General features: G+C 56.2%; 3 protein-coding genes across 5 annotated transcripts in view; all 3 read left to right on the plus strand.

The window, feature by feature from the left end:
• The first annotated feature begins 361 nt into the window (after positions 1 to 361).
• On the plus strand, positions 362 to 30,642 carry SHC2 (SHC adaptor protein 2). 3 transcript variants are annotated; one of them, XR_014015530.1, is made up of 13 exons: positions 362 to 861; positions 15,371 to 15,441; positions 17,158 to 17,218; positions 17,339 to 17,458; positions 17,944 to 17,997; positions 18,126 to 18,177; positions 18,265 to 18,391; positions 19,648 to 19,804; positions 20,453 to 20,510; positions 23,591 to 23,734; positions 25,578 to 25,893; positions 28,576 to 28,709; positions 29,921 to 30,642. XR_014015530.1 is itself a non-coding variant. In XM_081231186.1 (13 exons), the coding sequence occupies exons 1-12, from the start codon at positions 388 to 390 to the stop codon at positions 28,702 to 28,704; spliced, it is 1,758 nt and encodes a 585-aa protein (XP_081087312.1). In that variant the 5' UTR covers positions 364 to 387; the 3' UTR covers positions 28,705 to 28,709; positions 29,921 to 30,642. The 3 variants fall into 3 exon arrangements, 2 of the variants coding, with proteins under 2 accessions (XP_081087312.1, XP_081087313.1); XM_081231186.1 differs by having other exon boundaries at positions 364 to 861; positions 25,578 to 25,888; XM_081231187.1 differs by having other exon boundaries at positions 374 to 861; positions 17,908 to 17,997; positions 25,578 to 25,888.
• A 5,492-nt stretch (positions 30,643 to 36,134) lies between these two features.
• Positions 36,135 to 37,616, plus strand: C2CD4C (C2 calcium dependent domain containing 4C). The gene has a single exon (XM_081231206.1). It carries the CDS (start codon positions 36,144 to 36,146, stop codon positions 37,404 to 37,406), a length of 1,263 nt encoding a protein of 420 aa, XP_081087332.1. The 5' UTR covers positions 36,135 to 36,143; the 3' UTR covers positions 37,407 to 37,616.
• Positions 37,617 to 50,005: 12,389 nt separating this feature from the next.
• Positions 50,006 to 68,772, plus strand: part of SPMAP2 (sperm microtubule associated protein 2) — a gene marked incomplete at both ends in the record, with an annotated part of 31,532 nt that continues 12,765 nt past the window's right edge. Inside the window, 12 exons of the mRNA XM_081232672.1 lie at positions 50,006 to 50,029; positions 50,378 to 50,497; positions 52,412 to 52,490; positions 53,325 to 53,399; positions 59,215 to 59,408; positions 59,531 to 59,752; positions 59,854 to 59,974; positions 66,025 to 66,373; positions 67,237 to 67,353; positions 67,480 to 67,551; positions 68,047 to 68,108; positions 68,717 to 68,772. The exon at positions 68,717 to 68,772 is cut by the window's right edge and continues 14 nt beyond it. Of these exons, the coding sequence (XP_081088798.1) occupies positions 50,006 to 50,029; positions 50,378 to 50,497; positions 52,412 to 52,490; positions 53,325 to 53,399; positions 59,215 to 59,408; positions 59,531 to 59,752; positions 59,854 to 59,974; positions 66,025 to 66,373; positions 67,237 to 67,353; positions 67,480 to 67,551; positions 68,047 to 68,108; positions 68,717 to 68,772 (1,491 nt within the window). The remainder of the gene's footprint in view (positions 50,030 to 50,377; positions 50,498 to 52,411; positions 52,491 to 53,324; positions 53,400 to 59,214; positions 59,409 to 59,530; positions 59,753 to 59,853; positions 59,975 to 66,024; positions 66,374 to 67,236; positions 67,354 to 67,479; positions 67,552 to 68,046; positions 68,109 to 68,716) is intronic.

Consider the following 68,772-nt stretch of genomic DNA (forward strand, 5'->3'; position numbering starts at 1 on the left):
GACCGCGCCTCCGCCCTACTCCAGACCTCAGTTTCCCCACGGCGAAAAGGGAAGAAAGGAGATGATTTATAAGTCTCTCCCGCCTCTGTGCTTCTAGGAACTCGGGCGAAGTGAGGGGTCGCTGCCCCGGCCTGGGTTCGAAACTTCGCTCCCTCCCTGGCTGTCGGACCCAAGTCAGCGCTCGTGCCCTCGGAGGGCCTCAGTTTCCCCAGCCTCCCCGCCGGGCGCCGGGGCGCCGAGGGCCGGGGGTCCCAGGGGCGCAGCCCCCCGCGGCTGCGCGCTGGGCCGGACGGATGACATCACCGGGCCGGGGGCGGGGAGGGAGCGGGAGGGCCTCCTCCGCGCCAGGCTCAGCGCCCGGTCGGGCTCGGTCGGGCGGCCGCGGCCATGACGCAGGGTCCGGGCGGGCGCGCGGCCCCCGCGCCCCCCGCACCCCCGGAGCCTGAGGCGCCCACCACCTTCTGCGCGCTGCTGCCGCGCATGCCGCAGTGGAAGTTCGCGGCCCCAGCCGGCTTCCTGGGCCGCGGCCCGGCGGCGGCGCGGGCGGCGGGGGGCGCGGGGGCGGCGGGGGGAGCCGAGCCCGAGCCCGAGCCGGCCGGCTCGGCCGGCGTTCCGGCGCTGGCGGCGGCGGTCTTGGGCACCTGCGAGCCGCGCTGCACCGCGCCCTGCCCCCTCCCTGCGCTCAGCCGCTGCCGGGCCGCCGGGGCGCGGGGGTCGCGGGGTTCGCGGGGGGCGACCGGACCCCCGGACTCCGCCGCCGACGAGTGGATCCGTAAAGGCAGCTTCATCCACAAGCCGGCGCACGGCTGGCTACACCCGGACGCCAGGGTCCTGGGGCCCGGGGTCTCCTACATCGTTCGGGTGAGTGGGCCGGCGCGACCCTGAGATCCCATATTCCCCGGAGCCCCAGCCTGGGCACAGGGGCTCCCATGCCCCACTTCTTTCTCTGGGACACTCCGGACCCCGAGAGCCAGGTCTCTTGCCGTCCCTCCTTCTCTCTCCATCACCCTAGACCCTCATCGCCAGCCCGCGCTCAGCGGGCCGCCCCCACCCGGGAGGCGCTGGGGTCCAGGTTCCCACGGCGTCACGGTGGGAGGGGCGGGGAGAGGGCGGCTGGTGGGAGGGGGGCACGCATGCGCGGGTTAAGCGGAGCCCCCGTTCCGTCGGCCAGAGTCTGGCGGGGGGTGGGGGGAGGACGCGGGGGGGGGCGTCCTGCTACCCAGACCCCCACTGAAACCTCCTTCCCAGACAACAGAACCGGAGACCTTGGCCTGAGGTGGGGCGCAGAAGGGCCGGGCCCCTCTAGGCCCCAGGATTCGAGATGTGAGACTCCGGGAACTTGGAAGGTGCTGTAAGGGAACAGGTCTTCATTTGTCCTGGTTTTATTATGAACATTTTGGACGTACAGAAACGTGGGCCGATGGCCGGCCCGTACTTGCACCCACGCCTGTGAACGTTGCACGCTCCCCGCTCAGCCTGTCTGCCCCTGTGTGTAGTTTTTGATGAACCATCAGGAGGCAAGCGGCCCGGGGGGAAGACGCTCCGTAAAATGCTTCCGTGCGGTCCCGCGGCCCACCGGGCCCCTGCCTTACACAGTTCATTGTCACATCCAGGGTCTGGCAGTATTCACAGCGCCTCAGTCTGGTTTTTGGGGCCAGGATCCTGCAGGTCTGTGTCTTTGCAGTTGGTTGTTTTGTCTTTGGTTCTTTTACAACCTCTCCCCCACCCTGCCCCCCACCCCCGTACTGCGTTGAATAGTATCCCCCCAGATTCATGACCTTTGGAACCTGTGAATATGGTTTTTATTTGGAAATAGAGTCTTTGTCGGCCTAATCAAGTTAAGATGAGATCACACTGGATTAGGGTGGCCCTACTGGGTAAGAAGAGGGAGATTTGGACACAAACGCACCGTGAGGGCCCACGTGACAATAGGGGAGAAATGGAGCGATGCGTCCACAAGCCAAGGGACACTGAGGGTGGCCGCTCACCACCACCAGACGCTGGAAGAGGCGGGAAGGGCCCTCCCCTGAGCCCCTCACCCCCAGGGAGCAGAGCCCTGTCACACCTTGATTCCCAACTTCCAGCCTCCAGAACTGTAGGGTCAGGGTTAGATTTCTGTTGTTTTAAGCCCCCAGTTTGTGGTGCTTTGTTGTGGCGGCCCCCAGTGGCCTTGACTTTCGTCCATGTATGGTCCAGGCAGGGTCCACTGCATCCCGGAAGCCTGTTAGACATGCCGGGCCTCAGGCTGCCCCAAACTCTGGGTCTGTCTGTTCTCTCCTGGCATCTTCTAACTTGGCTGTGACCCCTTCTTTTGCTGAATCTCAGCTTCACTGGATTCAAGACTGATTTTGTAGTGAGATGTTTTGTGGGTGATGCCTTGGGCTTCAAACCACATCCCCTCAGGGGCGAGCTGTGTCTGCCCACCGGCCATGGCCATGGGGATTAGGAGTGTTCAGAATTCAGATACTCGTGTTGTTGAAGTGCAGGCTGTTGGATTATTCCAATGATCTTGACGTTTTCATCGATGCAGCAAATATTTAATGCATGTCTCGCCCTGCCAGGTGCTGATGGTATGGTAGGAAATGGGAAAGGTCTGATCCCTGCTCTTATGGGCTCAGATTTCTAGAGGGAGAGGCTGACAGTAAATAAATAAAGAGACAAACAGGGAAATGGCAGACACTGGTAGATGCTGTGCAGAAATTACAATCAAGTGATGTCAGAGCAAGAGACTGGTGGCTGCTTTTAGCCGGGCTGGTGGGGCTGGTGGGCGAGGCGCCTCTCAGGAGATGACATTTAAGCTGAGACCTGAAGCCACTGCGGCCCCAGACGTGAAACGACTGGGGAGAGAGAGTCCGAGGCAGGGGCTCAGCTGGCACATTCGGGGAGCCGCCGGAGACCCACGTGGTGGGGCTGATGGAGGGGGAGAAGAGCAGGAATAAGATTTGGGGGCTGTGGGGAGAAGCTTGGCTTTGGATGGTTCTAGGCAGGGTCGCAGGGCAGCGTTGGAGCTGAAAGGATCTTTCCTGTGGAAGTGAGCTGGAGGTGGGGCTGGAAGGGCAGCAGAGAGACCTAAAAGGAGGCTGGGGAGCAGTCGGGCCAGCAGAGATGCAATGGACCAGGGCAGCGTGGGGCTGGGGAGAGAGGGGCCACAGCATCCATATTGGAGACAAGCCGGCAGGAGTCGCTGGCTGATGGGTGTGGTGCCCTGACTCCGGCTGCCTGGGAGGCGTGGCCCCGCGGGGCCTGAACCAGCCTCAGTGCCCTGCTCTTCCCCTGGGAGCCGCTTGTCTCCCTGCACCCGCATCCACCAGGTGTCCTGGGAGCCACAGAGTCCCCTCCCGGTTCACAGAGAAGCGTGAAGTCAAGGCAGGAGCAGCCGTATACCAAATTACACAGGGACAGGCAGGTCTGACCCTGGATCCTCAAGAGGGGATGTGTGTCCCCACTTACGTAAGGTGGGGAAACTGAGGCACGGAGAGGCAGGGCGGTTACATGGTGAGAATCCAGGACCAGACCCACAGCTGAGGCTCCTCTCAGAGCCTGAACTTGCTTCCACCTGGCAACTACCAGGGTGGTTGGCAGACTAACGGCCCCAAACACGTCCCCGTCCTGGTCCCGGGCCCCGAGGATGTGTCACGTCCCCGTCCTGGTCCTGGGCCCCGAGGATGTGTCACCTCACAAGGCAGAGAGGACTTTGCAGGAGGGATTAAGTTAAGAACCCCGAGATGGGGAGGACCCTCGATTCCCCGGGGGGCCCAGCGTCATCCCAGCGTCCTTATAAGAGAGAGGTGGGAGGGTCAGAGGCAGAGAGAGACGGGAGATGCTGCGCTGCTGGCTGTGAGGATGCAGGAGGGGCCGCGAGCCAGGGATGCCGCGCCTCTAGAAGCTGGAAAAGGCGGGAACCAATGCTGCCCTGGAGGCTCCGGAAGGACGGGCCCTGCCCACGCCTGGATTTAGCCCCGTGAGACTCCTGTGGACTCCTGACCTCTAGAACTGTAAGGGAATACACTTATGTTAAATTTGTGGTAATTCGTTACAGCAGCAAGAGGAAACTAATACAGCAGCTCGCTCACCTACCTAATGTCACAGAACCCTCACAAAACCCTGTAATGGTCCCTGTTTTGAGACAAGAAAAGGGAGACTCAGCGAGCAGTGATGCAGTCAGGGCACCTGGGTTTCTAGACACTAGTGTGGAGCCTCCAACCCTGAGATTTCCTACCCAGTTTCTAGGGGAGGAAACGGAGGCACAGCCACGTCAAGGAGCCCGGCGAGGGTGGTAGCAGCTGTGGTGCCTTTAGCGGCATCGCTGCAGTCCTGACTCGGAGCAGTTTAGACCCACGAGGACATTGATCATCTCACGTGAGAAGCAGCCCTGGGCGGGTGGCCGCTCTGGGGTTGGTTAACTTCACAGCTTGGTGACCTTGTCATGGATTCACGTTCTTTTCATCTGTGTTGGGGTGAATAGTGTCCCCAACCTGATTTGGAAATAGGGTCTTTGCAGATGTCATTAGGTAAGAAGAAGTCCTTCTGCATTAGGGTGGCCCTGGACCTAGTGACTGGTGGCCTTGAGAGAAAGCCATGTGAAGACACGCGTGCAGACGCTGGCCACGCAGCTCGAGGCCAGGGAGGCAGGAGGGCAGCTACAGCGGAGGCCGGAAGGTGCGGGAAGGAGCCTCCCCTGTAGCCTCCAGGAAGACCCGGCCCTGCGACACCTGGGTGAGAGGTGTCTGGCCTCTAGGACTGAGAGACAAGAAAATTCTGCTGTTTTGAGCCGCCCAGCTTGTGGGGCTTTGTCACAGCCATCCCCAGAAACGCATGCAGCACCCTTGCCGTGCCTTTCCTTTCGCAGATCGGTTCCTCTGTGGAACTCTCAGAAAAGAGAGTTCACTCTCCAGAAAAGAGCCCTCTTCCTGCCAGGTCCTTCTGTGAATAAGGATGCCTTTTCCGGAAAGCCCCAGACAGTGTCCTGTGACGTTCCCTAAACTGCTCGTGGGATTAGCCTAGACCAGTGCCGCCCAGAGGCGGACATGGAATGTTCCAGATCCGTGCTGTCCCATTGGTAGCCACGTGTGGCCACGAGCACTCCAATGGGGCTGGGGCAGCTGAAGAACTCAACTTTAATTTTGCTTCATTTTAAGCTAAGTTCAAGTGGTCGCCTGGCACTCCGCCCCCCTGTTGGACGGCTCTGGTCTGGATGGATACTTGCCCCGTCTGTGGATCCATCCCATTTCCTTCCATCGGGGCTGTTTCCACGCCGGGCACTTCTCCTTTTGTTACCGAATCCAAGCTTGTACTGGTCTATGCAGGACAGGCCAATAAATCGAGAGCCGAGTCGTTGGGGCAAGGAATAGCGACTTGATCTGGAGAAGACAGTGGATTTGCGTCCCAAAGAGCCATCTTCCCTGAGAGAGCGTGCAGGATTCTTTCATACTGAAAGGGGCCATACTAAAGCCAAGCACTTCCTGGTTCCCGTCAGCCTCCGGAGGGCAGGTGTTAATTTCTTCCTCCTGCAGGAGGCAGGATTCTCGGAGATGGGCCATTGTGTTTAATTTAAGCTTTTAGGCAACATCCCCCTAGTGATTAGTTTGTAATAGAATACAAGGTTTCTTCCCTATTACACTTTTACGAAAATTCTACTAACAAGCCCTTTCTGCTTTTCGAGGTGCCCTCACTGTCCGCTCTCTCGAGTTTCTCATGAGGAAGGCTTTGAATGGGGCACAGAGAGACTGAGAGCTGCCCCAGGGGCCCAGGCCTGGCTGTCTCCATCGCCCAGTCTTTCCTGAAGGCTGGTCTCGTAGGTGGTGGTGCGTGGGGAACCTTGGGAGGTTAGCTGGGCTCAGGTGTTTTTAGCTGCAAATGCAGCTGATTCCTTGAAGGCAAGGGGTAGGATGGCTCCAGGGTGGATTAATTCAATGACTTGACCGTATCCCTGAAGCCCCAGGTCTTTCCATCTTTTCCACTGCTGTCTTCAGCATGCTGGCTTAGCTGTCCTCATGGTCACAAAAGAGCGGCTACAGCACCAGGTATTGCATGCAGATCCAACCATGTCCACTGGAAGAAAAGGCCATCCCTTTCGTTCTTCTCCCCACACCTCACTGGCCGGAGATGTCAGGCTCCATTCATGGCAGGGGAGGTGGGCCACCAAATTGACTTGAACCAATGCTGAGCAGAGTGTGGTGCCCAGACATCAGGGAACTTGTTATAAATGCACATTCTTGGGCTCCACCCCAGACCTGCTGAGTCAGAAACTCTGGGGTGGGCTTGGTGAACAATGTTTTACAAGCCTGCCGGCTGATTCCAACACCCACTCATGTTTGAGCACCACCAGCTTAAGCCAACTGCTTGCAACACTGTTGAATTAACCACTGCTCATTTATAACTAGTGTTTTGTAACCTCCACCCTGAAATGAACATCATATATATAACACCTACCTGCACATTTATTCCCCCCCAAATCAATAGGAGGTAATAAAACAGCAATAAAAAGGAGAAACACAGAGGCAGCAATTCACAATAACATAGAATATGTTTCAGTGTGTAAACGTGTAAACTTCTTTAGGCGTACAGCAACAGAGACAAAAGCCACCGTTCACACGACAGCTACAAACAGCTCTAGGGTTACTCTGGCAGCTCCAGTACCACCATTAGAGTTGCTGCAGTCCATGTGATTTTCAAAATAGCGGGCAACTCTTGGTAAAGCCTGAACGACACAAAATGAAGCCTTCTGTCAATATACAAGATAGTTTCATTAAATTCAATGTGTATTAAAACCATACCAGAAAGTTAAGCATAGAATTATTATGTGATCCAGAAATTCTACTTCTTGTTATAAATCCGAAAGAGCAGGAGGATTATAAGTATATGACTGGCTAAATGGGTGAGGTTGAGTGTGTGTGTGTGTGTGTGTGTGTGTGTGCATCTAGGGAGGAGATAAGTACTTTTCTCTTATGGGAATTGAGCAGGAACTCAGATATTTGCACACCCATGTTCATAGCAACACTATTCACAACAGCCAAAAGACGGAAACACCCAACTGTCCATTGATGGGTGAATGAATAAAACGTGATCCAGCCACACAGTGGAATATCACTCGGCCTTAAAAAGGAAGGAGGTTCTGACACCTGCTACACCATGGATGAAACTTGAGGGCGTGACGCTCAATGAGAGAAGCCAGACACAGGACAGATACTGTGTGATTCCACGCACGGGGGGTCCCTGGGGGAGTCATATCCACAGAGACAGGAAGTAGATGGTGGGGCCAGGGGCTGGGGGAGGGGTGGGGAGTCGGCGTTTCATGGGGACAGAGCTTCAGTTTGGGGAGATGGGAAAGTTCTAGAGATGATGGTGGGGATGGTTGCACGACCATGTGAAGGTGCTTAGTGCCACGGAGCTGTGCACTTATAAATGGTTAAAATGTTAAATTTAATGTTACATGTATTTTGCCACAGTAGAAAAGAAAACAAACAAAAAATGCCCTAGATGCTTCGAGTTCTGTGTAAAATGGTGTTAGGTTGGAGTCATGGTGAAGGTTAAGGGCTTTTCACAAACGCGAACGCCCAGGAGGATGCTCTGAAGTCCTTGGGGACCCAGGACCAGCGTCAGTGCAGGGCTCCCCAGATTTTGGAGGAGTGCACCCCACGATTTTGCAGGCTGCCCCTGAGTTTGTGTCGCCCCTCAGCTGGTCTCATGATGCTCGTGGCGGGCTCACCTTGTGCGTTTTTGGCAGGGAGCATGGAGGCCAGCTCTGCCGCCCTCTGTGCGTCTGGTCAGGAGGCAGGGGTTCCCGTGCATCCCGACGCAGCTGCTGGAAACTTTGATCGCTTGGTATACGGGGGAGAGTGGCGTCCCCCCAGGTTCATGTTCGCCGGGCCTCAGAATGTGACTTCATTTGGAAATAGGGTCTTTGCTGGTGCAATCAGGTTAAGATGAGGTCCTCCTAGACCAGGATGGGCCCTAGATCTAGTGTGACTGATGTCCTTCTCAAAAGAGGGAAATCTGGACACAGGCACACAGGGAGAGGCCACAGAGGAAGGGGCCAGAGGGATGTGTCCGCAAGCCCAGGCCTGCTGGCCACTGCCAGTAGCTGGAAGAGGCAGGAAGGGCCTCCCTTGGGCCTCCAGCTGGGGCGTGGCCCTGCTTCACCTGGACGCTGGGCATCAGACCCCCGGACTGGGAGACACAGAGTCTCTGTTGTTCGAGGCCGCCCCCCAGGAGACTAATGCACTCAGTTAAGGTGACGTTTCTCCCTGGTAAAGGCCCCATTTGTTTCCGTTATAATCAACACATATCTGTGGGGATGTACTTTTTTTTGGTCAGACCTTTAAAAGGGAAGGGTAACATAGGTGTGTTCAAGCATGCAAGGCAGTCCGCTGCTGCCCGGGGCCCCCTCGCTGGCCCCCCCAAGTCCCCACCATCTGGGCCCCTCCGCCCAGAGCCCTGTGTGTCTGTTCCTCAGCTGCATCTGTGGAGGGGGACTCTGACCCTCTGCAAGCAGCCTGGTGCCCAATAAACGTTCACTAACTCGTCTTAGCAAAAATGGACAGTTCTGCCTGGATGGACACTTTTCATTTTGATAATTACGTGGTTTTTTTTTTTTTTTTTTTTTGCGGTACGCAGGCCTCTCACTGTTTTGGCCTCTCCCACTGCGGAGCACAGGCTCCGGACTCACAGGCTCAGCGGCCACGGCTCACGCGCCTAGCCGCTCCGTGGCATGTGGGATCCTCCCTGACCGGGGCACGAACCTGTGTCCCCTGCATCGGCAGGCAGACTCTCAACCACTGTGCCACCAGGGAAACCCTATGTGTTTATTTTAATGGTTATTAGGAAACACTGCTAGGCATCAAACCCAAGTTTTATGGTAGCAATATGCAGTTTCCTCTTTTCTTCATGCACATTTTTTCTTTCTTTCTTTTTTCTTTTTGGTCGCACCATGCGGCTTGTGGGATTTTAGTTCCCAGACCTGGGGTTGAACCCGGGCCCTCGGCCGTGCGAGCTCGGAGTCCTAACCACTGGAACGCCAGGGAATTCCCACTCATACACATTTTCTTTTCTTTTTCTGTTTTTTGCTTTCTCCTTTTTGGTTTTGTTTCCCCATGCACATTTTTTAAAAACTGAGATGTTATTCAGTGTCATAAAACTTACTCATTTAAGCTGTACAATTTAGTGGTTCTTAGTGCACTTGCAAATTTGTGAAACACTCATTATGATCTAGTTCCAGAACATTCTCATGACCCCAGAGGAAGCCCCATCCCCATGAAGTCACTTTGCACCCGCCCCCGTCCCCTGACAACCAGGAACCCACTCCCTGTGTCTGTGGATTGGCCTGTCCTGGACATTTCCCATCAATGGAATCACACACCGTGTGTCCTTCTGTGTCTGGCTTCTCTCACTGAGCGTCGTGTTCTCAGGGTCCGTCCACGTGGTAGCGAGTGGTGGGGCTTCTCTCCTTTTCATGGCCAAGTAATGTTCCAGTGTGTGGACAGATGACATTTTGTTTATCCATTCAGCAGTTTATGGACTTTGGGGTTGTTTCCTACAGTTGCCTTCAGAAATAAACTCAGTTATGTTTATAAATGGAGTTTATTTTTTTATTTTTTATTTTTTGCGGTACATGGGCCTCTCACTGCTGTGGCCTCTCCCGTTGTGGAGCACAGGCTCCGGACGCGCAGGCTCAGCGGCCATGGCTCACGGGCCCAGCCGCTCCGCGGCATGCGGGATCCTCCCAGACTGGGGCACGAACCTGCATCACCTGCATCAGCAGGCAGACTCTCAACCACTGCGCCACCAGGGAAGCCCCAATGGAGTTTATTTAAAATGAAAACACTAAGTAGTAATGGTACAGGACTTATGTCACCATGAGAGGTGGAGCGTCCTGCGGGGAGTGTGGTGAGCTGGGTGCTCGTCCTGTGTCTGCCCTGGTGTGCTGTGTGAACTTGGCTGGGTCCCTTTCCTGCTCTGGGCCTCAGTTTTCCCACTTGTAACTCAGTTTTCCCCTTACATCCTAGGGCGGGCTCTGGGTTGCCTCTGTTTCCGCGTTGGCAAAGGGGAAGGTGGGCTGCAAATCCACCATTTGGGGTCCCCTCCCGGCCTTCTCTGTCGGTCTCCCGGGGGCAGCTGTAACAAATGACCACAAACTGGGCAGTTAAAACTACAGAAATGTATTCTCTCCCGGTTCTGGAGGCCAGAAGTCCAAAATCAAGGTGTTGGCAGGCTGGTTCCTTCTGAGGCTCTGAAGGAGAGTCTGTCTCCAAGCTTCTGGGGCCGCAGCCCTGCCTCCAGCTCCACGTGCCTTCTCCCTGCATGTCTGTCTCTCAGCTCCACTCTGCCTTTCTCCTGTGAGGACGTGTGGCATTGGATTGGGGGCCGATCCTAAATCCAGGACCATCTGACCTTGACATCCTCAACCTGGTTGTATCTGCAGAGGTTCCCTTCCACTAAGGTCCCTCTCACAGGCTGTGAAGCTGGGCATGTGGACAGACCCTCCTGGGGCTGTCACCCACACACCACGGCTTGCCTTCGGAGACTTTGGGATCCTAGGTCAGAGGTCGTGCTCCCTGGCAGGCCCAAGGCTGAGTTTGACCTCTGCCTTTTTTTTTTTTTTTTTTTCCTGTCTTCTATTTAAAAATAAAAATTCCTTGTCATTGTTTACAAATTGGGGTGTTTCAGGCAAAAACCCTGGATTTCAGGTGGTCTGGCAACACTGGGCCCCTCTGGCCCCTGAGTGTGTAGTTTGCTGCAGTCCTCACCACTTCCCACGGGGCCGGGGGACACTCCAGAGCCCAGGCTGTGGGTTCAGATCCTATTTCTGCTGCCTACGACCTGTGACTGCTAACAGGTTACAGAGCCCTTGGGGCTGTTTCCCGAGGGGTCATGCTGTCGCCGTAGTGCAGGCTTTGGGTGGAGCGGGTTGACAGGTCGTGTGCGCAGCACACTTGGAACAGGGCCCGACATGCGACAAGTGGCTTATCAGTGTCATCGTTGCCTGGCACTCGCTTCAGCCACCTGTTTACCTTCCCTGCCTTCGTAGTGTGTTCTCCACCCTGTGGGAAGGGGACCCGTGTTGCATCTCCTCTCCCGTGCAGTTGAGCTGTGCACCCACTTCACCCAGGGAGGGGCTGGGGGCACTGGGAGAATTTCAGTCACACAACCAGAATGAGCTGTACACTAGTTAGGGTGAATTAGACCCCTCACACCCTGGGGCCCTGCAGCACTGACACCCTACACAGACGCATGCTCTGTTAGAGGGAGGGTACCTGTGGAGCAGCCAGCACCCACCAACGCTGTCCACTCAGTGTGAGAGTCTACTTTGGGGGCAGGGACCACAGCTAATTCTCTTCGAGGTTTTACATGTCTAACGCATGCCTGGCACATAGTCCCTGCGGACCTGTCTATCCGTCCCTCCATCACCCATCCATCATCCATCATCCTTCCATTATCTGTCATCCATCCATCCATCATCCATCATTCACCCATCCTCCATCCATCATTCATCTTCCACCCATCCATCGTCCATCATCCATCCATCCATCCTCCATCCATCCATTGTCCATCATCCATCCATCATTCATCATCCTCCATCCATCATCAATCCATCCATCCATCCATCATCCATCCATCGTTCATCATCCATCATCCATCATCAATCCATCCATCCATCCATCATCCATCCATACACATCAGTTCACCTCCCTGCTTAAAGCTGTCCCACGGCCCCCCAAGTTGCTCACAATGAAACCCAACCCCTCATTACAGCTCCAGGGTCCCATATCCTCTCATCTCTCATTGCTCCAGCCACACTGGAGTGAGTCTTAGGTCTCTCCCAGCTTGTTCCCGCTTCTGGCCTGTACTTGCTGTTCCCTTTGCCCAGATCTTCACTTGGCTTGCTCCCTCTCTTCTCCTGGTCACTGTCTAGGGAACTTCTGCTGTGTAACAAACCATCGCACAACCTAGTGCATGAAAACAACAAACACTTTTTATTTCCTGTGGTGCTGTGGGTCGGCTGGGGCTGAATGGTCTCCTTCACATGGTGGTTGGCTCCATGTCAGCTGGGGAGATGGGGGTGGGCCATGTGTCTCGTCATCAGGCAGGCTACCCTGGCAGGGTCGCGGAGTCCCAAGAGCAGCAGGGGCGCAAGCTCCAGTGACGGGTGACCGTGCCTGTCCATGTGCTGCTTGCATCACGGTCACTCAGGGCCTGGATAGGGGAGGGGAGGAACTGGTGGCCACTTTTACAGTCAGCCAACGGCATCTGTAGAAGCAGCTACTGTGTCCTGCTAGAGCTTGTCACCCACACATGTGCGTGCACACACACACAAACACACTGTCCACACATACTGTATACACGTGTCCTCCTTGGCCCCCTTGTCCACACAAAAGGCACTGTGCCTTCTAGTCGGCACCTTGCTCTTTTTTTTTTTTTTTTTTGTGGTACGCGGGCCTCTCACTGTTGTGGCCTCTCCCGTTGCGGAGCACAGGCTCCGGACGCGCAGGCTCAGCGGCCATGGCTCACAGGCCCATCCACTCCGCGGCACGTGGGATCCTCCCGGACCGGGGCACGAACCCCTGTGCCCTACATTGGCAGGCGGACTCTCAACCACTGCGCCACCAGGGAAGCCCCACCTTGCTCTTTTTACAACTGCAGACTCTTCCATTCCCAGTACCGCAATTTATTTAGGTTTAGCAAAGATACAGGCTGCGCAGTTAAATTTAAAGTTCCCGTGAACACGAACAGTTGTCAGTATAAGCATGTTTTGTGCATTATTTGGGACATACACTAAGAAAATATTAATCGTTTATGGGAAATTCCAACCTAACTGGTGTCCTGGGTTGGACCTCACAACCCTAGATGTGTCAAGTTTTGGGGTGTCTGCAATTTCTTGCTTATTCCTCCAGTGCTGCAAGTCCCGCAGGAAGGGAGGGGCAGGTGGCGGGGGGCAGGGCTGCAGAGCGGGGCAGGGCACCCTGGGGCCAGCATAGGAAGGCGTACTCCGCAGCGGGCTGTGGTGGCAGTAAATATCCGCGCACCTTCCCCAGCGCCAGTCCTGCGGGGGGGGGGGGGGCGGAGCCCTGGGGGAAAGGTGGAGTATGGCTCCCAACAGCCACCTGTGCACACATAGGGAACCCGCAGACTGGTGTGTCTGTGGGATAAAGTCCTCAAATGGAGTTTCAGGGTCAAAGCATGTGTGCGTGTGTCATTTTTTAAAAGCCAAGGGGACTTCCCCGTGGCACAGTGGCTACGACTCCACGCTCCCAGTGCGGGGGGCCTGGGTTCGATCCCTTGTCAGGGAACTAGATTCCACATGCATGCCTCAACTAAAGACCCTGCATTCCGCAACTAAAGATCCTGCATGCCGCAATGAAGATCCCGCATGCCGCAACTAAAGAAAAAAGATCCCACATGCTGCAACTAAAAGATCCTGTGTGCCGCAATTCAGACCCGGCGCAGCCAAATAAGTAAGTAAATAAATATTTTTTTTTTTTTTTTTTTGCGGTACGTGGGCCTCTCACTGTTGTGGCCTCTCCCATTGCGGAGCACAGGCTCCGGACACGCAGGCTTAGCGGCCATGGCGCATGGGCCCAGCCGCTCCGCGGCATGTGGGATCTTCCCGGACCGGGGCACGAACCCATATGCCCTGCATCAGCAGGCAGACTCTCAACCACTACGCCACCAGGGAAGCCCAATATTTTTAAAAATTGAGGTAAAATTCACATAATTAAGTTAATCATTATTTATTTATTTTCTTTCTTTTTGTTTTTTTTTTTTTTGGACTGTGTCAGGTCTTAGTTGCGGCACACGGGATCTTTCGTTGAGGTGCCCAGGCTTCTCTCTAGTTGTGGCCTGTAGGTTTTTTTTCTGTCTCTAGTTGTGGCTTGCGGGCTCCAGGGTGCATGGGCTCTGTAGTTTGTAGCACGCGGGCTCTCTCGTTGAGGTGCGCAGGCTCTGTAGTTGTGGCGCGCGGGCTTAGTTGCCCTGCGGCATGTGGGATCTTAGTTCCCTGACCAGGGATCGAACCCGCGTCCCCTGCATTGGAAGGCAGATTCTTTACCACTGGACCACCAGGGAAGTCCCTACCATTAACCATTTTTTAAATTTTAAATTTTATTTTAAAAATTTATTTATTTGGGGCTGCATTGGGTCTTTGTTGCTGCACGCAGGCCTTATCCAGTTGCAGCGAGCTGGGGTCACTTCCCGCTGCAGTGCGCGGGCTTCTCATTGCGGTGGCTTCTCTTGTTGTGGAGCATGGGCTCTAGGCGAGCGGGCCCAGTAGTTGTGGCTCTCAGGCTCTAGAGTGCAGGCTCAGTAGTTGTGGCACACGGGCTTAGTTGCTCCGCGGCATGTGAGATCTTCCTGGACCAGGGCTCGAACCCATGTTCCCTGCATTGGTAGATGGATTCCCAACCACTGTGCCACCAGGGAAGTCCCCCATTAACCGTCTTAAATCACAGTACAGTGGTATTTAGTACATTCACAAGGTTGTGCAACCACCAAATCTATCTAGTTCCAGAACATTCCATCAACCCTGAAAAAAGCCCGTCCCCATTAGCTGTCACCCCCTATGCCCCTCCCCAGCCCCTGACAACCATGAACCCACTCTCTGTCCCTGTGGATTTTCTTGTCCTGGACGTTTCCCATCAATGGGATCATACAACAGACGCTGCACATGGCTGTCCCAGGTCCCCTCCCAGCAGTGCAGACAGCACGTTGGAGGGTGCTGGTGGCCATCGTCTGGCCACTCTGCCCCCCCTTCCCCCAGCTGTTCCTGCCTTCTCTGTCCCTCAGCGTCGTCTCTTGGAGATTTTGAATTACCGAATTACCTTCTGTGGAAATGGTAATCTGGGCAGGAGTGGGCACACTCTCCCTGGAAAAGGTCAGACAGTCAAAGCTTTGGGCTTCGCGGGCCCGACGTCCTCTGTCCCGCCTGCTCGCAGGCCCTGTCCTGGACCCTGGGGATGCAGAAGTGAACAGGGTCGCCACCATCCAGTCCTCCTGGGCTGACCTTCTAGTGGAGCAGAAAGAGAATGAACAGCAGACGCTTAAATGAACAGCCAGGACTGAGCCTGGAGGAATCCCCCGCTTCCAGGGAACAGCTCCCTTACAGTCAGGGAGGGCGGCTCTGAGGAGGTGACCGGGAGCCTGGAGCTGGGGAAGGAACCAGTCCGCAAATAGATGGGGGAAGGGACGGCTGGGGCTGGCTGGTGCAAAGGCCCTGTGGCAACCAGGCTGGGCCTCATAAGGACAGAGGCGGGGGCTGGAGCCCAGGGTGGCGGGAGGGGAGGGCGGAGGGCTCACTGGAGGGAAGGCCTGGGTTCCACGGTCAGGCCCCAGCTGGGCTCTGCTGGGCTGGCGCTGACCCTGTGCTCTCTCCCCTCAGTACATGGGCTGCATCGAAGTCCTCCGCTCCATGCGCTCCCTGGATTTCAGCACTCGCACCCAGGTCACCAGGTGAGGCCCGGCTATGGGGGTGGGGGGTCTGGTGTGTAGCTCTGTGCTGGGAGGTGAGGGTGGTGGACTCGGCGACAATTCCCTCCCCCTTCCCGGCTTGGGGAGCAGTGCTCTGCAGGGTCAGAGCGATCTGGGGCGGGGCACAGTCCCAGCTCTGTCCCCGCCTGCCGGTCACCCACGCTCTCCGGACCCTAGATGATTGCCATAACCTGGAGACGACAGCCCATCCCTCAGAGAGTGTGTGGGTCCCACGAGGGGTGTTGAGGACGCCCCAGCATGTCCTGGCACCCGGGGGGCGGTGCTGCTGGCTCCCGGTTGAGACTCAGGGCAGGGCTGCAAGGGGCTGGGAGCCCGTCCAAGGTGACCAGGGCATGTCCACCGTCCCGGCTTTTTTTGGTGCAGAGAAGGCATGGTGGTGTCATGATGCTCCGAGCTGCCTGGACCTGAGTCATGTAGAGTCAAGGGTACAACCAGGGCTGAGACAGGAGGGGCCCACATTGTTTTGCATGTTGAAAACTGACTTAGTGCATTCACCAGAGACATTAAAAAACTCTACTGAGATATAATTCACATATCAAGCAATTCACCCCATCAAAGTGTACAAATTCGATGTATTTTGCTGCTTTTGAAGTTATGCAACCATCACCACGATCTAATTCCAGAACATTCCATCACCCTGAAAGGAAGCCCCATCCCCATAAGCAGTCACCCCACCCCCTCCCCATCCCCTGACAACCATGAACCCACTCTCTGTGTCTGTGGATCTGCCTGTTCTGGACATTTCCCATCAATGGAATCACACCCTGTGTGTCCTTCTGTGTCTGGCTTCTCTCACTGAGCATCGTGTTCTCAGGGTCCATCCACGTTGTAGCGAGTGTCAGAGATTCACCCTTTCTCAGGGTTGAGTGATGATCCTGTGTGTGGAGGGGCCACATGGTGTTTATCCATCTTCAGTTGATGGCCATTCGGCTGCTTTCTACCTTTCGGGCTGTTGTGAGTTGAGCTGCTGTGGCCGCCCACGGGCAGGCTTTGTGTGGATGTGCGTTTTCAGTTCTCCAGGGTGTGCACCTGGGGGTGGGATTGCTTCACATTTTGAGCAGCTGCTGCTGCATTTTGCCTTCCCACCTGCGGGGTGAGGGCTTGGTTCCCCTCACAGCACCGACATCGTTGAGAGCCTGCTGTGTGTCCATCTGACCCTCAGGATCCTGTAAAAGTTCCAGCCCCTCCGCAAGGAGAAGCCGTTCCATGGAAGTCTCTCCCATTCTGTTTGGGGGGGTTGGTTCTGCCATTGTGTCTGGGGGCCCAGAGCAGAGGTCATCCTCTCATGCCACAGATGGGAAGCTTGGCCAGCCTGTGGCCACACAGAACTTGGGGTTCAAGCTGAAGGGCTGTGTCAGCAACCCCAAATCTGACCCCCAAATCTGTCAAGTGGGCTGTGGCTCAGAGGTCCGCTGGTCACTGAGAAAGAAAGAGCTGGAGGGGGAGAGCTGAGGGCAGGGGCACCTGCGGGGCACACGGGGTGGGCGGCTGGGAGCCCGGAGCCCCTGGTCCAGGCTTCCAGGTGCCCCAGCATTCCTCCCTCCTCTGAGCCCCTCCCGGCTCAGCATCCACTGCACCCCTTCCTCGGCCCATCGCCCTCTGACCCTCCCCCCTTCTCTGAGCCTCTGCTCCCTGCACTCCAAGCTCTCTAAGCCCCTCCCCCCTCCACCCACACAGGGAAGCCATCAACCGGCTCCATGAGGCTGTGCCTGGCATCCGGGGCTCCTGGAAGAAGAAGGTGGGTGAGGGGCCCATGGCCTCCGGGTGGGAGCGAGTAGGGGGCACGTGGCCATCCCGGGGCCTGCCAGCTGGAGCCCCACTGCGGGCCCACCTTCCTGGTGCCCTGTGGCCCCTGCAGGCCCCCAACAAGGCACTGGCCTCCATCCTGGGCAAGAGCAACCTGCGCTTCGCGGGCATGAGCATCGCCGTCAGCATCTCCATCGATGGCCTCAACCTCTCCGTTCCCGCCACGCGCCAGGTGAGCGCCGCCCGCCCCACCCCCAGCCTCCGCCAGCCCCGCCCAGGGCAGGGTCTTTGGACTCACCTAGGTGAAGCCTGGAGGCATGCTGGGCGCGGGCCCTTGGGCGAAGTGCAGGTGTTGTTGTGAACTGCGCACCGGGACACGTGTGGATTTTAGCACGTGTGTCTGTGTCAGGGGTGTGGTGACGTGTCTGAGCCTGGCGCCCACGTGCGCACGTGTGAGAATGCCCACCAGTGTGGGGCGGGTTTGCCCTCCTGTGTGGCTGCGTGGCCATGGGTCTCTGCGTCCTGCCCTGGCTGCGGGGCTACCCGTCCAGTGGGGCTCTTGGTCATCCTGGCGTCCTGTGGAGGGGATGTCTCCATCCCCTCACCCCTGTCCTTCCGGCCTCCCTGTGGCCTTGGTCTAGTGACTGGCCCGAGCCCCTGTCTCCTCCCCCGACCCTGAAGCGGCAGCCCCGTGACTGGTGGTCTCTCTTCGGCCAGATCATCGCCAACCACCACATGCAGTCCATCTCCTTTGCGTCGGGTGGTGACACGGTAAGGCCGGGACTGGGGGTGGACTCCTGGCCCCTCTGTCCCCCCAGCCCCGAGACCCCCTGCCTGTGCCCGTCGGTCCCACCTCCCGCGTTGCTGGCACTCCTCTGCCCGCTGCCTTCTCTCCCCAGGACATGGCAGATTATGTGGCCTACGTGGCCAAGGACCCCATCAACCAGAGAGGTGAGGCCCGGTGGGGGCGGGAGGGGCCCTTGGGCTGGAGCGCGTCAGCCAGCCGAGGCCCCGCTGATGCTGCGCCACGACCCCCAGCCTGCCACATCCTGGAGTGCTGCGAGGGCCTCGCCCAGAGCGTCATCAGCACCGTAGGCCAAGCCTTCGAGCTGCGCTTCAAACAATACCTGCACAGCCCCCCCAGGGTTGTCGTCCCCCCGGGAAGGTACCGGCCTGTCCACCCCGTCCTCCCGCACCTCTGCCGGCCCTGTCCCTCCTCCCCGGGCTTGGATCCTTGTCCCCTCCCTGCTCTGTGCCCCTCGTGGCCCACGGCTTGGCCACCAGGACCCCATTTCCGCATCTGTAAAACTGGGATAAAAACATCCCCACTCCTGGCTGAGGTGAGGGCTCAGGGAACTGGTTGGCGGGTGGTGGCCGTCATACTGTCATTGTTAGTCTGCACGGGGGTGGCTGGCGCTTCTGCAAAGGGCCAGACTGCACGTCCCGCTGTCTCAGCCATTGTGGCGGAAGGCAGCCAAGGAGGATGTGTGAGCAATCGGCGGTGGGCTGTGTGCCAGCAGAACTTTATTTATGGACACCCCCAAACTCTGAATTGCGTCTGACTTTCACATGTCATCAGATGGTGTTCTTCGGATGTTTTCTTAGCCATTTAACAGTTCTGTGGCGTAAAAGTGTAGAAACCGTCCTTAGCTCCTGGGCTGGCAGAGACAGGCAGTGGCCTGCGGTCGGCTGTTTAAATATCTGGACAGACAGGAATTGGCTAGAATAAGGAGTGAATAAATGAATTTGTTAGAAGTCCGATATGCAGCGATGAGGGGCCTGTGTGCACAGCTGGACACGCCCCTGTGGCCTTCGCAGGGGCTTGCACGCCCCTCGCACACGCCCCAGCCCCTGTCCTCCCCGGGCTGCAGGGCCCTCCTCTGGGGCCCCCACTGCGACCTGCTGTCCCTCCCTGACGGAGCAGCAGTCAGAGGCTTCCCCTCTTTTGCTCTTAGGAACCACACTTGCCTGGATGAGCCTGCATGGCATAAATTTCGAAGGCACCATCCAGGGCCAGAGGGCAAGGGCGTTTTCAAGGCTGAGGGGTGTCGCCACCCTAAGCCATGGCTTCCGGGTTCTGGGTGCAAGGCTGGCGCTGTGCCCTGGCTCTCTAGTGGGACTGGCGTGGGCAAAGGGGGTGGAGACCAGCTTTTCTGAGTCCCTGCTTGGTTCAGCCAAAGTGCTGAGGCTCGTGCAGAATCCCCTCTGATGGACAGAAAGGGGCACCCAGACCCTCCATCAGCAACAGTTCCTGGTGCCACCGCCCAGCTGATGGGGGGCGGTCAGGGTCCCTGGGCCTGGCTTGCCCGCCGCACGTTGCAAAGCTCAGCCTGGAGTCCTCGACACCCTGTTGGGAGCCAGCCCCTTCCCCCGTCCCGTCCCCTGCTGGGGCCTGTGCTCCCGCTGGCTCTGTGTCCACAGGCTGACCGGGCCGGAGGATTCGGCCTTGGGGGACGAGGACGAGGCAGAACACAACTACTACAACCGCACTCCTGGGAAGGAGCCGCCCCTCGGCGGGCTGGTGGACTCCAGGTTCACCCCCACGCAGCAGCCCTGTGCCCTTGGGGCCCTTGGCCAGGTCAGCCTCTGGGACCTCGTGGGCAGGGCGTCCCAGGGGGGCCTGACCCCCAGCCCCTCCTTCTGCTCCTGTTCTCCGGGATCCTAGAGGAGGGTCTCTTGTGCCGCCCCCGCCTCCTTCCTCCCTCCCCAAACGGCCCAGATCTGCTCGGCCCTATTCTTGACACTTCAGACGGGATTTCCATCGCAGACGTTGAGGAAATGGGTACAGCAGTGATTGAATCAGGGCTTCCAAGGAGGATAACGAGAACGTACCCCAGGGAGACTGACCACCCCTGGTCAGGAGGATGTCCCTGAGGGCGGGGTTTGGGCTGGGCCCTGACGGGTCAATAGACGTTGCCCAGGAGAGCAGTACAGGGAAGGACATCAAGGTGCAATGAGGCAGCATGTGCCAGGGCAGGCGTTCCAAGTGGGGACGGCCCATGAAGCTGCAGCAGAGGCGTGTGGTGGGCGCGCGGGCAGACTGAGGTCAGGGAGCGGGGGGTGGCTTCAGAGCCGAGCTTCGAATCTGCCTTCTAGGAGGGTTGGTGTGGGAGACCGGGGTGCTGCGCTGTGAAGAGGGGGTGCTACAGGCCACTCAGGAGGGTTGCCGTGGGAGATTGGGATCTGGGCTTGCACACTGCCGGAGGACCCCTTCTCCCTTTTTCAGGGAGCATCTCCTGCTCGAAGAGACGCCCGAGGCCCGCAGTGGGACGTGGGCCCCTCAGGTACGGTCGGCCGCTCTCTGGACTGTGGGGGGCCCAGCCCTCCCCCTGGGTCCCCACCGCCCCCTCACACTGCTTCCACTCTTTAGGTCACTCCACTTTCACCGACGAGATTGTATCCACTCCCCGTGCTCTTAGAGATTTGACAGCGTCTGCTTTTTTTTTTTCTGTGCAGACCAGTTTCCTTGTATTTTGGGCATAGGTCCTGCATCTCGTGGTTCAAAGCACCAGAGTATAAAAAGGCATCCAGTGAAAAGTCAGTCCCCCTGCCCCATTTGTTTTATCCACCGCCCTAATCAGGTAACCGCTGTTAGTAGTTTCCATGGTTTTTCCAGAATTTTGCATGCACATTCAAGTCAACTCTGACATACATGGCTTTCCCCGGTTTTTAGACGGTGGCGTGCTATCGACCCCTCCACCTTGCTTTCCCCTCCTAACAACCCAGCTTGGAATCCTCCCCACATCAGGGCACGGCAGTCGCCCCCCCCCCTTCTTTTTCACCACAGCATAGTCCCTGCCACGTGAAGGACTGTCCTCGCTCAGACATTTGGGCACTTTCCAGGTGTTCGCCACGACAGCGTCCACCACTCAGCTCTGTTCAAGGGCCTCCGTAGAATCTGTACCCGGGACAGTGGCTGCTGTTCCATGTGATAGAAATCACACAGCTGCCCTTTCGATTTACATTCCCACCAGGTATCATGAGCTTTTAACAAAATGGTAGAGTTTTCGGCCATTTAAATGTTAACGTTATACAACATTTACAGTGACAGAGAAGCCTAAAATCCCCTTTGCCCCAGCTCCGAGGTCGCGACCTCACCCCCCTGGCAGTTTTGTGTCTCCTTTCAGCCTTTACTACCAACAGGCCCCCAAAGAAGTCAGGACCCCGAGGCAGGCTGCAGACACCTTCGGTCTCTCGGGGGCTCTGGCTGCGTCCGTGTGCTCTTCTGAACGGCTGGGTGCTAGTCCCCTGTCCTTGGAGTTGCTTATTGACGTGGCCCCCTCTTGATGGGTGGCAGACCCCTTGGGCGCCCCCGTGTGTCCCTCCCACGGATGCTGAGCTGTGGATGGAGTGCACACGTCAGCCACAGTAGGGAAGCTGCCAAATGGCTCCCCGATGTGGCCGGGAAGCGTGTTTGCCCACCAGCCCTGCTGTGGCTGCCTGTTCCCTCACAGCTGTGCTGACATGTGTTGGGCTTTTTTTTTTTAGATCTTCCCAAACAATCTGGGCATTTCGCTGCCGAGCATCAGAGCCCTACTGGCTCCCAGAGCTTGTGGTTAAAGAACATGCGTGGCATTGGGTGCCCAGAAGGTGCCCAGCCGTCATCTGGCCCTGGTCAGCTATTTCTCTGGGACATGGGCTGCTCAGGCCTGACTCCCAGGTCTCACTAGCATTTCCTACCCCTGAGCCTTTGCACATGATGTTATCACTTCTTATCATGCCTTTCCCAAGTCTCTGGCCAAGAACTCCTACCAATATGTCAATGCCCCAGCTCCAATGCCCAGGAATTTTCTCTCTTTGGACTCCTGCAACCCAGGTTTCTTCCTTCTCACTTCACCTTGATTATAAGAGGCCAGGAGAATCTGTGCCTCCTCTGTGCAGACTGGGAAGCCTGGGCTGAGGCCCCTCGGCCCCCATCAACCACCCAGGGCTGGAGCAGCATCAGCACACATATTGAATCATAGCCAGAGGGTTTCATCTTCACCCCTACTAGTGAGGAAGCTACTCCCATTCTCTCCATTTTGCAGAGGAGGAGACTGAGGCATTGAAAGGTGACCTTACTTGCTCATGCCCACAGAGGGTGGAGCCGATGTAGGAGCCCAGGTGTCTGTGAGGGTTAAGGATATAATTGGCTTAAAGCAGAGATCTGGGCTTCCCTGGTGGCGCAGTGGTTGAGAGTCCGCCTACCGATGCAGGGGACACGGGTTCGTGCCCCGGTCCGGGAAGATCCCGCATGCCGCGGAGCGGCTGGGCCCGTGAGCCATGGCCACTGAGCCTGCGCGTCCGGAGCCTGTGCTCCGCAACGGGAGAGGCCACAACAGTGAGAGGCCCGTCTACAGCAAAAAAAAAAAAAAAAAAAAAAAAGCAGAGATCTGCGGCTGCAGGCCCTTGGGCTGCATTTGGCCACAGTGTATTCAAAGGTCATTATTTCCCTGCCAACGATTAAAAATGGAGACGTTTAGAAATGGATTGACACTTCTGGGGAAAAAAAAATACACGCGTGCCCTTTGAACCTAGGAAAAGATGCTGAACCTTGCTCAAAATAAGAGAAATGGAAATTAAGTTCCCCCAGGATGCCATTCCTCACCTATCGGGTCAGCGAAAATCCAACAGTCTGATAATACATGGTGGTGAGGCCTTGGGAACAGGGCAGAGGCAAACTGGTGAGGATCCAGCAGATCTGGACCCAGGTGCTGAGGGACCCGGGGAGAAACTCCACCAAGGATACCTTTTCATGGTGGTGTGGCTTTTGAACCATGTGAATGCTTTACACATTCAAAAACAAAACTGAGAAAAGAAAAGAAAGGAAAGCCTAAAATAGAACGCAAGCAAACAAATGACCTGACCATGTATCATGTTGATAACATAATTACAGGGAGAGCAGAATTTTATTGTTATTATTATTATTATTATTTTTTGCGGTACGCGGGCCTCTCACTGTTGTGGCCTCTCCCCTTGCGGAGCACCCGCTCCGGACATGCAGGCTCAGCGGCCATGGCTCACGGGCCCAGCCGCTCCGTGGCACGTGGGATCTTCCCGGACCGGGGCACGAACCCGTGTCCCCTGCATCGGCAGGTGGACTCTCAACCACTGCGCCACCAGGGAAGCCCTGTTATTATTTTTTAAACGTGGAGATTTAACATAAACATTGGGGTTCCTGCCTTCCCTTGAAACTGGGAAGCTCTGGCCCCCTGGCCACTTTCCTGCCTGGCAGACAGGCGTGGGTGTGTGTGTGGGGCCCTGCTGTGCAAAAGGGTGGGGCTTCCTTCCTGGAGGGAGACAGGTGTCGGCGGGGCTGCCCTTCAGGGCCCTTGTCCTTGGGGTCCCCCGGCTGACCGCCCCCCCACCGGCTCCCCAACCCCAGCCCCGCCCGGGGATGGCTACGTGCAGGCAGACGCCCGGGGCCCACGAGACTACGAGGACCACCTGTACGTCAACACGCAGGGTCTGGACGGCCCGGAGCCCCTGCAGCCTGAGGACAGCCCCAAGAAGGACCTGTTCGACATGAGTAAGTGGGGGTGAGCCAGCCTGCTGGAGGAGGCCAGGCCCGAGCAGCCCGTGGCCTGATGGGAGATGCCCTGTGTCCTCCCCTTGGGACTTCTCCCCAGGTTATAGGGTTGGGGTGGGGAAGTGTGCTTCCTATGGTACCCCCTCCTCGGTGGGACCCTCCAGTCTCCTGAGGGTAACCCAGCTCCCTCTCTATGGGGGAAGAATGTGATGGGGGGCGTTCAGGCGTCTCTTCTCTGTGGGACGCCTCCGTCTGCAGGAGGCCTAGCTCCCCATTTCTGGGTCTCCCCAGTCTGATGAGGGAGTTTAAGCTTCCTCTTCATGTGACTCCATGGTCTGAGGGAGGAGGCCCAAGCCCCTTAAAATGGAAATCCCAGCCTAATGGGGGATCCGCAGTCTGAGGAGGTAGGCCTAATCCAGGTCTTGATAAAGGGACTAGCTGATGGTGGAGCCCATTCCTTCTTCCCTCTGGGATGCCCCAGCCTGAGGGAGGGCTCAGCCTGATGGAGGAGGTTTGGGTCCAAAATACCCTCCTTTCCCACAACATCAATATTATTTATTTGTTTGTTTGTTTATTTTTTTTGGCTGAGTTGGGTCTTCGTTGCTGCACGCAGGCTTTCTCTAGCTGCGGTGAGCAGGGCTACTCTTCATTGTGGTGCGCGGGCTTCTCATTGCAGTGGCTTCTCTTGTTGCGCAGCACGGGCTCTAGGCGCGCGGGCTTCAGTAGTTGTGGCTCACGGGCTCTAGAGCGCAGGCTCAGTAGTTGTGGCGCACAAGCCTAGTTGCTCCGCGGCATGTGGGATCTTCCCATACCAGGGCTCAAACCCATGTTCCCTGCACTGGCAGGCGGATTCTTAATCCCTGCGCCACCAGAGAAGCCCTGGAAATCTCTTCCTTCACAGTTTGCAAAGCCTCCTTCCCCCCACCGACGACTCGATTTCTTGTCATTACAGTAGTGACATGACACCTGCACCTGCTGTGGCCCTGCTGGCCCCTCACAGCAATTTCAGATGGGAAAGGAGGTTCCCTGGGTGTGAACTCCTTCTGAGGCAGGCTGTCCCCTTGGGTGACCAGCCAGGTGGTCCAGCAACCCCAGTGGAGAAAGTGATGCTTGTTGCCAGGCGCCCATTAGAAATCCTGGGGTTGCCTCTGATTTGCCCTCCTTGGGGCATGTGCTCATCCCCCAGCCAATCACTAGGCCAGGGGTGCGAGATGAATATGCTGATTGGCCAGGACTGGTCACATGTCCTGGGAGCGGGAGGCTGGGTCAGCTTCCCCTAGGTCACTGGAGGAGTCGGGGAGGAGTGATCCAGAGGGACCAGAAGTGGAAGAAGGGTGGAGGCAGAGCACAGACACACCAGGGCAGGGGTCAGGGCTGCGACTGTACTCCAGGGTGTTTGAGCTATGCGGCCACATCTCAGAGAGGGTGACTGGCTTGCACAGTGTCACAATGGTGCCTGCTGGGAGTCTTAGGAAACTTAGGAAGACCATCCGGAGCTTTTCCATTAGAGTTTGGAAAAGAAAGGGATGCCTGCTGCCTACCACCGAGGTGGAGCATGGAGTGGAGGTCCTGGCCAGTGCGGTCAGACGAGCTGCTGAAACAAGAGGCATCAACACTGGGAAGGAAGCCAGTGTAACAAGACAAGAAAAAGAAGTAGGTGTGCACCTTGGAAAGAAAGACATGCTCGTTCTTTGCACGTGGTTAGATAATCCAAGAGAATATACTGCATTACTAATAGAACCAATAAAAGGTGAAGGAGCAGGTCCCCCCAGCCCAGGCCCCTCCAGCCCAGCAGGAGGCAGCTTCCCGCCCCCCCCGCCTCCCGTACGGTCTTTGCCCACAGGACCCTTCGAGGATGCCCTGAGGCTGCATGAGTGCTCCGTGGCCGCGGGTCCGGCGGCAGCCCCCCTTCCCGTGGAGGACCAGTGGCCCAGCCCGCCGACCCGCCGGGCCCCCATCGCCCCCACGGAGGAGCAGCTGCGGCAGGAGCCCTGGTACCACGGCCAGATGAGCCGTCGGGCGGCGGAGAAACTGCTTCGAGTGGACGGGGACTTCCTTGTGCGGGACAGCGTCACCAACCCGGGGCAGTATGTCCTCACCGGCATGCACGCAGGGCAGCCCAAGCACCTGCTGCTCGTGGACCCCGAAGGCGTGGTAAGGTGGGCGCGGGGGCGGGGCAGGAGTTGGGAGGGGGCTGGAGGCTGTGTGGGGTGGGGTTGGGGAGGGGGCCTGGGGCAGGTATGGAGCCGGGCTGGGCAGGGAAGGGACCTGGCTTCTCCCCTCAGCCCAAGGCCCAGGGCTCCTGCCTTTTAAGCGCCCTTTAGGTTTAAGGAAGTATTTTTCAGATTACAGAGCCCTTTACTCTGTTTCCCTTTACCAGGTATTTTAGAATTACAAAGTATTTTGCAGTTTTAGAAGACTTTTAGGTTTTACAAAGGACTTCCCAGTCTATAAAGCATTTAGAGGGGTTACAAAACCTTTTCCAATCTCAAGGCCTTTTAGGACTTACAAAGTAACATATTCCATCATTTGCAAGATGCACTTTTTCCCCCCACATTCTATCATCGCTAACGCATCTTGCAAACAGTAATGTCTTTGAGCGATAAATTTGGTTGTTTCAATTTCTAACGTATCTGAGGGTTCACAAAGCAGGTCTCCATTTACAAGGGGTTTCAGGGCCTGCAAGTTAACGGAATTGCTTCAACCCTCTGGTACACACTTTCCTCTCACTTTGACAACTCTAAAGTCTTGATTTTTTTTTAAACCATCAACTGCATCACTTTTATCATGACTGAACTTGGAGGTTTTTTCCTCTTCTTGTGGTACATAAATTGTGATGCATCTTGCAGCTGCCTTGCGTCAGTGAGGTTTGGCATATCCTATAGCTCCTAAAGCATCTTAGGGTTTACAAGGCATTTTCCAATTTACAAGGAGTGCTAGGGTTTTGAAGGGTTTTCCATTGTCCAAGGGCCTTGGGCTTTGTAGGGTGTTTCCCTGGTGAGAAGGAGCGTGGGGTGTTAAGGGCCTTCTCAGAGTTTACCAAGTGCTTTTACCACCTCCAGCTGAATCCTCGGCGCCGCCCTGAGGGGCTGCGTGTGCTCTGTGCCCTATACGGGGCACACTGGGGTGGCGACTGTGTGGCCTGGCCCAGGTGGGGCCACGGCTCCAGGCCCCTGTTCTGTCAGTTCCCCGAGCCACCTCCTCCCTCGTGTCTGATCGCAGTGCTCACAGCTGTGACCTCAGCCTGGCGTGCTGTCAGCCCTCCCCCAGGCCTAATTCCCTCTCCGGTAAACAGATCTCCAGGATGAGAGACACTATAGAAGCTTCAGAACCTCCGTACATACTTGGTTAACATGCAGGTTCCCAGGTCCTGTTCCCAGTGCCTGGGAAATAGGTGGTTTACCGTGGGCCCAGGCATGTGCATTGCCAGCCTGCTCCCCGGGTGATTTGTGGCCAGCGAGTCTGGCATCGCCCATGAATGTCTGGCAGCTGGCGGCCAGCGGGTCTGTGTTGTGTCCAGGTCTATACGCAGGATGCTAAGGTTTTCTCATTCTAAGATGCAGGTGGCTTTTAGATTTGGTGGTTCTGATTTTCAGATCCATGTCTACAAGATGCCTGGCGTGTATTCATTTCCTAGTGCTGCCCTCCCAAATGATCACCAACTGGGCAGCTTAAAACCACAGAGATTTATTCTCTCCCAGCTCTGGAGGCCAGACGTCTGACACCAAGGCGTTGGCCGGGCTGGTTCCTTCTGAGGCTCTGAGGGAGGATTGGATCTCCCCCTCAGCATCTCATGGTTGCCGGACTTTCTTGTTCTCTGGCTTGTGGACACATCACCCCAGTCACTGCCTCTGTCTTCTCGCAGCCCCTCCCTGTGTCTCTGTGTCCAAGCTTTTTCTCTTCTTATAAGGACACCGGTCACTGGATTTGTGGCCACCTGAGTAATCCAAGATGAACTCACCCTTTTTTTACTCTTTTTTAAAATTAATTTTTTAATTGAGGTATAGTTGATTTACAATGCTGTATTAATTTCTGCTGTACAGCAAAGTTACTCAGTTATACATATGTGTATACATTCTTTCCTGTATTCTTTTCCATTATGGTTTTCCCAGGATACTGAATATAGTTCCCTGTGCTCTACAGTAGGATCTTGTTATCCATTCTATTTATAATCGTTTGCATCTACTAACCCCAAACTCCCAATCCATCCCTCCCCCACCCCACTCCCCCTTGGCAACCACAAACCTGTTCTCTATGTCTATGAGTCTGTTTTTGTTTTGTAAATAAGTTCACTTGCATCATATTTTAGATTCCACATAGAAGTGCTATCATATGATATTTGTCTTTCTCTTTCTGAATTACTTCACTTAGTATGATAATCTCTAGGTCCATTCACATTGCCGCAAATGGCGTTATTTCATTCTGTTTTATGGCCAAGTCGTATTCCGTTGTACCTGTGGACCACATCTTCCTTATCCATCAAGGTGAACTCATGTTAATCACATCTGCAGAGAGGCCTTTTCCAAACAAGAGCCCATTCACAGGTTTCAGGGGTTAAGATGCAGACGTATCTTTTTTGGGGGGGCACCATTCAACCCGCTACAGGAAGCGTGGCCCCAGAGTGCTGGTGCTTTTGGAGCCTGTGTCCACACGTAGTTCTGGAATTCTGAGGCTGATTCTGTGGTTGAAGTCTTGGACCCAGTGGTCCTCAGCCTTGAGCGCGAGCTATCGGAGGGCTCGTGAAGACGCAGCTCCCCATCAGCAGGTCTGGGGCTGGCCCGAGAGTTTGCCTCTCCGACAAGCTTCTGATGGTGGTGATGCTGAGGCCTCTGGCCCCACAGGTGCGGACGAAGGACGTCCTCTTTGAGAGCATCAGCCACCTGATCGACTACCACCTGCAGAACGGCCAGCCCATCGTGGCCGCCGAGAGCGAGCTGCACCTGCGTGGTGTCGTCAAGCGGGAACCCTGAGCCAGGTGCGTCCGGCCCCGTGGGCTCCCAGCCCCCATTTGCCAGATTTTTCTCGTCTGAAACACTAAGATGCACATGCCACAGAATTCATCCACAACTCAGTGGGTTTCAGTGTCTCCACAGAGCTGTGCCACCTTCCCCCATCTAATTCCAGAACATTCCATCACCCCCAAAGGAAACCTGTGCCCATCAGCAGTCACGCTCTGAGTTGTTTAGGGTAACTCTGTGTTTAACTGGGGGTAAAAGGCCCCCGGAGGAGGTGGGTCTGGCGGGGCTGGAGTGTGAGGCGAGATGGGTGGGTGAGAAGGTCCACCCATGCCTGTCGCTTCTGGAGCCTCGGGAAGTCTTGAGTGGGCGAGGGACAGGCAGGTCTTGGTGATTCCAGGGCCTCTCTGGTTGGGGGGGGTGCGGGGCTGGGGTGAGGTGGGGGCCTGGCTAGGCAGGGGAGGATGCGGCCGAGCTGGGGCACAGAGGGGTCTGGGTGGCAGCCGCAGTCTTTGGGGAGCAGACAGAGGCAGGGCCCGGGGATACAGGGAAGCTGGGAGCCGGGGGCTCAGCTCGCAGAGGGAAGGGGCTGGTGGAATTTCCCCAAAGGCTGAGAGGCGCTTCTGGGCCAGGTTGGGCTGCTCTGCCGTCCCCATGACAACAGTCTCTTCCTGCCTCCTTCCCCACTCAGCGCTGGCCTGCTCCCTGCCCCCAGCCAGGCCTCGGCCACCACCGCAGGCAGAGACAGGATTCCCAATCTGGAGCAGGGCTCCAGGGATGGGGGCGGCCTGTGGAACACCTGAAACCATCTGCGGCGCCGTGGGGCCATGTGTGTGCACGTGCCGGGGTCTGACCTGCTTCCCTTCGTCTCCCTAAGTTGTTTGTGACCCAAGAAGCAACACTGATGGCAGTAATCATAGCTGCTAACGCAGCAGCTGTTGCGTCCAGGCCCTGAGCTCATCCCTTCTCCACATCTTCACCGACTCCCATGCACCGCTGACAAAGGCACTGCTAAGAGCGTTCTCAGCAGCACAGAGAGGTTAAGGGTGTGACCTACCCTAGGTCACACAGCAAGACCATGGAGGAGCTGGGACTCGAACCCTGGCCCTCAGCCTGAGGCTTGACGCTGGCTCACTTTGCTGCCTTGTAACTGAGGCCTCTGACACCTGAAGCCAGGTCTCCGGTTGCTGTCTCTGCTGAGCCTTGACCTCTCCTTCTCTTTCTCCCCCAGGTCGTGGTTCTCAGCCCGTGGCTCCTGTCCCCGCTCCCCCCCGGATGGCCCTGTGGTGGCCTTAGGGGCCCTCAGCTTTTCTCTGGACCCTGGTCGGGCCGGAATCGCCGCTGTCTCTCCTTCCTCCGCATGGGTCTCTGGAATCTTCCTTCTCCAGCTGGCCCTGGGCTGGGCTGGGTCAACCCCGCCAGGAGACGGAGCCCACGACCCCTTTCTCCCACAGCCCTCTGCCTGCCGCCAGCCTTCACCTGGAGTGAGGGCACACATACCAAAGACAGAGCCTTTTCTCGCCTTTAAGGAAAATATATAAAAAAGCAGCCATCTATCTCGGAGCCCTGGCCCAGGTTCCTGATGGGACAAGGAGGCACCGTTTCCTTTCCCAGCTGGATGTCAGCTCACCTCCCTGGAACCAGCGGGTCCCCAGTTCCCTGGCATGGAGATGGATTCCTGTCCTGGCCGGGCTCAGATTTTCCACCTGAAAAATTAGTGCACAGTTGTCTTTTGGGGGGAGAATCAAGGTGCTTTGGGCCCTCAGGCCAGGGCAAATGCTGATGTTGAAGTGGGGGGGCAGCCTTGGGATGATGGGGGGCATCCAGGCAACCCCAAGACAACTGACCCGGGTGGGGTTGGTTGTGAGGCCCCCGCCCTCCCAGCTGTCAACCTGCACTGGACACTTGGACTCAGTTTGTAATTAAACCTGGGAATGACCACGGGGCACGTGAGCCCTCCTGCACCTTACAAGGCCCTCTCGGGGAGGGGGTCTGGGTTCAGTCTCCTGGTGGGGGGGAAGCCAAGGCAGCACCGGATTTGGCCTCCCCGCGGCCGGAGGAAGAGGGAGCCAGGTCCTGGCTGTGGCCCTGTTGGGGTGGGGCCGGATCCCCTGACATTTCCCAGAACCTCAATCTTATCCTGAGATAAAGCACACTCCAGCTCCTCTGTTAAACATACCCCCAGCCTCTCTTTGGAAACACTCTATCTCCCAAATGCCAGAAACTTCTGTCCTTCGAGATACCCCCAGATATCTGGCAAAAACCTCTTTGTTTTCTTCTCCAAATAGCTCCTAACTTGTCCTGAAAGATGGCCTGGCTTCTTGGTCTCCCAACGTCTCTCCTCATTTTCCTGAGAAGACCCCAGTTCTCTCTCAGGCCCCTTTATCGACCTCAAAGCCCCTACTTCTCCCGCATGCCCAGCTCCCTGCTCTGGCACCCGACTCTCTTCTCCTGACCTTCCCTCACATGATTTCTAAGTCCCAGGGAGACCCCCATCTCTCCCCAGGACCCTCCTTCAACTCCTCCCAAAAACATGGAGGCATCCTTCCCAAGGAGGCACCCCAAGCCTCACCACATCCCTGCCAGGCTGGGCCACACCCCTACCCAGGGTCTGGCTCTGGGGAGGGGCTGTGCTTTCTTTGCTGTCAGCAGGCTCTGTCCCAGGCTGTGGGGGGACCTGGTAAGGGTGTGGGCAGTGAAAGCCACTCTGGTCTGCGTGTAACTAAGGGGGAAGCCATCAAAAGGCAGAGCCAGAAGGGGACTCTGATGCCATGTCTCTTACTTCAGGGACCTGGAGACAGAGCCACCAATCCATCCATCCATCCAACCATCCACCCACCCACCCATCCATCTGTCCATCCATCGTTCATCACTCTACCCACCTATCCATCACACATCCATCCATCTAACTACCCATTCACCATTCATTTGTCCATTCATCCACACCCCCATCCTAATATCCTTTAATCTGCCTTCATGACCTCCTCTTATCCACCTGCCAGGACCCCTGGTGGGTAATGGAGATGCAACATGACCAAGACAGACCCGCTCTTGTGGAGTTTGTCAAATGACATTAATTAGCAGGTCACTGCTAAGTGTATGATGACAACCATGGGAAGGAAAGTGCCCTGGAGCTTAGGGGCCCCAGGAAATCCAGGAGGGTTTCTCTGTGGGAATGATCTGGAGGACAAGCAGGGAGGCCCCGAGAGAGGAGGAGAGAGATCTGGGCGGAAGGGATGGTGTGTGCAAAGGCCCTGGGTGTGTGGAGCACAGCTTCTTCAGGAGACAGAAGGATGGCCAGAGTGGCTGGAAGGGAGATCAGAGGGGCGGTGGAGTGGGGGGCACAGCTGGGCAAAGCTTGGGGCCTTTTGAGCACAGAGGTGATAAGATTCCCAAGTGGGAATTAAGCTGTGGGGGACAGGATGGGACTAGGAGGTGGTGGGCAGAAAGAACTGGGCGGGGTGTGTGTGTGTGTGTGTGTCCGATTCTGGAGATTTGTAGGCCATTCATTCCTAGCTCTGGGTCCTCTGAGGCCCAGGCTCCCCTTCAAAGTCTCTATCTAGCACCCCACCCCGGGCATGTGCTAAGAACTGCACAGACTTGGAGTCCTGAACTTCTCCCCACTTTACAGATGAGGAAATAGAGGCTCCGAGGAATGAGGTCACTGCCAAGGCCACACCACTGGGAGATGGCAGAACCTGGATTCCAACCCCATCACCTCCCTGATGCTGCTCCCTGAGTCGGGAAAGCCAGGCCTGGGGTCCCCCACGGTGACGGGGGCTGAGAGCCTGGGTCCCGCACAGCTGGCTCCTGCCCCATTCTACCTTCAGTTATTCAGTCAACAAACGCTGCTTGCCCCAGCTTTGCCCTCAGGGAGACTTAGGGAGGGAGGTGGTAGAGACGGGGGTTCAAACTCCATCGTGCCGCCTTGGCCAGTAGCTTCCCTTTTCTGAACTGGGTGCCCTGTGGCTTGGGCCTCCCTTGTGCCTCAGTGTCCTGCTCTGTAAAATGGGGATGATGGCCCTCCTCCGACGTGGGCTACCCTGTGCCTTGTTGGGCCCGGGACTCTCCTGGGAGCTTGCAGACAGGCCTGCACTCCCTTTTCCAGGGAAGGAGGCGGAGCTCAGAGGGGAGGCCGCTGCCTGGAGCCAAATGGGCACCAGGTGGCCCCTCTGGACTGGAGCTCAGATCTCTTTCCAGCCACCTCCTGGTGCTTCCTCCCAGCCACCCTTAGGTCTGCCACATCCCCCTCCCCATTCAGTGGGTCCCTGGCAGGGTGTTGAGGATAAAGGCCACCCGGCATGAGGAGGAGGACTCGGCAGAGGGGCCCCCTCTCTCCAGCCTGAGCCTGCAGCCTGCAGCCTCCCCATCTCTGATTCCAAGAAGGCTGCTGCTGAGGGGGGCAGTCCTGGGGGGGGCTGCCACGCCCATCAGCCGAGGGCTCTGTGGACCGGGAGAGGTTCCTGTTTACAGAAAGGGACATGGAGCTGGGCTCGGAGCTGAGCTGACCAGCTGGAAGGGCCCCTCCCAGGGTGGGGTCCCCAGCCCCACAGGGCAGGCCTTCGGGACCTTCCCCAGGTGCCTTCCCCCACCCTCCCTGCCATGCCTCAGTTTCCCCAAATGTGATGGGGTGGGGATAGGAGTGAGGCTTCTGGCTGAGCTGGGCCGTGGTGGGGTCAGGTCCTGGGGCCCCTCCCCCACTGAGTCCCCTTCCTCACCGGTAGCAGCATCCGTGGAACCAACACTTAACTCACACGTTTCTGAGCCCCGTACTAAGCGTTTTGCAAATAGTACCTCACCCTGTGGAATCTTCACTCTGACGCTGCAATTCAGGGGCAGGTGTTATGCCCATGGACTGCTGAGGACACAGAGGCACAGAGAGATTTGGACGCTTGCCGGAAGTCACACAGCAGGAATAGTTGGCACCAGGATTTGAACCCGGATACAAGGCTCCAGACTAGCGTCCTGAGCTACTCAGCGCAGAGACCGGCACAGAATAAACTCACTGCCCTCCTCCCCCAACCCAGCTGGGAGGAAGACCCCGCTCCCAGCGAGGCAAGGGTGTGTGGGGAGCGAAGACCCAGTACCCAGGCCGGCCTGTCATCAGGACGCCTGAGCGAGTCACCTCAGCCATCCTGGGCGGTGGCTCGAGGCCCCCCGCAGGGAAGAGCATTGTTCTAGGGTCACCCTTCCTACTGTGGCACTCCAGGCCCAGCAGGGGTGACTGACATCAACCGAGTAATTGCTCGAGGGTATTTTTCATGAGAGCTGAAGTTAGTGTTCTGAGAGCTGAAGCTAGTGTTCTGCGGGTTGTGTTGGGCTGTGAGGCGGGGCAGGCAGGGCAGGCTTCCTGGAGGTGGCAGTGAAGTGATGCATTCATTGGTATCTGCCTCCTTTGTCAGACTGTGTGGCCACGCCAGTGTTGCCCCCAGAACAAAGTGGGGCTCAATGTTTGCTGGGTGAGCAAAGTTGAGACAGGCCTCTTGAGGGAGCCTCATTTTCCCCATCTGGACAATGGGACTCTAAGCCCCACCTCACTCCAAGGTCAAGTGGAAGTGTTGGAGGGGCCTCTGTCCAGCTCCAGCTCAGTCTGCCCCCAGTCCCCCCTTCTGCTGTTGAACCAGCAGTCACTCCAGACCAGCCCCCATCCCAGCTCCAGCCAAGACGACGCTCGGGGACATTTCTGGAAGAGAGGAGGCTCCTGGAATATGATAATTAAATAAGGTCTAGGCATCCCCTGCTGTGCATCAGTCTTGGCAATACATTATCTTGCTGGACTTGGGACTCATCACTCGGCCTTGGATTCCAGAAGAGGAAACTGAGGCTGGGAGGGAGGAAGGAGTGAGGAAGAGGGGGGTTGGGGCCAGCAGGTCACAAGGGTGGAGGGTGGAATCCCAAGTCATGCTGTGGTCTTAGAGCTGCCAGGCCTGAGTCTCCTGGTCTTACCCTTGCTGGTTTATCCATCTGTGAACTGCAGGGGGGTACTCTCTCCTTTCACCCCGAATCACATTTTTCCTGTTACATTTTGTCATGGGAGCCACCAAACCTACGGTTAGTATTTACCTGTGTATTTCTGTATTGGCGTCCTTCCGACCAGGACGCATCACAAAGCTGGCAGCTGCATGCCGGTCACAGCCATGTTCCCAGTGTCCAGTAGGTGCTCGATAAACATCTCTCCATGAAGGAGCAGCGCCCTGGCCGGCTTCTCGGGTGTCTGCACTGAGCCGCGTCTCAGCGGCTAGCTCCTTGTTTCTAGAAAGAAACCTTCACCTTCCTCATGAGCAAACTGGAGACAGCCATAGAACGTACCCGCCTGTTTTTGTGGAATGAGCTGGGGAGAGGACGCTAAGAGCCTGGAACTGAGAAAGTGCTCAGTAATAAATTCAGCTGCCGTTATTATTACTGCTGTTCTTTTACTCGTCAGCGTTAAGTCGGGAAATGGCCCTCAGACGAACTGAGGCAGGGGCCTGGGGTTTCGAGGGGCGTCAGCAAACCGCCACCACCTGCCTCTTTCCCCCCACCCTTTCAGTCCCCGAGTCCCGGTGAGGCTCCTCGGTTCTGCCCGCCGTGGGCTGCGCAGACCGCCCGCCCGGTCCCGGGGGCAAGCGAGGCGGGGGAGGAGGGCGGCCGTACTAGGTGGAATACGGCGGCGCGGCGGCCAGCTGGGCGGTTTCCCGCCGCCGCCGCCGCCGGTGAATGAGTCCGACTGCGCTGCCGCTGCAGCCCGACCGAGGCTGCGCCCGCGTCCCCGCGCCCCCAGCCTTTGCGCCGAGACCCCGGCGTGTCCGCGGAGCAGCCAGCCTCGGACACCATCCCCGGGCAGGTGAGTTCGGGGCCCTGCCACGCTCCGCGGGGGCTGCTAGGACCCCAGCCCCACCCCCAGCCGAGTCCCGCGGGGCGGGGTGGGGGGAGGAGGGGAGGGGTCGGTTCGCCGCGCCGCCAGCCCCCAGACTCACCTCCTCTCCCTTCCCTCACCCCGGATGCCTGGACCCTCGGCCCGGGGAGAAGCCACAGGTGGATGGGAGCTTGGGGGGGTGGTGGAGCTGGGACACCCCAGGGTCCACCGTACGCCCTGGGGTGTCTTCCCCCTGGACTGAGTGCGGACCCCTTTAGAAAGCGCTTTGAGATCCTCAGAACGGGGGTGAGGGCGAGAGTGGAGCCGCAGTCCCCTGGGAGCTTCCCGAGAGTCAGCGCCGCCCCCACCTCCCGGGCCGGGCTTCGGCACTTGGAAGTTAAGCGCGATTCCTTCGGGGAGGGGAGAGGAGGGGCGAGCCCACCCCGCCGCTGTCCTGGGCCTCAGCGCCTTCTGACCCCGCTGGCCCCCTGCAGGGCTCCCCCCAACGGGTGCCGGGAGCCCCTCTTCCAGCCCCCGCGTGCAGGGGGGCCTGCAGCTCCTGAACCCCGCTTCTCTTCCCAGGCTCCGCAGATCCCTCCAGGCTCCTGCCTCCGCCCCGATGAAGAAAACCAACATGTGGTTCTTGGAGCGGCTTCGTGGGTCAGGGGAGAATGGAGCTACGGGGGGCGAGGGTGGGGACAGGGCCGCCAAGGGGCCCCTGTACAGCAACGTGCTCACGCCCGACAAGATCCCGGACTTCTTCATCCCCCCGAAGCTGCCCGCCGGCCCCACGGAGCCGGAGGCTCAGGCTGAGCTGGGGCCCTCGACCTCGGAGCAGAACCTGGCCTCTGCCGCGCCCCGCCGCGCCCCCCGGAGCCCCCGGCTGCCTGCCAAGCTGGCCGCCGAGAGCAAGAGCCTGCTGAAGGCGGCCACCAGGCATGTGATCCAGATCGAGAGCGCGGAGGACTGGACCGCCGAGGAGGCCGCCACCAACGCCGACCCCCAGGCCCAGGGGGCCATGTCACTGCCCTCGGTGCCCAAGGCCCAGACGTCCTATGGCTTCGCCACGCTGGCCGAGAGCCCCCACACACGGCGCAAGGAGTCTCTGTTCCATAGCGAGCACGGGGCTCTGGCCCAGGTGGGCTCCCCGGGCACCCGGCGCCGTCGGGGGGGCGTCAAGGCCAACGGGGGCGATGGGGCGCCCAGGGAGGCCGGCGGTGCCCTCATGAGCCCGGGCCGCTGCGTCAGTGGCGGGGAGAGCGACACGGGGTCCTCGGCCGAGTCCTCGCCGTTCGGGTCCCCCCTGCTCTCGCGCTCCGTGTCGCTGCTCAAAGGCTTCGCCCAGGACAGCCAGGCCAAGGTGAGCCAGCTGAGGCACTCGGTGGGCTGCCACGGCTCCCTGTCGGCCGACGACAGCACGCCGGACACCAGCCCTGGGGCCCGGCGCCGCCTGGCCCGCAGGGCCACCCCGGAGCCCGGCCCCGAGGCCGGCGCGGCGCCCCGCGCGGAGCACGCTGTGCGCATAGGCCCGCGGGGCAGCGTGCGGCTGCTGGCGGAGTATGAGGCGGCCCAGGCCCGCCTGCGCGTGCGCCTGCTGGCGGCCGAGGGCCTCTACGACCGGCTGTGCGACGCCCGCAGCATCAACTGCTGTGTAGGCCTGTGCTTAGTGCCCGGCAAGCTGCAGAAGCAGCGCAGCACCATCGTCAAGAACAGCCGCCACCCCGTCTTCAACGAGGACTTCTTCTTCGACGGCCTGGGGCCGGCCAGCGTGCGGAAGCTGGCGCTCAGGATCAAGGTGGTGAACAAGGGCAGCAGCCTCAAGCGGGACACCGTGCTCGGGGAGAAGGAGCTGCCCCTGACCTCTCTGCTTCCCTTCTTGTAAAGGCCCCCACGCCCCCTCCTGCCGGCAGAGGAGACCCCACCCCCACCCGGATCCGGCAGGGGAGGTGGTTTCCACTCAGGCTGCCCGGCCCTGATGCTGCAGCCCATGTTGGGGGTGTCCTGGGTCATGCTATTTTCCAGGGGTTAATGTTTCCAGAGGAGAAGGGAGGGGGCTGCCGGGGGAAAAGAAGGGTCAGCTTGCAGGGCTGAGTCCCCCTGTGCCCCAAGTTCCATGCCCCTGCCTCACCCCTTCCGGAGTTCTGGAACCTGGGCCAGGAGGCAGCTAAGGCCGATCACAGACCCAGAGGCCGCCGGTCCTGAGGCCCAGTCATATCTTCTCCTCTGCTGCATGAGTGTCCTCCTGTCACCGGCCTGCCAGACCCTGCCCCCCGCCCCCCCAGAGATCAGGGCCAGGCCCAAGTTCTGCCCACGGTGCCCCTCGGGGCTGTGGGAGAATCCCCTCCTGGGGTGGGCTGGCTCTGGGCAGTCCTCAGTCCTCCCAGGCTCTGGAGGTGAGAGCCACGTCTGAGAGCCACTGCCTGGCAAGGACGGGCAGCCGTGGAGGAAGTCCCAGAAGATGAAAATGGGGGCAATTGCTCCCCTCCTGCCCCTCGAGCGAGACAGCCCTCCTGTCAGCTGTTTTCCTCCATCGCCTTCTCTACTCGGGATCCTGCGGCCCTGCTGGGCGTTGGGAACTTCCCTCCCCTGGAGGGGTTTCTCAGAACGTGCCCAGAGAGTAGTGCCAGCCCGGGGGCCCCGTTCCTCCCTGGCCCCTGCGGTTGGGGGCTGCTGCCCCTGCCCGCTCCTGTGCATTACCCAGGAAGTGATGCCCAGCGACTGATGGCCTTGACTTTTACTCCACTCGTGTACATAGGTTTTGGTTAGGGTGGGTGGGACAAAAGGGAGGCTGGGGAGACCCTGGTTGTGGCTTTTTGTGCTGCTAAGACCGCTGCATGGGTTTAATTGTGTCAGTATGTGGGTCCTTGAATGATTTTTGTGGAGGTTTCCTGCTCAACGAAACAGAAATGATACAGTTTGAAGCAGGGGCCAGGCAAGGCCAGCTCTGCCCCTTCACCTCTCCTGGGCTGCCTGCTGGGCAAGGATGGACCCGGCCAGTCTGTGGGGATCCTGGGGTGCCCCACCCAGTCCAAACGTTGTCCCTACTGGCTCTGGGTCTCCAGATCATCCTGGGGGAGGGGTGAAGGAGCATGTTTCCCTCCAGAGCCCTGGGGCGGGGGGAGGAGCATGTGTTCCCTTCTGCACATGTGGTGAGACATACCTGTGCACCCTTGAGGCTGAGAACGAAATCCCTTGGCACTAGGGTCCCTTGCTGTGCCCCCTCCGGCCTCTGTCCTGGGCCTGCTCCCTTAGGCCCTCTGCTCCGGGGGACCACCAGGCCAGGCTTGTGGGTGGAGGAGGCAGACAGCCCTGCATGGAGTGAGATGCTCAGACTTTCAGCCCCCTTCTCTGACCCTGACCGCTCACATCCCTGGCTTTCCTTCTGGGGGCCCCCATTTTATAGGTCCCTGCACTGTTTGACATCTGTGTTTGAAATTGACTGTGGGTACATCTTTAAGACATCCTACCCCAAGTGTTTGTTTATAACTGCTGTTTTTAGTGCAATAAAGGTGTTTCAGGGATGCGGGGGTGGAGATCTGCTGGCTTTGCTGTTTAATAACAAGAGAGGAGTTTTGTCTTGAATTCCAGGGAGGGTGGCGTGAGCCTTCAGGGTGAGTGAAGCCCTCCCCAGCCTTTTAGAGCTTCTGGGCCTCTCCTGCTTGGAGTGGAGGCAGGGAAGCGAGAATGCAGCAGGGCAGGGACCCCCAGGCCCTGTTACGAGGACATGAGACGTTCATCCCGCAGGTGTGCGTGAGAGCGCGCCTCGCCAGGGCCACGTGCATCCCATCTCATAGGTGCGGAGACCCCGCCTTTCAGTCACCCTCCCGAGGCAGCCTAGCCCAGAGCCAGGATATGAATCCGCGCCCTCACTGCAGCCACTGGGGAGAGCCATGCCAGGATCAGCCCCTTCCTTGCTCTGACCTTCTGGGGACAGAGACTGGACGTACAGGGCCGTCGTCGAGGGGGACCCCCTCAGATGCCATCAGCTGCCAAAGCGGGAGCGCCGCCGCTGACCTGCCCCTCGCTCCCGTCTGGTCTGCCCCAGCCCGTGCAGTCAGACAGGAGGGCAGCCCCCACCCTTGTCACACACCCTGGAGACCCCCTGCCAGGGGCAGTGGGTTGGGGGCGTGGGAGCTGGCTCTGGGCCATTCACATCTGTGCCTTCGCACAGCTTGTTCTCTCTGCTTGGAATGCCTCCTGCCCCTCAACTTCCCTGCTCTCAGGCTCTAGCTGAAATGGCACCTCATAGAGGAAGCCTTCCTGGCCCTCTCTGCTGTGTGTTCCCTGTCCCACCTCAGCTCACAGGCTGTCTGGGGTCGTGTCTGTCTCCAAACCCAGGGCTGGCAGGTTTATCTCCGTGAAAGGCCATCTACAGCCCCAACACTGTGCTGGGCCCCAGGGAGGCTCCTCACAGTGTGTGAATCCGTGGAAAGCCGTGGCCTGACCCTGTCTCTGGGTTCCTGCAAGGTTGCTGGGGAACCGGGGAGCTGGCAGTGGAGGGCGAGGGTCCCAGCCCTCCCCCGTTGCTCCCCCTTGAGGAACTGCCCGCTCTTTCTAGCTTGGGTCTGACCCTGCCTTCCCCTATCCCCCTGGGAAGTGGCTTCCTTTCACTCAGGGACCCGGGCTGGGGGGCAGGCCTCCCATTACGGAAGCCTGGGGGTCAGGCAGTGCACAGGGACGGGAGGGTGTCTGTGCAGCCTTCGCGAGTGTGGGAGTTGCAGCTGGTGTGGGCTGAGTTTGCTCCATTTGACAGGTGGGGAAACTGAGCCCCAGGGTGTGGAATCAGACCAGCTGTTCCCTCACCAACTTTGTGCGGGTTGGGGTCCTGAGCAGCCCCCACCTGCTGACAGCCTGCCAGATGAGCTGCACTAACCAGGCCTGGTTGGGTTCCAGGATGTGTTGCCAGGGCAACCGGGCACCTTCTTGCCTCTTTCCCACCAGCCACTCATGGATGGGCAACCGGTGTGTGCGCGTGTGTGTGTGATGTATGTGTGCATGCACACATTCACGCGCCTCTGTGCACATGTGTAACTGTGCTGTAGGCCTTATGCACGTGTGTGTGAATGTTAGTGTAGCCATGTGAATGTGAGAGCGCAGCCGTGTTTGCACACGTGTGACAGTGTGGGCATAAACACGTGAGTGCACGTGTGTGCTCGCACATCTGTGGATTGTGCACATGTTTCTGTGTGTGCACCCTGTGCATGTATGTTACCTTGTGTGCACAAATGTTGCTGTGTAACGTGTGGCTGTGCACATGTACGTGTGTTTGTGCATGTGCGCTTGCGCTGTGGCTGCCCTGTGCAGCCCCCAAAAGCATGCCCCCAAAGACATAAATAGACTCAAGAAGACCCCCTCCCTCCCCTCTCTATGCTGGTTCCCCTCTGGGAACCCCCTCTCCCACGTTCTCTCCCTCTACCTTGAGGTCTCAAACCACTGCCTCTTCCCCAGGGCAGCCCCCACCCCAGTGAGGTCAGACACCCCTTTTATATTCCTTGTTAGTGTCATACTCAGCCTTGTAATATTGATCCTATCAGAATAGTCTGTTGTTGCACCTGGAACATTCCAGTGTTCAGCCCAGGGTGCAAATGAAGGTGGTGTCAGCACTCTCTCCTTCCAACCCGGCTACCATCCAACATCTTCCTACTCTCAGCGGGGGCTGTGGTCATCCAGGTCCACCACTAGCAGTAGGCACCTGATTTGGTGAAGATCGCAAAACCATGCCCCTTTCTCAGAGTAGGGCCAGCACAGGAGACAGCAGAGCAAAAGATGAGGAGTCAAATGCCTGGCAACATGGTGGGCACCTGGATCCAGCTATGCCTGAAGTCCATCTCACCATTTCAGTCCAGAGGGCCAATAAATTCCCTTCTTTGCTTAAGCCAGTTTTTTTTTTTTTTTTTTTTTTTTCATTTTCAGTCAAAGATCACTGATACAGCATCTCCAGTCTGAGGAAAGAGGAACAGCACCGACCTGGGGTGCCCCAGTCTGACACGGGAAAGGGAAGCAGAGAAGGAAGGCAGCATGGGGAAGGCCTGGGATTTGTATATCCCACAGAGCTGGAGAAGGTGGCCCTGGAGTAAGGGGGTGAGCTTCCATCAGGGCATTCATCAAGAAAGGCTTTGCACAAGGAGCAGAATCTGAAACAGGGAAGGAGCGCTGGGGCAGCAGAGACATTCCAGGGGGCTTGGGAATCCAGCCTGCAGTAGGCCTCCATCCCACCCCACCACAGCCCTGATGCACTGCCCACCCTAGTCTGCCCCCTGCCTTCACCTGCTGCTCTGAAACCTTCCATGGTTCCCAGGGCCCCACACCCTGGCATGGGAGGCCTGCTACGGGCGCCCTGCCCTGCAACCCATGCACTTTCCCGGCAGCTTGCGTTGTGCATACACCTCCCCCGGCCTGGTGCGCCCCCTTCATTGGCAACCCATGTCTGGGGTCTGGGAATCTGAACCCTGACAAGCGAGGGGAGCGTTCCACGGCGGAATTCAAGCCCCCGATTTTTCACTCGCCCTGTGTTCTTGGGCAAGTCACGTGGCTTGTCTGGGTCTCAGGCTCCCCACGCGGTCGCTGTGATGGGTCCATGCGCGGCCGCAGGCGCAGTGCAGCGATATTAATCTAATCACATCAGGATTTTAATTACAGGCCCTGTCAGATCCACTGAGGCCCGGGCTCCCCTGGCTTCCGAGTGCCGAGGGCCTCTCCCCCACCTCCCCCGCCCCAGTGTGGGATTCAATTAAGCCTTTGTTTTCTTCTCAGCTAACTCCGCGGGTGGGAGGGAGGGGCTTCCCGCAGCCGGCTCTGCTGACGCGAGGAGAAAAATGACTTCAATAAAAAGGAGCCGCGGGTGGGGAGCGGACCCCGGATGCGCACCCCTCCCCCGGGGAGCCGCCTGGCCGAGGCCGGAGTCCCGGCTCCACTGCGAACAAGCTGGCCTGGCTCTGGGGCCTCAGTTTACCCGCGCCCCCCCCACCCCGACCCCGTGCAGTGGGGACATTGCGCACTCCCTCCAGGGCACATAAGCTGCGCACATACCGTGCAAGGCCCGTTCACGAAGCCTTTACCGAGTGAGAGGGACGACCCACTGGATCCTCAGCGAGACGCTGCCGCCCCCACTCACACATGGGGAAACCGAGGCCGGGTGAGGCACAGGGGCCTGCCCAAAGCCACCCAGCTCACAGGGGACAGGACGCAATTCGAAGCAGCGCCGGGTGCAGACCCCGAGCCCTCAACCCCGCCCAGGCTGCCTTCCCACTACTGGAAGGCTCCTTCTCCCCGTGAGAGGCCCCCCGGCCCGCCTGGACCACGCCGCCTGGGTTTAAATCCTGACAAGTCACCGTCCTCTCTGTGACGCGGTTGTCTCTCCAGAACCTTGTCTCCTGCCCCTTGTGGTGGGGGCGGAGACGAGGGCAGACGCAGCACAGACACGGCGCCCAACAGGGCTGGGCGGTGAGGTTCTGCCTCATGCCCTCGGGCGGTAGAGGCTTTAGCCTTGCCCAGAGAGGTCTGCGAGGTGATCCATGTCCCGCCTGACAGGACTGGTCATGCCAGGAAGACCAACCTTGCGTTTTAAGGTGGCCTTGCGTGACGGCATCAGTGGGCCTGGAGATTGAGGTCAGCTGGTGGGTGAGCAGGCATCACACCAGCACTGGCCCCCCGTGTGGGACCTGTGGTGCCGGGAGGGGCATAAGTGGACGGTGGTGATGGCGAGACACCCTCCCCACGCTCCTCCCTTGGTAACCTGTGCAGCCAGCCTCTCAGGTGCCTTCAGTGAGGTCTGCGAATCCCTTCCAGAGAATGATCAAACCCGAGGGTGGTTTGGAGGACCCCCGAACTTGCAGTTGGTGTCAGAAGTGGAGACTGTGCCCTCTGACCTTCCAGCTTGGCTAACTCCCCATCGCTGCCCCAAGCCCTTCCTAGGAGCTCAGGGCCTGGGTTGCTATGGTGACGCAGAAAGCCCCCCTCCTCCAGCCACCTGACTTATGCTCAGCCACCCCTGCTTCTCAGTCAGAGGTGCCCAGCCCCCCACAGCCCACTCTGCCCCCCAACATTTCCTCAGCTCCCACAGCCAAGCCACAGAAACTCCTTTCTTGTTCCTTGAAGTCGGGGAGGAGCTTCAGCATCCCCATATGCAAAAGCGGCTGCGAAGCTCAACTCCGGGGGCTGGGATGATGGCACCGTGGAGTCTTCAGTGCATGCCTGACCTGCCTTCCAGTCCACAGCCAGCATCCCCGACCTCTTCCTGACCCTCGGAATCCACAAAATGGTTGTTTCACAGTGTTTTGGGGTCTGAGTCACCAGAACCCCTACCTGCTTCTTGGAGGAGGAGGTGCAGGACACAGAACGGGAGAAGAGCTGCGTGGATCCGAGGTCGGGAAGTTCTTAACTCCCGGGCATATCGAGGAGGCTGGTAGTTGGAGAGGTGGACCCTGCAGGGAGGGTGGACTTTGTCTTGAGGATAGTGGGGAGCCTCGGGGAGCGAGGGGCTCTGGTTAATGTTTTAGACCCTGCAGCATCTGTGAGAAAGGGGCACTGTTGGGTGGCACAGAGACCGGGCTGGGGCTGCTGCTGATTCCAGAGGAGGTGGGAGGGCGTTGGGACTGGGCTGGGCAGAGGTGGACAGGACACATTTGACAGAGACCAAGGATGCACAGCGTCCAGGATGTGCTGGCTTGGATGTGAGGGCTGTGTGGTGGGGGATCTGCGAGATCCTCTCTCTCTCGGCCCCATTGAGTCCTGTCCGCTAGCAAATCCACCTCTGCCTTCCAAATGCCCAGAATCGACCCTGCAGAGAGGGGACCACTGCACGTGACAGCCAGGTGGACCTCAGCACTGAATGTTGTCCCGTGAAGGACATTCTGTTCAATTCCACAGGTAAGAAGTTCAAGAACAGCCAACATGAGTCTTTGGAGACAGAAGTCAGGCCACCTGGAGGTAGTGGCCAGGAGAGGTGAGGATGGCCTCTGGGGAGCTCTCACTGTTGGCATTTTCATCTGGGTGACAGTTGCTCGGTGAGTTTATTTATAAATGTTCGCTGGGCTCATAAGGGCCAAGTATCCAGAACGCATTTACAAAATTCCTACAACTCAGCAACAAAAAGATACATGACTGAATTAAAAAATGGGCGGGCTTCCCTGGTGGCGCAGTGGTTGAGAGTCCGCCTGCCGATGCAGGGGACACGGGGTCGTGCCCCGATTCGGGAGGATCCCACATGCTGCGGAGTGGCTGGGCCCATGAGCCACGGTCGCTGGGCCTGCGCATCCGGAGCCTGTGCTCCGCAACGGGAGAGGCCACAACAGTGAGAGGCCCGCGTACCACAAAAAAAAAAAAAAAAGGGCAAATGACCCAAATAGACACTTCTCCAGAGAGGATACACAAATGGCTAATACCCCATGAAAAGATGCTCAATATCATTAGTCATCAGGGAAATGAAAATCAAAACCACAGCAGTACTACTTCACACCCGAAAGATGGCTGTGATCAGGAAAACGGAAGATAAGCAGGGTTGGAGAGGATGTAGAGAAATTAGAACCTTCCAGCTGCCCAGAGAATGTGAGATTGTGCAGCTGCTACGGAAAACAGACTGGCATTTCCTCAAAAAGATACACATAAAATTACCATATGACCTGCAATTCCATGCCTAGGTATACTCAGAAGAATTGAAAACTGTTCCTCAAACCAAAACTTGTGCATTAATGTTCATAACAGCATTATTCACAGCAGCCAAACGGTGGAAACAGCCCAAATGTCCATCAACAGATGATGGATAGACACAGTGTGTCCTTCCACACACGGGAACATCACTCAGCCAGGAAAAGGACAGAAGCACTGACACTCGCTACAACGTGGACGGACCCGAGAACACGATGCTCACTGAGAGAAGCCAGACACAGAAGGACACACAGTGTGTGATCCCATTGATGGGAAACGTCCCGAACAGGCAGATCCGCAGACACAGAGAGTGGATTCGTGGTTGTCAGGGTCTGTGGAGGGGGGTGGGGAGTGATTGCTAATGAGGACAGGGCTTCTTTTCAGGGAGATGGAATGTTCTGGAGTTAGAGGTGATGGTTGCACGTTGTGTCTGTACTAAATGACACGGAATTGTTCACGTTAGAATGATTTTATGTGACTTCAATTTTTAAAAAAGTTCACTGAACTTGATGTACTTACATTTACCGCATATAAGCTATATTTCATTAGAAAGGACATGAAAAAAGCATTTCGCAGAACCTGCTCATTTCTTGCCTCCTCTTCGGCCCCTGCCCAAGTCAGGTCCCACTATCCACGCCCACCATGGCACCGTCATAACCCCCACACCTCCCCACCCTAACCCCAACCGTTGCTCCCACATCCACCCCATCAGCCCTTTCCATTATCCTCCCCCCCCCATTCTCTCACCGTCCCCTCCCATCCTCCTTCTCCACCATCCCTCCCCAGCCCCCGTCAGCCCCCGCCACCCCTCCCGGACCTCCGCCGTCCCCTCCGCCCCGTCTCCCGGCGCCACCCACGGCCTGTTCTCCCCGAAGTCGCCAGAGGGCGCGTGTGATCAGCGAGCGGGGCGCGTCCCTGTTCTGCCCGCCGCCCTGGGGGGTCCCGCGTCCCTCCGGGTGAGAGCCGAGCCCTCCGCGTCCCAGGGCCCTGCACGGCCTGACCCACCCCGTCCCCTCCTGCCTTCACCTCCTCCCTCTCCCCCTCGCTCATTCCGTTCCAACCGCCACGGGCCTCCCCGCGGTCCCTCCCACCTGCCGGGCACAGGGCTGTCCCAGGTCCCACCCCCCCACCCCCCGCAAGCCCCCGGCCAGGTGAGCCCTCGCCCCGGGTCTCCACAGGGCCCTCACCGCAGAAAGGCCTTCCCTGGCCTTCCATCTAAGATGTACGCCCCCATCTTCCGCCCCTCTTTATTTTCTCCCTAGCCCCCCAGGAGGGCCAGGCTGTCCCCATGCCATCTGTCCAGGCCTGTTGGGCACAGGTGCCCAACAAGTATCTGCTGAACTCACGACCCGGCGAGTGACCACCCAGATGCCACGATGTTGCACTTTTTGGAGGTCAGCGAGCAGGGGGCGGGGCCAGGCCTCCTCCCACCTTCGGAGACCGCAGCAGACCCCGCCCCCCACCCCTGTGGCCGACTGGGATGCGCTGTTTTTTACTGCCTGATCGGCTGCCTCGAGTGCTTTAATTGCACAATAATAAGGGCGGGCCATGGGCGAGGAAACCTAAAATTACACCGGCACGTGCAGCCCATCTGTGGGGGCCGCCCGGCCCTCGTGGTCCTTCACGCGTCCGCCCTTGACGCCGCCGCCGCCGCCGCCGCCGGGGAAGCCTTCCCAGATCCTTGATCCAGGAGCCTGTCGCGGGGCGGGCTCCCTGTGGGCGGGGGCAGTCGCTGTTCCAGGCGGGGACAAACCTCAGAGGGGCAGCCTGGCCCTCCGGGGGCGCTAGGGAGAAAATAAAGAAGTGGGGGGAGAAGAGGGACCTGTTAGATAGATGGCCAGGGAAGGCCTTTCTGCGGTGAGGGCCCTGTGGAGACACGGGGCGAGGGCGCATCTGGCGCGGGGGGTTAGGGGGCGCCCTGGGACAGCCGGGTGCCCGGCACAGCGGGGAGGGACCGCGGAGAGGCCTGGGCTGCTTGGAGCAGAGGGAGCTAGCGGGAGGGGCCGGAGGTGAGGGCAGAAGGGTGGGTCAGGCCGTGCAGGGGGCCGGCGGCCCTGTGGAGCCACAGCCCCAGGGCAGGGGTTCTCCTCCGGCCTCCCGCTGCGCCCTCACTCCACTCCGATGGCCTCCGCACGCCAGCATCCCCGCCCTTCGCTGGGTCTTTACCTGGCTGTGCCCTGGCCAGGCACCGCCGTCCCCACCACAAAACCGCCCCCTCAGCTCCGTCAGACTTTGTTCAAGCATCCCTTCCTGGTGGGGCTTCCTGATACCGCCTTACTGAACCAGCCCCCCATGCCACCTCACACCCCTACTGGCTTTCTCCCCTCCTAGCACTTTGTACATACAGGTTATGCACAGAGTAGGTGCCCAATGTATGCTGAAGGTGTATATGGATGAATACCTGACATCCAGGCCCGTGGCCAGCTCTTCCTGGAAGTGTCTGGATACAGATCCAGTGCCCCCAGCGGGGTGAGGGACCCCGGCACCGCTTTCCTGCCCAAGATGCCCTCTGGGCTCATCTCTTGGGCTGCCTTGCCAGATGACCACACACTGGGGGCTCAAATAACAGAAACTCACTCTCACATTCTGGAGGTCACACGTCCAAGATCAAGGTGTCAGCCGGGCTGGTTCCTTCCTGGTGCTCTGGGTTCTGTTCCAGGCTCTCTCCCAGATTCTGGTGGTGCTGGCATTCGTGGGGTTCCTTGGCTTGTGGACACATCATCCCAATCCCACCTCTGTCCTCCATGACCTTCTTCTCTGGGTGTCTGTGTCCACATTTCCATCTTTTTTTTTTTTTTCCTGGCCACGTCTCTCAGCTTGTGGGAGCTGAGTTCCCTGACCAGGGATTGAACACAGGCACCCTGCATTGCGAGCATGGAGTCTTAGCTACTGGACCACCAGAGAAGTCCCCATCAAACTCCCTATTTTTAAAATATTCTTTTTCATATTCTTTTCTATTATGGTTTATCACAGGATATTGAATATAGTTGCCTGTGCTATACAGGAAGACCTTGTTTATCCATCCTATATATAATAGTTTGCATCTGCTAATCCCAAACTCCCAGTCCTTCTCTCTCCCACATTCCCTCCCCCTTGGCAACCACATGTCTGTTCTTTATGTCTGTGAATCTATTTCTGTTTCATAGATAAGTTCATTTGTGTCACATTTTAAATTCCACATACAAGTGATATCATATGGTATTTGTCTTTCTCTTTCTGACTTACTTCACTTAGTATGATAATCTCTAGGTCCATCCATGTTGCTGCAAATGGCATTATTTTGTTCCTTTTCACGACTGAGTAATATTCCATTGTGTATATATACCACATCTTCTTTATCCATTCCTCTGTCGATGGACATTTAAGTTGTTTCCAGGGTTTGGCTATTGTAAATAGTGCTGATGTGAACATTGGGCTGCATGGATCTATTTGAAATTTGGTTTTCTCTGGATGTATGCCCAGGAGTGGGATTACAGGATCATACAGTAACTCTATTTTTAGTTTTTTGAGGACCCTCCATACTGTTCTTCATAGTGGCTGCACCAGTTTACATTCCCACCAACGGTGTAGGAGGGTTCCCTTTTCTTCACACCCTCTCCAGCATTTGTTATTTGTAGACTTTTTTTTTTTTTTTGAAAGGCAGACTGCCACATGCAGTGCTTCATTTGCATGTGTCTGGAGTCTTGGAAACTTGACTACCCTACATTCTCCTACAAATGGACCTTGAGAGCTTGTTTGGAGGTTCTAGCAGGGGAGTGCAGGTACTTATATACCCTTGACCGAAGAACTGTCCTCCTCTATCGGGGAAGGTCATCCTCTTCCACCAGGCTCACAGCTTCCAGAGAGACACACATGGAGCAGAAGGAGATACCCGCCTAGCTGGCCACATTGGCCTCACATCCTTTGTAGACTTTTTAATGACGGCCATTCTGACCGGTGTGAGGTGGTACCCCATTGTGGTTTTGATTTGCATTTCTCTAATAATTAGCCATATGGAGCATCTTTTCATGTGCCTATTGGCCATCTGTATGTCTTCTTTAGAGAAATGTCTATTTAGGTCTTCTGCCCATTTTTCGATTGGGTTGTTTGGTTTTTTGTTATTGAATTGTAGGAGCTGTTTGTATATTTTGGAAATTAAGCCTTTGTCTGTCGCATCATTTGCAAATATTTACTCCCAGTCCATAGGTTGTCTTTTCGTTTTGTTTATGGTTAAACTCCCTGTTTTCAAATTAGGTCCCATTCACAGGAGCTGGGAGTTGGGACTTGAACCTGTCGGTTTGGGCGACACAATTCAACCACAACCCTTCTGGTCCTTGGCTGCCGGTTAAATCGGATGCTGAGCCCACTTAGACCTGCAGAGTCAAGTCTCTGGGGGTCCAGAATGCTGCATTTTGGATACTGTTTTCATAACATTTAATTTTGATATAATTTCAAACTTACAGAAAATTTCAAGATTAGGGCCAGAAACTCCTATAGACTCTGCCCAGATTCACCAATTGATTCCATTTTGCCCCATTTGATTTGTCACATTCTGTGTCCGTAACTGTCTGTACCTGTGTCTACATCTATTATCTATATACATATATAGATATTTATACGCATTTTTCTGAACCTCTTACGACTACGTTAGAAGTGTGATGCCCCTTCACCCATAAACACATCACTGTATATTTTCTAAAACCCAGGATTCTCTTTTATAACCCGGTGCAGTTCTCAAGATGGGGAAATTTCACATCGATACAATACTCATATCCAGCCCACTGTCCATATTCAAATGTCACCAGCTGCTCTAATGATGCCGCACTAGGGAGGGTCTTGGTACCCGAGCAGGTTGCCATGGCAGCTGATGCTGGCAACCAGGTCAGCAGGTGACAGCTCAGAGGAGCCTGGGCTGGACCTCCTAGGGAGCCAGCCTTGGGGGAGAGGGAAAGGGGAGAGCATCCCCTTCCCCAAGCTTGGAGATGGTACTGGCCCCGGGGTCAGAGTTTATAGAGCCTTGGGGACCACACAGAGCGAGGTTCCTCTTGGTCCTCTCAGATCACTGGGCGGTGTTAGGACTTGAACATGTCTTTTTGGGGAGACACAATTCAGTAGGACAAGGAGAGCCTAAGTTCCTGGGGGCATGGGCTTTAGAGGTTAGGCATTGCTGGGCAAGGCGGTGGGCGGGCGTTCACACTGGGCATCTCCGAGCTGTTGCTGGCCCTTCAGGTCCCCCGCTATTGCCCCGCGCACACGATGTCCCCCCCTCGTGCCAGCCCCTCATGCTCCCGGGGCAGACGCTGCCTGCCAGACTCTTGCTTCCTTGTGGAGGAGCCTGGCTACTGTGTGGTGCCCACTCCCCACCCTGCCTGAGTGCTGGCATGAATCCTGGTGCCCCACCTCTTTGCTGGGGATTGGCCTGTGTGTGGATGTGTGACCCCCTTCTGGCCAATGAGATGTGAGGGAGGTGGGGGGAGGGCAGCTTGTGGAGCCACCACATTCTTCCGTTTGTGACCCCCCCAGCGACATGGACTGACCCCTCCTGCTGCCCTCTCTCCGGTTCTCTCTCTTCTGCCTCCTTCTTTCACTTAGAAGGGCCCTTTTTTTTTGCGGTATGCGGGCCTCTCACTGTTGTGGCCTCTCCCGTTGCGGAGCACAGGCTCCGGACATGCAGGCTCAGCGGCCATGGCTCACGGGCCCAGCCACTCCGCGACATGTGGGATCCTCCCGGACCGGGGCACGAACCCGTGTCCCCTGCATCAGCAGGCGGACTCTCAACCACTGCGCCACCAGGGAAGCCCGGAAGGGCCCTTTTGATTACTCTGGGCCCACGAAGACAATCCAGGATAACCTCCCCACTTCAAAGCCAGCTGATTAGAAGCTTAATTCCATCTGCAACCTTGATTCCCCCTTGTCGTGCAACATGACATAGTCACAGGCTCTGGGGACTTGGACGTGGACATTTTTGGGGGGTGTTATTCTGCTGGCCACAGAAAGTTTCCTTGCTCCTAAGAGGGAGGCCAGGGAAAATGGTCCCTTTCTGCCTGTGGCCACTGCAGCTTCATGATGAGATGTCTGGAGCAGCCGCAGCCCTGGTGCCATCTGATGATGAATACAATGCAAAAGGAGGAAGAGCCAAGGGAACCACAGAGCAGCAGAGACGGGAGGCTATGAGGAGGGAGTCCTGCTGGGAGGAGTCCAGGAGCCTCTTTTTGGAGGAGAGAACAGGTTGCCTCATTGCTCAAGCCCATCTAAGTGTGTGTCTCAAAAAGACTACATTTCCCAGCTGCCCTTGCAGCCAGGTGTGGCCATGTGACTAAGTTCCACCAATGAGATGTGAGTGGAGGGTGGGGAGAGGAGTAGGAAAGAGGGAAGAGATGGAGGGGTTTGAGGGGGTCCTGGGGGCTGTCACTTGGGTGTGGCCTGTTGTGAAAGTTCGTCAAGCTGCACACTTAGGAGAGATGCTCTTCAACACTAAAAAGTAGAAAAAGTACCAAGAGGGAGGGGCACAGCCTCGTCTCGAGCTGGGCATGGACTGTGCACACCCAGCTGTCTGTGGGAAGAAACAGTCTTCTATTTTAATAAGCCAACACCTTCTGGGGCGTGCCTGCACCTGTGAAACCAGACTCCAAATGTTGTCTGCTGAGGCCTGGCTTTCTCCCTGCCGATGCCAGCACCCTTTCCAGATGCTCAGGAAGCATGCATCTCACCCTGTCACCAGCTGCTGTGCAAGGGATCTGTGGGCCCTGGTTTGAGCTCTCTGCCTAGACCCTCAGCCAAACCTCCTTTCTGGGGCCTTCCACTGTGGGAGAAAAATAGACTCTCCTCATCAGGGCCAGAGAAGTCAAGGCCAAGAGCAGTATCCTTTTCAGGAAGGACGAAGCTTCTTAAATATGAGTGGAGGACGTTTGCTATTTGAGGCAACAGCAGATGGCAAGCATCCCATCCTCCTGTCCTGCCACATGGACATACCACACCGGGCCTCACCTACATGTCAGTCATTTTCTCTCGGGGGTGGTCCTGCCCCCAGGGGAGGCTGGGCCGTGTCTGGGGACATCTGTGGTCGTCATGACTGGGGGTGGTGGTGTGCTCCTGGCATCGAGGGGGTGGGGGCCAGGGATGCTGTTCAACACCGACAGAGCCCAGGATGGTCCCACAGAGGATGATCCAATGTCCACAGTGCTGAGGGGAGACGCTATTATGTGTGAATAAAACACGCAGCGGATGGGGAGGCCCCACACCACCTCCTTGGGCTCTTCTCAGATGACGGTCACCGTCTGGGCCACCCTCAGACCCCCCAGCCTCGCCGGGTCCCCCTGTCATCTTCACTGCCTGAGTGCGGGTAGGTGGGCCGGGCTGCCTTTCCCAGGAACCCCAGGATGGACTCTTGCCTAGCTTATGGACCTTCCAACTCAGGAGGAACTAATTTAGTCTTAGTGGAGGGGGGCATGCAGGGAGCTTTGCTGGTCTTATGATTTTCCCTCCCTGCATCTCCATAGGAACTGGAGCGCGCTTTGAAATCCAGAGACAGAGGGTTTGGGACCCTGAAGCCTCATTTCTGCTTCCTCTGGCTCATCCTTTGCCCGAGGTGATGGACATTGCACGGTCGAACCACCCAGAGGTGTGAAGGGCAGTGGGTCCCTTGGCTTCTGTCACAAAACTGTGCGAGGCAAACAGCCCCCCTCCCTGGGGTGTTGCCTTCAGAACCAGCACCTATGACTCAGCGTCGCCTGGGCTGGGCCGGGCTGGGCTGGGCCTGGGCCACATGCCTGGGCCTGGCCGGCTGCCTGCCTCATCGTGGTCCTCATCTCATCCTCCAGCAGCCTCACCAGACACGTTTCCACGGCGATGGCAAAGGAAACACACCAGGAAGGGCTGTCCCTTCTACCTCATTCTGTTTGTCAGAGCTCGTCCTGGGCTGGAGAATTGTATTCTGCTTTAGAGAAAGACCCCAAAGTCATGTGACAGAGGGCATGGGGACAGGGAAGGGTGAAGAACTGGGGCCTTTGTGCCATCCATCTCCCGCGGTCATAAAGTTTTGTAAAAGATGCCACGGTGGTAGATGAATTTAATTATTACAGCAAAATGCAATCTTGCCACATGCAAAAGTGTTGAGGGTTTTAATGTAGCTCAGATTTTCCTTCAGCTTCTCCCTCTCCCTTTCTCCTTGCTTTAGACGGCGTCACCCTGCGGCTCCAGCTCCCACCAGGCGGCCCCTGCTCCAGCCCTTTCAACACCACTCCCGGTGGTCGTACTTCTGGATGCAGCTAATCTCTGAGTTGTCTGCTCACCCCATTTCACTTCTCAGATCTATGGGAATGGATTCTCCCCTGCATCTTCCTGAGGGAACCACCATTGCCCACACCTTGGCTTTAGCCCAGTGAGACCCGAGTCAGACTTCTGACCCCAGACCTGTATGAGAATAAATGTGTCTGGTTTGAAACCACTACATTTGGGGTGATTTTTTACAGCAGCCCAGGAGGCTCATACAATGCCACCAACTGCCAGGCTCTGTGGGGACGCCGGGCCCCAGCGGGGACCCATCACTCCCCTCACGCAGCTCAAATCTCCAAACCCAGCAAGGGAACTGCTGCCAGGAGGCCCACGTCTGGGGAGAGATGTTGCCACTGAGCAGGAGGAATGTCTGGAGAGGGGAACGCACAGCCTTTGACTTCTGAATCCCTGTCACCATTTTGGCCATGTTCACCTGTACTCTTATGGCCTGACGTATTTCTTCAAATCAGAACATCGACCCATTTCTTTTAACTGAATACATGTGAGCAAAAAGAGGTGTATTGTCTCTGTAAATGGAAAACCAATACAGCTTGCCATAAAGAAATGAAAACATTAAAAAAAAAGAAAGAGAAAGAAGAGAAAGAAGGCGTAAAAACTAGTGGGTGAAATCTGATGAGGGAAAACAGAGGTTTTGCCTGGTATTAAAGTAGCTCCCTCAAGATGACTTATTAATTTCAAGGGGAACACCTTTACTTGAATGTGGAGAAGCCCGGAGTGATGCCCTGAGTCAGAGGATGGAGGTCACGTCACCAGCAACGGGACACCTGTGCTCTGGACACCACCCTCCCAGGAGGGCACAGCACTACATCTGCAGGATTCCTGCCAGCACATACAACCTCTCATTGATCATGAGCCAATAGGAAAGAAGCCCAGGATGAAGGATGTCCTATAAAATAACTGACCAGAACTCCTCAAAATCATTCGGGTCATGAAAGACAGAGTGAAGCGTTGTTAGATTAGAGGAGACAAAGGAGACAAACATCCTGCTGCACTGGGACTGGCTCCCGGGCCAGGAAAAAAAAAAAGCTGTAAAGGACATTACTGGGACAACGTGTGAAATCTGAACAAGAATTCTTGATTAGATAAGGTACTGTATCAGTGCTACTTTTTTCTGATTTTGACAATCATGCTGAGGTGACAGAAGGGAATATCCTTGTTCTTAGAAACACACTGGGGTATTTAGGGGTAAAGGGGTGTGCTCCCTGCAGCTTGTCCTCAAACGTTCAGGAGAGAGTGCAGACAGAAGATGAAGCTACCTGCAAAATGTCACAGCTGGCAGGTCTGGGTGAAGGTCCCTGGGAATTTTCAGGAAACCTTGCAACTTTTCTAGGAAGTTTGCAATTATTTCAAAACAACTACAGAACAACCAGAAACGAGGTGTGCAAACAAACACCAATGAGAACAAAATGAGGTTATTAAATTCTAGCTTTCACGACCTGCCCCGGGCTTGGGCCTGCTGTCCCTTGGTTAAAAGGGATGAACAAAACTGGGGGAGGTTAAACTTTTGCTGAGACTTTCTTCCTGAGATTCCCAGAAGGACTGTAGAAGAGAGAGGGGAGTAATGTCTCAGCCCCTTATTTGATGTTATTTATCGTGGGACTGTATCCCACTTAAAGGCACCGTGAAGACACCAATCCGTGTGTCCTTGCTTTGGGAAACATCCTTGTAGAAGGTGGGAGCCATGGAAGGCTGCTGAGTGAGGGAAGAGTTGTGGCTGATGTCCAGGGAGAATAATTTAGACTCAGGAAGGCCCCGTGCATCCTTGATCTTTGGTCAAGGGCATTTCCCATCACCACTGAAGTTTGCAAATGCAGCCCCAGCTGGAGCTTAGCACTGTATGCTGTGGGTACGAGTCCTGTGCAATCTTGGGCAATGACTGCCTCTCTGAGCCTGTTTTCTCCTGGGTGAAAACGAAACGGGGATGATGATGATAAAATCCACCTCGCAGGAGGGACTGTGTGTGTTTGCGGGGGGCGCGGGGGCGGGGGCTGCTGGCGGGGCTTTAAGGAGATGCTGCGCGAAGACCTTGGTCCAATATTAACGCCCCGGCGGAGGGACCAACATGCCGTTGAGAGCAGCGGCATCTTGTGTCCGCTACTGGTACTGCAGCCTCTTCCCTGTGCCTGCGGAGCTCTGTTCCAGGTGCCGGGAGTCCAGGCACCTTCCCGCTGCAGCAGAGCCCGTATTCTAATGGGCTAACAAGACAACAGATAGGTTAAAAATGCAATACGTGAGGTCGTGATAAAAGCTATGCAACGGCAACAAAATTCCCGTAGATTTAGGTAGGAAAACAAGGAAGCTCTACTTCAGATGGGTGGTCAGGGAAGGCTTCTTGGAGGAGGTGAAATTTAAGGTGCCTCTTAGAGAACTCATTCACATGAAAATCAAGGGAAGGGTAAGTGCACAGGTTGGTGTAATAGGGAAGAAACCTTGTATTCTATTACAAGCGAGTCCCTACGGGGATGTTTTCTATCAGCTTAAATTAAACACAATGGCCCATCTCTGGGAGCCCTGCCTCCCAGGGAATGAGCATGAAACTAAAACACCTCTGTTCAGCTCCCAGGAAACCTCCTGACCAGGCCCACCCGAGAGCGCTGCAGGAGGAAGACATTCACACCGCCCCTCCGGGCTGATGGGAACCAGGAAGTGCTTGGCTTTAGTCCCGCCCCTTTCAGTATGGAAGAAACCTGCACGCTATCTCAGGGAAGATGGTTCTTTGGGATGCAAGTCCACTGTCTTCTCCAGATCAAGTCGCTATTCCTTGTCCCAACGACTCGATTTATTAGCTTGTCGTGCGGGGAGCAGCAGAAGCTTGGACTCGGCAACGGGGCAGCAAGGAGGCAGCTCCCCAGAAGGGTGATGGAGTAGGGCCGGGGCAGTGGACGGCGGGGACCCTGCAGACCCACCTGGGCCACTTGGACAAACTCACTCAGGACTCAGGAAGGGATGCGGAAGGTGGGTTTCAGTGATACGTTGTTGCGTAGCAGACAGCCCCAGGTTAGCGACCTAAAACCGCAGTGTGTTACTTGCCGGAGTCTGCATCCTGGGCTGGTCCCAGTGGGACAACTGCCTGGTCCACAAAGTGTCTGTCGGGGCTGGAGTCCCCTCACTGTTGGGGTCTAGCTGGGCACAGATTCAGACCTTGGTGTGGCTGCTTGGGCTTCCTCCAAGCGTGGGGGACGCAGAGTGGTCAGCCTTCCTCCCTGGTGACCCCTGCAGTGGGCAGAAGCAGAAGCTGCAGGCCCAGGACCTCACATCTGCCCCATTCTGCTGGCCAGAGCGTCCCCACCCAGATTCAAGGGGGTTTGACTCCACTGCTCCACGGGGGAGCTGCGGGGTGGCACTGCCCGCTCTGGAGACAAGCTGCCCGCCGCACTGAGAGAGAGCCCAAGTGTCGGGCAGCATCCCTGGGTTCCGGCCCATATTCTGCCTCTGGACGCCCAGTTTCCTTAGTTTGAAACGAATGGATGTATTTCGTGCTTCACAACATCAGGGGTGACTTTCTCTGTGGGCCCTGCTGAATTTGGAGTTGTTTAAAAAGAAATTGGGTGGAGGTAAATTGTGAGACAGGTGAGTGGTGACCCAGCTGCTCATGTCTCTCCTCCTTCCCCTTTTCTCATGTGACCCTCTCTTTCTCTTTATTGAGGGAGATTTCAAGCAACTGCTGGTTTTTTAAATTTTATTTTATTGAAGTATAGTTGATTTACAACGTTGTGTTAGTTTCTGCTGTACAGCAAAGTGACTCAGCTATACACATATATTCTTTTTCATATTCTTCTCCATTATGGTTTATCAAAAGATATTGGACATGGTTCCCTGTGCTCTACAGTAGGACCTTGTTGTTTTTCCAGCCTATATATAATAGTTTACATCTGCTAATTCCAAACTACCAATTCATCCCTCCCCCACCCCCTCCCCCTTGGCAACCGCAAGTCTGTTCTCTACGTCTGTGAGTCTGTTTCTGTTTCGTAGACAAGTTCCTTTGTGTATATGTGACCGTCTCTTATTCCATCTATTCATCCATCCATCCTGCCATCCACTCATTCATACTGTAAAGAACACCCACGAATAAGAGCGTCATCAGTAACTTCCCCATCTACAATCCCCACAGGCAACAGTGTCCTGAATCCTTTACACGGTCGCTGTTCTCTCCCTCTTAAGAGCCCATCACGTGCACATGTGCGCACGTGGACGTGCTCTTTCCCCTCGGCTTTGCTCCTGAGCTGTGTCTGTGCTGCTCTGTGGCCATGGCTCATTCATGGTCCCTACTGTACAGGACCCAGCTTCTCAGGTCACCGGTCTCCCATCCGCTCGCCTGTGAGTGGAGTCCTGGGCTGTTTTCCACTCTTTCCCACTACGAACGGGGCTGGTCTGAGCAGCCTTGCTCGGGTCTCCTGATGGATGTGCTGGTATCAATCCAGGAGTGAAATTGCTGAGCGTTAGGGCAGACCAGTGTTCAACCTGATGAGATGATGCCAAGTTGGTTTCCAAAGCTGGACCAAGTCACTCATTGATCCATATCGTCTCCAACATTTGAATGGTTGGCCTTTAACATTTCTGCCAGTTGAATGGATGTGAAATGTGATCTTACTAGCCTCTGCCTTCACTTCACTGACACCAGGCACCTGCTCCTTTCTTTAAAAAAAATTAATTAATTTTTGGCTGCATTGGGTCTTTGTTGCTGCACGCGGGCTTTCTCTAGTTGCGCAAGCGGCAGCTACTCTTCGTTGCAGTGCGCGGGCTTCTCATTGCGGTGGCTTCTCTTGTTTTGGATCACGGGCTGTAGGCGCGTGGGCTCCAGTAGCTGTGGCTCACGGGCTCTAGAGCGCAGGTTCAGTAGTTGTGGCGCACGGGCTTAGTTGCTCCGCGGCATGTGGGATCTTCCCGGACCAGGCCTTGAACCCATGTCTCCTGCATTGGCAGGTGGACCCCCAACCATTGCACCACCAGGGAAGTCCCTGTTGTATTTTTTCGATTCCACCTACAAGTGTTATCATACAGTATTTGTCTTTCTTTGTCTGACTTACTTCACTTAGCATAATACCCTCCACGTCCATCCACGTTGTTGAAAATGGCAAGATTTCATTCTTTTTAAATGACTGAGTAGCATTTCATAGTATATATATACTACATCTTCTTTATCCATTTGTATGTTGATGGACACTTAGGTTGCTTCCATGTCTTGGCTATTGTAAATAGTGCTGCTATGAACATTGGGGTGCATGTATCTTTTTTTTTTCTCTTTTTCAACATTATATTGTGCACAATTTCAAACACATACAAAAGTAAAAGGAAACCATATTGCGTTGTAAACATCAATCTTGTTTCCTCTGTACTTGTAGCCTTCTCTTACCCATGTATCCTCCACTGCTACTGAAGCACATTCTAGGCTTTCTCTTGACGAGATCTTTCATTGGATCCAGTGATAACTTAAAGAAACTGTTATTCATTGAGCACGTACTGTGTGCCAGGTGCTTTGCACCTGTGGCCTCATGCACACCTGAAGACTCTGGGGGAGGGGCTGGGGCTCAGAGCAGCAGTAGGAGAAAGGGGGTTGGTTGTGATCCAGGTAAAGGCCGGGCCCTGGGAGGGCCAACCCTCCCCGCTTCATGAGGGGCTGGGCTTCTCGCCTGTTCTTCCTGGGCTGAGCTCTGAGAAGCCTGTGTCCATCCCATCAGAGGCTTGGGGAGCAAGAAGGGAGAGGGTGAGTTGGGGGCTTGCTCCTCGCCCCCTGCCCCTGCCCCGACACCCTGCTCGGCCCTCCCTTGCAGACTTGGGCCTCTTCTGCACCAAGACGCTGGTGGAGGCGAGTGGTGAGGACACGGTGGAGGTGCAGCAGCCCTCAGACAAGAAATGGGACCCGACGGGCATGCGACAGATCTGGCCCTGCAAAGGCTCCCGTTCCCACAACACCATTGCCAAGTACACACAGGACCAGGCCTCATCCTTCCATGAGTCCCTGCCGGTGAGAGGCGCGCACGGGCAGAGGCAGGGGGTGCGGAATCAGGGGACTTGCAGCCCCGGCTGCGGTGGGAGGGCTCCAGGAAGGCCGCTGACCCAGGCCTGCCTACCCCTGTGACCAAGCAGGAGAAGAAGGAGAGTGAGCACGAGGGGTGTGGGAGCCGGACAGCACCACGGGAACCCCTCCTAGGCGGGGACGCTTTGCCCCTGCCCTTCAGGACTCCTTCCCTTCCCGGCGCCTCTCCACCAACCTGCGCTCTTCATCCCCACAGCAGTGCACCGGACCCGAAGATCCATCACATCATCAAGGTTGCCACCAACATCGACCTGTCCCATGCCAAGCGGTCAGTGGGGCTGAGGCCAGCAAGCTGGGGCGGGAGTGCTGATGGCAGAGTCGGGGTCGCGGCTCACTTGTGTTGCCCCCTCGTCACGGCGGGCGGAAGCCCCAGCTGCAGGAGCCGCTGAAGCTGCCCGCCTTCACGCGGGTAACCTCCACGGGCACCATGCTGAGCCACGTGGGCTGCACCATCCTGGGCCTGAACATGGCGCAGCTGTACGTGAAGGTCCCAGGCAGCCGAACCTGTCTTTGTGGATTAGTGATTTTTTCCGCATATATACCCAGGAGTGGGATTGCTGGATCATATGGTAGTTCTATTTTTAGTTTTTTGAGGAACTTCCATACTGTTTTCCACAGTGGCTGCACCAATTTACATTCCCACCAACAGTGTAGGAGGCTTCCCTTTTCTCCACACCCTCTCCAGAATTTGTTATTTGTAGACTTTTTGATGATGGGCATTCTGACAGGTGTGAGATGATATCTCATTGTAGTTTTCATTTGCATTTCCCTGATGATTAATGATGTTGAGTGTCTTTTCATGTGTCTTTTGGCCATCGGTATGTCTTCTTTGGAAAAAATGTCTATTCAGGTCTTCTGCCCATTTTAAAAAATATTTATTTATTTATTCATTTATTTAATTTTTGGCTGCATTGGGTCTTCGCTGCTGCACGTGGGCTTTCTCTAGTTGCAGTGAGCGGGGTCTACTCTTTCTTGTGGGGCGCAGGCTTCTTATTGTGGTGGCTCCTCTTGTTGCAGAGCACAGGCTCTAGGCGCGCAGGCTTCAGTAGTTGTGGCACACGGGCTTCAGTAGTTGTGGGTCACGGGCTCTAGAGTGCAGGCTCAGTAGTTGTGGCGCATGGGCTTAGTTACTCCACGGCATGTGGGATCTTCTCGGACCAGGGCCTGAACCCATGTCCCCTGCATTGGCAGGCGGATTCTTAACCACTGCGCCATCAGGGAAGCCCTTCTGCCCATTTTTTAATCAAAAAAAATTTTTTTTTTTTTTTTGCGGTACGCGGGCCTCTCACTGTTGTGGCCTCTCCCGTTGCGGAGCACAGGCTCCAGACGCGCAGGCTCAGCGGCCATGGCTCACGGGCCCAGCTGGTCCGCGGCATGTGGGATCTTCCCGGACCGGGGCACGAACCTATGTCCCCTGCATCGGCAGGCAAACTCTCAACCACTGTGCCACCAGGGAAGCCCCCCCCAATTTTTTTTTTGACATTGAGGTTTTTGTTAGTTTGCTTTTTCTTAGTTCCTTGATTTTCTTTTTTTAAATTGAATTATACTTGATTTACAATGTTGTGTTAGTTTCAGTTGTGTAGTAAAGTGATTCAGTTATATATATATATATATATATATATATATATATATATATATATATACCCTTTTTCAGATTCTTTTTCATTGTAGGTTATTACAGGATAATGAATATAGTTCCCTGTGCTATACACTACGCACTTGTTGTTCATCTGTTTTATATATATAGTAGTTTGTATCTGCTAATCCCAAATTCCTAATTTATCCCTCCTCCACCCCATTTCCCCTTTGGCCATAAGTTTGTTTTCTATGTCTGGGAGTCTATTTCGGTTTTGTAAAAAGTTCATTTGTGTCATATTTAGATTCCACATATCAGTGATATTATATGGTATTTGTATTTCTCTGTCTGACTTACTTAGTATGATAATCTCTAGGTCCATCCATGTTGCTGCAAATGGCATCATTTCATTCTTTTTTATGGTTGAGTAATATTCCATTGTATATATGTGCCACATCTTCTTTATCCATTCATCTGTTGTTGGATACTAAGGTTGCTTCCATGTATTGGCTATTGTAAATAGTGCTGCTAGATGTTGACTTGTATGCGCTGTTTATATATGTTGGATATTAACCCCTTATCGGTCATATCATTTGCAAATATTTTCTCTCATTCGGTAGTCTGCGTTTTCATTTTGTGGATGGTTTCCTTTGCTATGCAAAAGATTTTAAGTTTAATTAGGTTCCATTTGTTTATTTTTGCTTTTATTTCCTTTGCTTTAGGAGACAAATCCAAAAAAATATTGCTGAGATTTATGTCAGAGAGTGTCCTGTCTGTGTTTTCTGGTTTCTCCTCTTACATTTAGGTCTTTAATCCCTTTTGAGTTTGTTTTTGTGTATGGTGTTAGAGAATCTTCCAATTTCATTCTTTAACATGTATCACTCAGTGACGAGACTGCCTTTTCTCCATTGTATGTTCTTGCCTCCTTTGTTGTAGATTAATTGACCAATTAATTAATTGCGTGGGTTTATTTCTGGGCTTTCTATGCTGTTCCATTGATCTATGTGTCTGTTTTTGTGCCACGTGTCTAGATTTTTCATTTTATTGTCCTTTGATGATCAGAAGAACTAAAATTTAGCATGGTTGTTTATGATTAGCATTTTTGTGTCTTGTTAAATAAAAACCCTTTCCTACCCCAAGGGCAGAAAGATGGCTACCTTAATTTCTTTCCATAAGTTTTAAAGTTTTGTTTTGGCCTTTAAATCCTGAAATGATTTAGAGTTGCTTTGGAGTGTGGTGTGAGGTAAGTGTGGTGGAGAGAATAACGGTCCCCAAAGATGCACCCATCTTAATATCTAGACCCTGGGAACCTGTCACCTTATATGACCAAAGGGATACAGATGGTGAGGTGGGCAGACTAGCCTGGTGACCCAGGTGGACAGAACTTAATCCTGTGGGTCCTTAAAAGCTGAGACCCTCTCCCGGCTGTGGTCAGAGAAGTGAGAAGAGAGTCTAAACATGAGAGAGACAGGCCTTGCCTTGAATATGGAGGAAGGGGTCTGGGCCGAGCCACGTAGGGGAGTCTGGATGCCGTGAGCAGCCCTCCGTTGACAGCCAGGAGGAAACAGGGACCCAGTCCCAGTACTGTGAGGAACCAAACTCTGCCGACCCCCAAAGGGGCAGGGGACTGGTCCTCTGGAGCCTCAGGAAGGAGCCAGCCCCACCCAGTGAGACCCATCTTGGACATCTGACCTCCAGAACTGTCAGATGTTACATCCCTCCTGTCTGAGCCTCTAAGTTTGTGGTGATTCGTGTGCAGCAGTAGAAGAGGAATCCACAGGGATCCGGTCTTATTTTCTGCTGTCTGCGTGCCCCGGGCCCAGCACCTGCAGTGAGATGTCTCCCAGCTGCTGCTCCTGCTCTCCTTCCATCAAAGTTCCAAATGCCTCTCAGCCTGTGCTAGTGCCCCTTCATTTTCTGCCCAGTGAATCTCAGCTCCTGGACTGTGAACTTCCTTGCTTCTTTACTTGTCTGAGCAGCAGAACTGGACCCTGGCTCTCCTTCAAGGGCTGCCAGAGCTCTGGCCCCTGGAACGCCCTCTCCTGACCCCATATGAGCGCCTGGCTGGAAAGAGGGATGTGGGGCTACGGTGAAGCCACACTCTGCCCCTCCTATGGGACTGTGGGTGGGGGAGGCCACGTCTCAGCCTCCCTGGAGCTCGGTGCCCAGTCTGCACCCCGGGCTGTGACCAGTCCCCTCTCCTGGGGTTGTCATGGGGACAAATGCACTGCCTCATGGGCTCCCTCGTGCAGGATGGCAGACATAGTCGCAGCTCGTTGGAAGTGGGTCTAGTGAGCCATCTCATAGCTAAGTGGCCTTGATTGTTTTAGTGTCTTCTTAAAAAGATTTTTATTGGAGTATAGTTGATTTACAGTGTTGTATTAGTTTCTGCTGTACAGCAAAGTGACTCAGTTATACATATATATATTCTTTTTTATATTCTTTTCTATTATGGTTTATCACAGGATTCGAATATAGTTCTCTGTACTCTTCAGAAGGACCTTGTTTATTTTTAAAGTATTTTTATTGGTGTATAGTTGATTTACAGTGTTGTGTTAGTGTCTGCTATACAGCAAAGTGACTCAGTTATACATATACATATATCCACTCTTTTTTAGATTCTTTTCCCATATAGGTTATTACAGAGTGTTGAGTAGAGTTCCCTGTGCTATATACTATGTCCTTACTAGTTATCTATTTTATATATAGGACCTTGTTTTTTATAAGTGGCCTCACTTTTGAACAAAGATTTTGTATGGGACTTTGCAGTGATGACAGATCTCTCTGGTTGCAACGACCGTGGAACTTATCTTTTTGTGAGTCACTGCATGCCAGGTGAGGGTTTAGGACACTTCACAACAATGGGATTTCTTGAGGATCTCCCAGATTGGACCAGACGCTCTCTAAGGCCTTACTGTCTGGGACCCTCACAGAGGTGATGGCAAGGCCACACCCAGGGGCAAAGCATCAGGGGCACGGGAGTCTTAAATGATGCATAGGGAACAGCCAAGCAAAGGAATGGAGAGTCACGCTGGGTGGGGTCTCCACACAGAGGGTTTGGGGGATGTGGTCCTGTGATGCCCTGAGGGGGTTTCCCAAATGCTGGATCCCAGGATTGGGGGCGGGAGTTGGGGCGGTGAGGACAAAGCAACTATCCTAACAATCACTTTCTCACTTTTTTTTTTTTTCTTCTGTTTTTTGGCCGCATGGCTTGCAGGATCTTAGTTCCCTGACTAGGGATTGAACCCGGGCCCTGACAGTGAAAGCGCTGAGTCCTAACCACTGGACCACCAGGGAATTCCCATGATCACCTTCTTTTGACCATGTGAGACAGCCTATTTTGAACACCAGCTATCGCTGAAGTTATTTCTCATGAAATGCTGGGGCTGGAAGGGTATGTATCAGGGCGCTTGTGGCTGCAGGGAACAGAAAGCCCAGCTACAACAACTCAGCCTTAAGAGAACTATTTGTGTCAAGTAATAGGAAGCCCAGACACAGAAGGCTCCAGGGTCGCCAAGTCGATGATCTTTCAGCTCACATCCTTAGACTAGCAGGTCTCATGGTCACAATGTAACAGGGAAGAACAAAACTGACTCCATGTTAGCTCTGTTTCTTTTGCTTTAACCTTTGTGCCCTGTTGCCTGTGCTTAGTCATGCTGGCTCTGCACCTTTTGTCCAAGAATGTTGCCTGTAGCCTGAAATATACAGGAGAGCCCTAGTCTCAGGGCTCTGACCTTTAAGAGCCCATTCATAGGGAGATAAAAAGTGCAGGACAGGGCTTCCCTGGTGGCGCAGTGGTTGAGAGTCCGCCTGCCGATGCAGGGGACACGGGTTCGTGCCCCTATCCCGGAAGATCCCACATGCCGCGGAGCGGCTGGGCCCGCGAGCCATGGCCGCGGAGCCTGTGTGTCCGGAGCCTGTGCTCCGCAACGGGAGAGGCCACAGCAGTGAGAGGCCCGCGTACAGCAAAAAAAAAAAAAAAAAAAAAAAAAAGTGCAGGACAGAGAATAACATTTGCCTTGCTGGAGGTTTACAGGAACATCCTGACCTGACGTAGGTGGACAGCTGCGAGAACAAAGGATTCCAGCACCATGAAGCCTGCAGCAACCTACTACTCCCCTCCCACACCTTGCCTTTAAAAAGGCTTTGCTGAAACCCTTCGGGAAGTTCAGGGTTTTGGAGGCACTAGCCACCCGTCTCCTTGCTCGGCCCTGTGATAAACCTTTCTCTGCTCCAAACTCTGATGTTACAGTTTGCTTGGCCTCCTTGTGCGTCTCGGCCACATGGACTTGTGTCTGGTAGCAGGATGACTGCCTGTGCTTTAGACATCACACACAGTCCCAGAAATAACCAAGAAGAAGACACAGGGTCTCTTCCTCCTGTCTCGAGAGAGGACACCATCCCTCAAAGCCCCTGCAGACCTCCTCTCAGGTCCCATTCCTGAGCCAGTCCTGGGGAGGAGATGGGACCCCTGGTGAACTGTCAACCCCAGCACTGACTCCCCCAGTGTGAACTCAAACAGGTCCTTTACTAAGAAGAAACGTAGGGTGGAGCTGGGTGTGTGCCCCAGCACCAAGCCCTGTTCCCAGGGTAACTGCTCACTCAGCAGCCCTTCCCTGAGAGCCCTCCCAGGCCCCGGGACACCAGTGAATGGGGCACTCGCGGCCCCTGGCCTGGGAAGGCGACTTGCTACAAGGCTGTGCCAAACACCATGGAGAAGTCAAACCAGTGCCCAGATGCAGGGAGACCCAGGAATGGGGCTGCCTTCCTGAGGAGGAGCCCCCAGGATGTGTGCGGGCAGAGGCACTGACAAGTGCAAAGGCCCTGAGGTAGGTGCCTGTTTAAAGAGCAGGAAAGCAGAGTGGCAGGAAGGGAGCGGGCCGGCTGAGGTTGGAGGGGGGCCCACCACCTCGGATGCGTGGGCATGGAATGTGGGCGGGCCGTGCTCCTGTTGCCCGGTGACCACAGACAACAAGAGCAACGCTGCAGGGCTGGGAAGGGGCCAGCACATGGGGCACCACCAGCAAAGCTCGCTCTACAGCCACTGCATGTCGGAGGCCGAGGACCAGCCAGAAAGGGGGCAGGATGACAGCACCCTGGGCCTCCGGGGCCCCACGTATGAGAACCGAGGGTCCAGGGACCCCAAATACCAGGGTCTGAACGATGGGGACCTGGGACTGGAAGACCAAGAGGAGGAAACTCCCCCTGAGGAGGTGACTGGGGAAGAATTCGTGGACCCCCAGAACCCGGAGGAGGCCCTGGCGGAGCTGGAGAGGGCTCTGGAGAAAGACGCGGAGGAGGGCGTGCCTGAGATGAGGTGGGCAGGAGAAGTGGGCGCCCAGGCTGGGGTGGGCGGGGGTGGCCCTGGGCGTGGCTGCACTGGCCTGGGTGCTCACTCTGGGGGTGAAGTTGTCAGCACCTCGCTGCTCTGAGGAGGAAGGCGGCAAACAGCCCCTGTCCAGGTGGCAGGTGAGTCGTCGTGGAAAACCCTATGCAAACGCCAACTTTGGAGGTGGCAGAGTTGAGAGGTTGTGAGCCCTCCATCCGACAGAAAGAAAAAGAAATGGGGGAAAATCTCCCAACCCCCAAAGCTGAAACCATTGCATGTATCATAAGCTGCCAGAAACGCTTTCAGTGGCCAGGAGGACACCCGGAAAAACGCGGGTGCTCCCTCTAGGGAGGGACCCCGTGCCCTAGTGTGTGCATGGGTTCCTCGGCTGGAGCCCCTCGCCACCTGGTCCTGGGTAAGCACGCGTCCCCTCAGGCACTGCAGAGGGGCTTTTGCCCTCCCGGCACAGTGACGGAGCTCGCGTGATGGGCGCACAGGGTGCCATGTGATGTGGCCAGCAGGGCAGGGGACGTGTGCCATGTAGAGGGCCGGGGCTCGGGGAGCGGTGTGAGCCGGGACAGGAGACTGGATGTCTTGGTGTTCTGCGGGCTTCCTGGAGGGCACTGTCCATGGCTCAGCATCCCCTCTGTGGCCCTGCAGGCGGGAGCAGGTCTCTGTTCCATTTCACAAAGGAGGGAACCGAGGGCACTGGCTGGTGGCAAAGCTAGGATTTCAGATCAGGTCTTTGTGGTGCCAGGGCTTTCCTCCAGAGGGCGGGGCGGGAGCACAGGGATGGTTCTACCCCGCCGGGGGGAGCAAGGGCTCTGGCCTCAGCATCCACCTTCCCTCAGTCGGCTGTCCACCTCCCAGAGGACCCCTGGCACCTCCGTGGGCTGGGAGAGGAGGAAGAAGAGGCGGCTGTTTGAGTTGGCGAAACCCAAGACCAACTGGCAAGTCTTGAAAGACAGGTGAGGTGTTGGGCGGCCTGGATGGGGGGTGGTCTGAGAGGGAACACGGTGCCCTCGGCAGCCTCTGGGTACCGGCCAAACCAGCGGAGCCCAGCACAGAGGCGGGCGGGGCCCTGTCTCTCGCAGGATGGGGTGCTGCTGCAGGGGCTACGCCTGGATCACCCCCCGCATGAGGAACCTGCAGTTCTGTGTCTACTGGTGAGTCCCACCCCCCCGCTGCCCTCATCATCGGGAAGGGGGGCCTTCACCGGAACCACCCTTCCTCTCCTGGGACAGGGCTGGGGGAAGGACTCTGCATTGGGGGCCCCGCCCCAGGATTCCCAGCTCTACCTGGAGCTCTGGACCCAAGCCCCCGGCTTGAGATGGGTGTGCTCCTAGACGCCGGGCCGCTTCTCAGTTGCGCCTCTTTTTTTCCAGCTCCCTCCTTCTCTGAGCACCAGCCTTGCTCAGAATAACCTACACTCCCCGTGCCTCTAAGACTTTTCTCCCGCGTCCGTCTCTGACCTGCCTCTGCTGCCCATCTACTTACTCTCTCCTTTCTTCCCACCTGGAGGCTCTCCCTCTCTCCCCCTCCAGCTGCCCCTCTCCCCGCTGTCTGTGTTTATGGGGTGCCCTGAGTTCTGCTGCTGAATGGGACGCAGACCGCTTGGACCCTGGCTTCTCTCACGCTGAGCCCCACTGGGTGTGTTCCAGGCCATCTGTGTACTGGACAGAGAGGTTTCTTGAGGATACCACCCTCACCATCATGGTGCCCGGTAGGTTGACCCGCCTAACCCTAACTCCTTCTCCGCAGGGGTGTAGGCATCAGGGGGAGGGGGCGCTGGCCAGATGCCTGCGGCCGGGTCACCCCCATCTCACCGTGACCTGCACCTGGCTCTGTTTGGGGAGACCGAGGGGCCTTCCAGCCCCAACCCTCCCAGGGGTCCCTGCGGGACTGCCCCTCCTCCATCTCCCAGGAGTGCCCCCACCCCCAGTCTTCCAGGGGCCTCCTCTCTGGAGTCTGTCCCCAAGCTGGAGGCTGGTCCTGGCGGGGGAGGGGTGGGGGGCAAGCTCTCCAGGGGAAATCACAGTTTGCATCTCAGTCAAAGTGGGGTCAGTACTAGAAAACTCATTTCTGGAGAGCGGCTCAGGGCAAGTTCTCTCTTGGGTTTAGAATCCCCTGCAGTGAGCACGGAGGCCCCTGGAGCCCAGGCCCGTCCTGCAGAGGAGCCTGAGCCCCTGTCCCCCCCCACCCCTGTGTGCCCCGCGGTCCCTAGGTGAGGGTGTCTGCTGTGAGCTGTCCCTTGTGTGAAGCTGGATTCAGGAGGAAGGAAGCCCTCGGGGAGGGGCAGGTTTCCAGGGAGCTGTTTCCCCTTTTGTGCAGAGGTGTCCCGCTGGCTGGAGGAGCTGGCCCGACCTAAGAAGTTCTACTCGGAGTAT

This window comes from Mesoplodon bidens, assembly GCF_964165515.1.
Source record: "Mesoplodon bidens genome assembly, chromosome: 4".
NCBI classification, from domain to species: domain Eukaryota; kingdom Metazoa; phylum Chordata; class Mammalia; order Artiodactyla; family Ziphiidae; genus Mesoplodon; species Mesoplodon bidens.

Coding starts and splice junctions, on each gene's coding strand:
- C2CD4C (XM_081231206.1), top strand. CDS start 36,144: ATGAAGAAAACCAACATGTGGTTCTTGGAGCGGCTTCGTGGGTCAGGG.
- SHC2 (XM_081231187.1), top strand. CDS start 388: ATGACGCAGGGTCCGGGCGGGCGCGCGGCCCCCGCGCCCCCCGCACCC. Junction 17,998..18,125: donor TTGCGTCGGGTGGTGACACG/GTAAGGCCGGGA, acceptor TTCTCTCCCCAG/GACATGGCAGATTATGTGGC. Junction 19,805..20,452: donor CCCTTGGGGCCCTTGGCCAG/GTCAGCCTCTGG, acceptor TCCCTTTTTCAG/GGAGCATCTCCTGCTCGAAG.